The sequence below is a fragment of the Pinus tabuliformis genome, chromosome 1_2 (genome assembly GCF_031772625.1).
Source record: "Pinus tabuliformis cultivar Carrire ecotype Pingquan chromosome 1_2, CPIR1, whole genome shotgun sequence".
Taxonomy (NCBI): Eukaryota; Viridiplantae; Streptophyta; class Pinopsida; order Pinales; family Pinaceae; genus Pinus; species Pinus tabuliformis.
In genome coordinates this window covers 562,837,487-562,909,575 of record NC_142298.1, presented here as the reverse complement: position 1 = coordinate 562,909,575, position 72,089 = coordinate 562,837,487, and the positions used below count along the sequence as shown (strand labels likewise).

Below are 72,089 nucleotides of genomic sequence, written 5' to 3'. Positions count from 1 at the left end.
ACCTCTCTATATCCCTTCTACTTTTGAAAACATTTCTTCTTCAGATGATGACAGCGAGGATGAAAATCATCCCCCACATTCTTAGGATCCTCCTTCAGCTCCTCAGCTTCCAAAATGGGTCTGTGCTACTCGGGATGCAGCTGGTGCTCTTGCAGGCGATCCTACATATCAGCGACGTACACGTTCTCAGTTCGATAGAGCCTCTTCTTTATTGGCTCAAGCTTCAATGAATTATGATCCTGACACCTTTGTGGAAGCTTCAGGCTATCCGGATTAGGATGCAGCTATGAATGAAGAATATCGTTAATTATTGGCAAATGATACATGGGATCTTGTTCCTCTTCCAAAGGGATGAAGACTTGTTAGATGCAAATGGGTTTACAGAACCAAGTTTGAATCGGATGGAAAAGTTGATAAACATAAAGCTCGTCTTGTTGCTAATGGTTTTTCACAAATTGAAGGCATTGACTATACTGAAACCTTATCCCCTGTTGCCAAAATGAACTTTATTTGCCTTGTTCTTTCCCTTGTTGCCTCTTTTAAATGGGAAGTCCATTAGATGGACGTTAAATATGCCTTCTTGCATGGGGACTTGCATGAATAAATCTATATGGAACAACCTCTTGGCTTTATAAAAATTGACTCCATCCTTGTATGTTAGCTTAAGAAATCCCTTTATGGTCTCAAGCAAGCCCCTCGGGCTTGGTATGCCAAAATGGATAGATTTCTTTTAGATACTGGCTTTTCTAGGTGTCATTCTGATAATACTGTCTACACCAAGAAAGTGGGTAAGTATCTTATCATTCTTGTTCTTTGTGTTGATGATCTTATCTTTACTGGTAGTGATCCCAACCTTATAAACCATGTGAATTCCAACCTTAAAAAGTAGTTTGAAAGGACAGACTTAGGACACTTGCATTATTTTCTTGGTCTTCAAGTCTTGCAATCCAAGGAAGGTATTTCCTTCCCAATCCAAGTATGTCTGTGATCTTCTACGCCACTTTCACATGGAAAATTGTAAGCTAGACCCTTTTCCCTTTCAATCTGGAGCCAAATTTTCAGTCACTTTTACTTCCCTAAAGTTGATGCTACCTTATACCGTTAGCTTGTAGGAAAACTTTTGTATCTGACCCATACTTGTCCTGACCTTTCCTTTGTTTTTGGCCTTATTGCTCGGTTTATGCAAAACCCACATGAAAGTCATTGGAAAGAAGCGAAAATAATACTTCGTTATGTTCGAGGTACAATTCAGTTTGGGATTCATTACAGTGTAGAAGTATCTCCTCTATTGGTTGGTTTCACTGATTCTGATTGCGTTGGTGACCCTCATGATCGCAAATCTACTGCAGGTTATGTCTTCACTCTTGGTTTTGGACCTATTACATGGGTTTTCAAGAAACAAAGTGTCATTTCTCTTTCTTCAGCAGAAGCAGAGTATCGTGGCGCCATAGAAGCTAGTAAGGAAGCCCTATGGCTTCGTCAGATCCTGTCAGAGTTTGGCTTTCAACAGCAGCATCCGACTACACTTTGGTGTGATAATCAAAGTGTCATTCAGATATGCAAATATCTAGTCCAACATCAGCGCAAAAAACACATTGAACTACACATGCACTTCATCGGAAAATTCATTCATGACCATGTTCTTGAAGTGCAATATTGTTCAATCGATGATCAAGTTGCAGACATCTTTACAAAGGCTCTCACAGAGGCAAAGTTTACTAAACTTCAATTTATGGTTGGAGTTCAGGAAGTTTTCACTAAGGGGGGATAGGCTCTAATGCCTCCTTCCTTCTCCTATTGTGTCATATTTGTACATCCTTCAATCCTATCCCAAGTTATTGTTAAGAGGGGATGTTAGGATATTCTGACACATAGGAAATAGTTAAGTATAACTTGGTCTAGTGTAGAGTTAGGTAAATTGTGTTTCTTTACTATGTATATTTGTAACTTACAATCTGACGGTCACAATATGTTCTAGACATGAAGTGATCCGACGGTTCATTCTCTCCTTGGTATTACCAACACTTGATCCGTGGCTTAACACCCGATTGGTCCATGATCTCTATTTAAAGAGCATGGAGGGTCGTTTGTAGGCTGACCAGATTATGTAAATTTTCTTTCTTTTATTAATCAATTTCCTGAAGTGGACGCTTTGGCTCGGGCCATGGACTGTTTCTCTCTTTGAAGGTTTTAACCACGTCAAGAATACTAGTGTATTGATTTGTGATCTTTTTGTGAGCGATGTCCTTTAGTGTTCTATCTGAGGAAATTACCCTGTAAATTCCTACAGAGTTCACCCCTCTTGGGCTACATCTTCGAGCCGGTCAACATGACTAGACCACTCATATTTGCAGTATCAAATGAAGTACATAAAAAAATTTGCAGGCAAATGTGTGTTTATTACCACTACAAGGTAATTTTCTCCTACAAAGAACTCTCACAAATACCAGCAACTAAAAACATCTCCTACAAAGATGACATACTCCAACTGAAAAGAGCTAAAAAGAGTATGTGAACACTTCAATTCCACATTGAAGCACATAATCAAAACTTCATGTTAAGAGAAGTTGAACCTGATGTAAACCTTGCAAGTTACAACTCTTGTAGTAGCATTCTGGAAGTGAGAATACCCCTGCAAGGTCTTCTCCATGCCCAAATACCTTCCAGAACTACTTCCAAACTCTGACTGATCCATACACCTTTAGTCTCAAACCCGTAAAAAAACTATGTGGATGTGCTCAAATCAAGAATTAGAGGTTACCAACAGAATTATAACATCCAACAACCCCTACGTAGCCTTTTTTGAGCTCAATTTGGATAAAAACTCATAAAGTTATGAGCTTCCAAGCTCTCTCATGAATTTCACTGTTAACCATCCTACAAATTCACCCTTTTGTCTATCGGTTCTACAAATCTACCTCGAAAATCACTAATGGGGCATAAATTTCACTACCCGTCGATGCATTTGTTGGATGATTAATTTACCCACTGACCCACTAATCCGAATATCATGGCCACATGGGCCACATAGGGTCGAGGACTAGCCCTTAACGCCCGCCCCCGCCAATTAAGCCCTTAAAACTCGGGTTGAGGTTACATAGGGTGCCACCTACCCGTCAGAGCTCCCAATCAACGGGCACACGGTCATGTTGGGTTGCATAAGACCTCGAGGTTGGCCCCCTACCACTAACTCCCTCGCATAATGCCCAAGCTCTGCGCCAAGGTTCAGATGAAAGACCTCATGACCATGGGCTAGGACCTAGCCTTCGCACCCTTCGCAAAGACCTCCACGAAGCCTTCGTTGTGGTTACATGGGTTATAGTATATGACCATGGGTTGGTCCCAAACTCCGCCCTCGCTACCGTTAACACTGCCGCTCTGTGGTATATGGTCCAGTGGGTGTTTAACGTTTTTTCATAAACATGGTCTGGGGCTAAGCCCGAGCCCTTGGCTCCCTGCCTACAGTCCTATGGGCGTGGAGTGACCAGGGCTAGGGCTTAGCCTCGGCCCCATCCCCCATTACCAAAACACATCAATTTTAAATAACAAAATGTGTGCATAGTTAATAAGAACCACCTACTCCCTAGCGGTAAGGTGTTGCATTATTTCTTGACCAGTCTTGTGTTCGATTCTTGGTGAGGACCATTAGGCCATAACATAATTTTAACCAATACCGGGATGCCACCTGGTAGCCTCCCATTGAGCGACGTGGCTCCCATTCATAGGGTCACTTCACAAACAACCACCAATCAATTTCAACCACATGCACCAAAACAAGCGAACCAAAACATGCCACTTGTCAGCTTCTGGTTGGATCGTACTTATACGGTCACCCTGTTGACTCAGCAGTATGGTCATCCTAGTCAACTACCTAGTCAACATGCCTACTCAAATTTTGTCTGTTTGGGAAAATTATCAGAATGCGATATAAGGAGAAAATGATATCGGTTTTGAGTGATTCAAGTTACGTTGGATTTAGATAGGTGATCACTTTGATTTGGCGCTAGTTTCAAGAAGTTCTAGGCACTTTCATTTTTAATCTTAAAATTGATCACCTTATCACACCTCCCCACTATGAATTTTTGGACTCCAAAAGTTTACTTCCCTAGTCAATATAAAGAGGTTGGAACTAAAAAAAACCCAAAAAACTCAATCCTAAATGCAAAATTTTCAATTGGTGCCCTTCAAGCCCCAATCTAGGCACTTCACTTATCATCTTCATGAAGACTTGTTGTCCTATTAAGAATTGAGCCATCATTCTTATCATTGTTGTAGGAACAAAATACCAATGAGTGGAATCTGAACATTCTCTTTACTCTCATCTTTGCATGGCTCCAAAGACACTTCATCTTTAAGTTTAATCTGTTGAAGACAAACTTGGCCCCATCTAGGAATTCAGAAGCAAAATAAACTTGCTTTAACGTCTTCAAGTTGAGTTTGTACATAAAAATTACATTATTGCAAAATTTTTCATGATATGATTGAGCTTGCCTAAAATACATAGTCATTTTATACAATCTTAAAAACAAAGATTCAATTTACACAAGTTTTAAAACGATTACTTGTATCAGTGAACATATGACAACTTGTACACAACTTTGAACGACAATCTTGTACATTCACGAAAGTCCTTAAACATGTGGACTATAATGAGTCAATACATACATCAATGAAAAACATCTACTTGTTGAACATAGTGACAATGAATGTTCACTTTACAAAAGTACCTAAACAGGTAATGACAACAAGTATTTACAAAATTTTACAAAACAACTTTACAATAAGTCTACCCAAACTTTGCCTCTCCTAGGCTTATGGGTTCTCTTCTTGCACCATCTTGTCTTGAAGGTCACTTAGGATTGTGGAGAGTCCTCTTTGCCACCTCTTGTTTCCCTTGCATTATGTAGCATAATCTCTTTACATTTCTTTGAATGAAGCTCTGAATGTAGCTTTGAACATCGTTCAGTGTCATTTCCATTCACCTTGTAATGAGAATAGAAGTGATCCAAAATGGATCCAGTTTTTCCTCCCAATCAAAGTCTTCAAATGCATATGAGAATAAGACCAAGTTAAATTGCTTGTCGAGAGGATTTCAATGATGCAAACAGCGCATAAAACCGACATTTTATGAAGAAGTTGTGGCTAATCAAAGTTTTAGACAAATTAGGGCAAAAAATTCAAAAGTCAACTCAGAAATTCAACGGTCAAATTTAGAGCAGGATGATGTCAGCAAAGGCACATGGCATCCCGAGAACATGACATGTGTCCTTGATGACATCAGCACGCCTACGTGGCCTAGGTGACGTTGGCAGATTGTGATTGGTTTGTGATGTTGACTGGGTGACAAGGGGTCAATCTGGGGCTGACACATGGCAGCCCATATTTTTCCTAATTGGGCTTGATTTCCAAAATTTTGGGGGTTAGAGAGGATCGAACCCCTGACCTCCCAGAATTGCTAAGTTTTCGCCAGAATGGCCACCGATTGGGCTATGGAAATCTTATTAACGCAATGCGATAAGGTTATATTTATTTTATAAGGATGGTATCGCCGGAAAAAGACCGGACGGTCGGGGTCAACCCCGCGACCGCCGACCAATTAACACGGCAACAAACTATACCACCATAACGTAATACACATATTCCACCATATCCGCCAAGTGCCAAATATCCGCTGGGAGGTCGGGTGGTGGGTTTGACCCGCCGACCTCCCAAAAGACCATATATATACAACGACTTAACATTACGTCAGGGTACCGTAATACCAAGAGCAGGGCTTGGTAAACCAAGCACCCGAAACATTATTTAAACCTTGCAGAGTAGAATCTAGAAGCCAAAAGTGCGCATAGTTTCCAAGGCGGTTTTGCAGGGTCTTCAGGGGCTCTCGAGGTCACATTGTCAGAACATGGTCAAGTTTATACTCATTTTTCTCGAAATTTCAAGCCTGTCGCAATGGTGAGCTCTGTTTTCTCATCTAAGCTTATATTTTCAAGCTCATATCTGTAAAATCATTTTGAAGGAAAATAAAGCGGTCATCACTGGAAGCTAAGGACCCAGAGACATAGCCAGGAAGTTTGGTGAACTCTGTTATCACATGGTTGTTATTTGATGTGCTTGAATGTTGTCTTATTTGCTTATTTTTCTTTATGTTATTCGCAATCTTATTGATCTGTTGCATTAAATAACATAAGCTTACTCACATAGACGTCAGTAATACCTTTTTAATTATCAGATCAAATGGTATGAGAGCTTTATGGTTTTTAAGGTTTGATAAGGTCATGCTAAGACTTGAATGCTTACTAGGTTAAAGTTCAAACGAAGAGAAGGAGAGCTTGTTGAAGCAAATCCAGAAATTGGAAGGGTCTTTTCACAAAAGAAGATGACGGAAGAACACCCAATCGAGACAGAAGCTAACTTCGTGGACAGCTTCATGACGATACGTGCGATGGTATAAGAGATGTACAATGAGTTTAAAAAAAATAAAAGATGAAGAAATTTCATCACCTAAAGGGGAAAAAGGATCAGGGGAAAAGCCTCCTCCACCATCTCCTCCATCATCACCATCATCGTCATCATCGTCTTCTTCTCATAAATCTAGTTCTTCTAAAAAGAAAAAGAAGAAATCCTCTTTGATCAAACTAGATGTAAAATTTGATTTGCCAGTTTATGATGGTGAGCTTAACGTTGAAAAGCTTGATAATTGGATAAGACAAATTGAAGTGTATTAAAGGGTGCAAAAAAAAATTATCAAAAGAAAGAAGATCCAGCTTGCAAGCCTTCGACTTGGAGGAACCGCACTTGTCTGGTGGGAAGGCAAAACACATGAAAATCTCCAAAAGCATGGTAAAATCATTTCAACATGGAATGAATTTATTTCTGCTATTAAAAAACAATTTTATCCTTTGGATTATACGCAGCAAGCTATGATGAGTTGGAAAACATTGCATCAGTTAAAAGTTCAAAGTGTGCAAAGTTACACTCAGGAATTTCATAAAATAGCTTTGACACTAGGCATATCATTTGACTCTCCGAAGAAATGATTGAAATACATAGGTGGCTTACATAGTTATTTGAAGCATACCATACTGATGTTTAATCCGACTATCTTAGATGATGTATCAATTCAAGCAACTCATCTAGAGGCTAGGGGTAAAAATGTATCTCGTGATGTTGGAAAGTCATTTAAATCTACTGAAATCAAGAATAAAGGAAGGAAGAAACAGAAATGGAAGCAAAAGAAAATGAACACTGTGAAGAAAAAAAAGCCTTCATGCACTCACTGTAAAAAGGAAGGGCATGATGAGGCACATTGATGGACATTGCATCCGGAATTGAAGCCAAAGAAGTTCGGGAATAAAGAGTGAAATAAAATTGATGCTACAAAGGACTTGGGATCGAATTCACGGGACGAAACAACAATTACATCTATAGGTATAAAAGGTTATCAGCTCTAGATAATGCAAAAATAAAGAAGCTGGTACAGGAGTTGCTCGATCAACGGTTTATTCGACCAATCACTTCACCAAGCGGATCACCTATTGTGTTGGTGCATAAGAAAGATGGTTTGTGGAGAATGTGCATTGATTTTCAAGAATTAAATAAAATCACAATAAAGAATCGTTATCCACTTCCATGCATAGATGATCTACCAGATCAGTTGAAAATGCAGTTTACTTCACTAAGTTAGACTTGTGAAGCGGCTACCATCAAATCAAGGTTTCAGAACAAGATGTATGGAAGACTACTTTTAAAACAAAGCAAGGACTCTTTGAATGGATGGTTATGCCTTTCGACTTAACCAATGCTCCAGCTACTTTCATGCGAGTCATGAACGATGTATTTTGGCCATCCATTGATGATTTTGTAATAGTCTACTTAGATGATATTCTTGTTTTTAGTAAGACATGGGATGAACATGTAAAGCATGTAAAGCAGGTTTTAGATGTGTTAAAAAGAGAAAATATCTATGTAAAACTATCAGAGTGTGAATTTGGCAGAACATCTTTAAATTACTTGGGTTCTATTGTAGGGGGTGGTGAAAAGATAGATCCTGCTAAGGTCGAAGTCATTGTAAATTGGCCTAAGCCCAAGTTTGCTACAGAAGTTAGAAGTTTCTTAGGGGAAGCACAATATTGGAGAAAGTTTATTGCTAAATTTTCTTTGATTGCAGCTCCTTTACATGCTTTGACAAGTGTGAAATACGTGTTTCAATGGGGAGGCAAACAGCAGAAAGCCTTCGACACATTGAACGAAAGGATCAGTACAGTGCCAGTACTAGCATTGCCATATCTTCAACAACCATTTGAGATCAAGACAAATGCAAGTGAATATGCCATGGGGGCATTGTTTATGTAGCACGGGAAGCCTATATGCTTTCATTCTAAGACATTCACATCAAAAGTAGTTAACTATCCTACATATGATAAGGAATTATATGCATTAGTACAGAGTGTTAAAAAGTGGAAACATTATATAATGGGAAAAGAAACAATCATACACACAGATCATCAACCACTTCAATATTTATACTCACAAACTAAATTGCAACAATCAAGACACTATCGATGGATGGGTTTCCTATAGCAATTTCATCTAGTAAATAGTATAAGAAAGGAATACAAAATAAGGTTGCAGATATGTTATCAAGACCAATTATAAGTGCATCCACAATACTTAAGCATAATTCAGTAATTCAAGAAAGTTACATTGAACAAGATGCTCAAGATACGTATTTTAAGGATGTATATGCAACTTTAAGTCATGGCAAGCAGGTAGAAGAATTGGATTATTACATAAGTGACAAACTCTTATATCATCTGGAAAAGTTATGCATTCCACAAACTGAAAGAGTTAATGTTATTCGAGAAGCACATACTTCTCTAATTTCAGGTCACTTTGGTGTAAGTAAAACAGTTGCACAATTACAAAGATTCTGCTATTGGCCTCGAATGAATGAAACAGTTTCTGGATATATCAAAGGATGTACTATGTGTGATACAAGCAAGCCAAGTAATAGAAAATTAGGCTTGTATAATCCACTTACAATTCCTTCTCATCCTTGGGAAAGTGTATCAATGGATTTTTTGGGGGATTGCCAATGTCTAGAAAAGGTCATGATTATTTGTATGTAGTTGTGGATAGGTTCAATAAAATGTGTATTTTGACACCATGTACTAAACAATACACAGCTGAACAAACTGCAAATTTGTTCTTTCAAAATGTATGGGTTCATTTTTGGCTACCCACTTCTATTGTATCTGATCGAGATTCTCGATTTTTCAAGAAATTTTAGTCAAGTCTATGGGAACTCATGGACACAAAGTTAAAGAAGAGCACGATATTTCATCCACAAACTGACAGCCAGATAGAAGTAGTCAACAGGACAGTGGTACAGTTGCTTCTAGGTTATTTCAATAAACATCCTAAGCTTTGGGATGAGTATTTGTGTTATGTACAACATGCTTACAACCATGCAAAACATTCTTCCACTCAAAGATCTCCATTTGAGACTTGTTTTGGTTATGTACCAAAGTCTCCCTTAGATTTTGTCTTTGGTAAAGACATAACAGTTGATGGACACAACGATGTGGACAAAGCAACCAAGTTAATTGAATGAATCTAGGAAATTCACCAGGCAGTACAGGAACAGCTTGAAAAGAGCCAAGCACAGTATAAAGTGCGGCACGACAAGCATCGAGTTGAGCATAGTTTTCAAGTTGGTGATCAAGTTTGGTTGTACATCAGCAAAGAAATATTTCAAGGGGAAGGTAAAAAGTTGAAACCAATTAGATATGGTCCTTTCAAAATTCTTGATAAAATTGGTGAAAATGCTTTCCGCCTAGATCTACCAGCTTATATGCAAATCTATTCCATCGTAAATGTTGAAAACTTGCGATTGTATGAGCCTTCATTGATCGAAGATCCAGAAGAGCAAAGTTAGGTACCTTCCATAGAATATTTTTCACCTGAGTATCTCAATGAGTTACAGGAGGACACAATTCTAGACAGAAGGATAAGGACTTCGCGATGAGGAAATGTTGAGTATCTTCGAGTTGGACTCAAAGGTACAAATCCAAGTAAAGCACGATGGATAGAGATTGGAAAAGTGAAGGAAGCATATCCTCACTTATTCAACAACTAAAACCAACTTTTGGTGGTCCAAAAGCTTCTAGTGGGGAGGAGTGATCCAAAATGGATCCAGTTTTGCCTCCAAATCAAAGTCTTCAAATGCATATGAGAATAATACCAAGTTAAGGTGCTCGTCAAGAGGATTCCAACGACGTGTAAAACCGAGTTCATATGAAGAAGTTGTGGCCAGTCAAAGTTTTGGACAAATTAGGGCAAAAAAGTCAAAAGTCAACCAGAAAGTCAAAGTCAACTAAGAAAGTCAATTGTCAAAGTCAAAGACAAATGATGTCAGCATAGGCACATGAAATACCAGGAACATGACATGTGTCCTTGATGACGTCAACATGCCTACGTGGCCTAGGTGACATTGGCAGTTTGTGATTGGTTTGTGATGTTGACTAGGTGACAAATGGGCCAATATGGGTGTTATCACTCAGGTTGTTCCCTACCTCCAGAAAAGAATACGACCGAGGTAACCACTAACCAGTCTTTTAGCTGCAGATTCTAGCCAATCTGCAACAAGAGAGGGCTCTCCCTTTATAGTTTAGATGTGTTTTGTTATGTTTTAGGCTAGTTATGAAGCATAAGTTTTGTTTGATGTTTGGAAGATGACATTTAGTGGAGCGGGGTTGTAATGCAGGAGAAGTTCAGACCATTGGGTTGATGGAGTCTAATGGAAGTAAATCTCTGGGTATGGTGTCTTTGGCAATAGGAAAACTACAGAGCAAGATAATTAAACGCAGAAACAATTTTCAAGCTAGAATAAGATGAAATGAAGTCAGGGAATGAAAGGCAATCAAGAATCTTTCATTATGCTAACAGAGGGAAATTGTATAAACATTATTAGGGAGCAGTTAAGGATTCCTTGATGATATTTAGAGTGAAAGAACCAGGGAGACAAGAGCAGTCAAGAATTCTTGCCTATGCTAGTCCTGTAGAAAACATAAGAAATTACAGGAATTGAACACAGAGTACAGCAAAGTAAATTCAATGTTATCCTTCTTTCCTGTAACTTAGAGCATGAAATTTAGATGGTAAATAAAACACAAGTACAATAACACAAGAGTAAAGAAGACTTATTGATCCATGCATTAACACGAGAATTCTGCAATATATCCTTCTGCCATTGATTCCATAACCAGCAAATTCACCAGCAAAACATTCCAGCAATCTTTATTTCAGAAGAGTTCTCAAAACATACAGCACAGGTCCAGAATGATATTCACCAGCCAACAATAATACATATCTTGGGGAAGTATTTATAGAAGAGTTTACAAAATATCCCGTAGGAAAATATCAAGTAATAAATTCATCCATCTACTTTGGCAAAGGCAATAACTGATTGTGGAAAAACCACGCAGAAATGAATGAAGGAGTAACTATGCTGTACTGGCCGCCTTAGGTGTTCCGCTTTTGTTGACTTTTCGGTTCAACTAGTCGGTTGATGGCTGCTTCTCTGATTTGCGTTCCTGATGTGCTGCCACTTGCCACCTGTGCCTGAGTTTGTCTTAACGCCTTTTAGCGCGAATTCCATCCTTTGTCAATTTGATTTTCTGGTACATGGCCCATATATTTGAATTTGCTAATGTGTAGCTGACCAAAAAAAACAATAAAATTACCTTGGCAAAATCTCAAGCATGCCCTCCCACCATTGATCTGTAGGCAGCTGGTGTCTCTGTAGCTTAATCAATGTTTCATCGGCTTCAGTGTATGTGTAGTAATTTGGCTGGACCTCAAAAAGATGATTTATTTCATGTTCAATATAAAACAAATTTTCCAATTTGTCATACAAAACCTGTCTAGAGGGAGGTGCTATCTCTTATGTGTTGCTTGATGATGCTGTGATTTGATTGGTGATATAGGTATTTACCCTTCGAGCATATTGTTCATGTGTTAACAGTCTTCCACTGTTGGTCAGTAAGCTGGGCAACCCCTTGCTCTGCAACACTGCAAACTTTTGTCTGAAGATATTTATTTCTGCTTGCATCTCTTGGCACTTTCTCTCCAAAGTCTGCACAAAATTCCTCATGGTCAGCACCTTTTTCACTAACAGAATTGTGTCTGTTCTGTTCCTGATATCCAGAGCTGCTAACTGTTCTCTAGTATGAGTATTCAAAAAATGGATCATTTTGTTGGCCTCTTCGGGCTTGTTTGCCAATAATGTTCTGGCCTTTTGAGTCTCAAATTGAGCTATCCCTATCAACTCAATCTGGTCATGAATGGTCTGGATTGATGTCCATTGATCAGTGATGGACTGGCCAATTTTACTCCACAAAATTGTTTTGATTTCTGTTAAAGTTTTGTGAAGAGTAAGGTCCTTTTCCAAGGCTTTTATCTTATTTTCCAGGGCCTTTACTTCCCTTGTCTTCTTAGCCACAGCCATTTTTTATTTGTCATAATTTACCTCAATCTTGGCTAGTTTTTCTTTAACTTCTTTTAATTCTGCCATTTGGAGTTCCAGAGCTTTTATTTCTTTCATCATTTCCTCCATACTCAGGCTGGCCTCTTGTTCTGTGGCTGCTGTAGTTGTTGCTGTAACTGTTGTTGAAGTTGAGGCTGGGGCTGAGGTACCTATGGTTGATGCTGGATCAGTAGGAGGGATTGTTGTGGTGGTTGTAGGAGGAGCAGTGTCAAGAGTTAGAGTTGTTTGAGTCGGCTGAGAGGCCAACTCTCCCTATTTTCCTTGCAGTGTTGCCTCCAAGGCTTTCTCTGTTTCTATCAGTCTTTCATGCATCCTCATTAGCAAACTTACTACATCCTCCTCTTCTTTCTGTTGTGCTACTTCTGTGGTTTGAGGATGTATTGTAGCTGGCAGCCTGAGTTGTTTTCTGAGGGCTGCTATGTCTTCTTCTTTCTTCTTAATTAAAGCTTGTATGCCCTTGGGATCGTTGGGATCATGTCCCAGCTCCATAATGATCTCCTCCAATGATTTAATTCTATTGTCCTTGGCTAATGAGGAAGCTTTCTCCAATTCCAATTGGGCAGAAGTATTATGAAGTGAATTTTGTAATCTGTGGGCCAATATTGCTTTATCTGCCAAGGTGGAGTACACCATTTCTCCAGTTTGTTTGTGTAACTCAATCTGGTCCATTGGGTGGATGTCTTTAGCAAGGACTTCCAGATTGGTTCTGATATAATCAGCAGCTGACTGGGGCTGCTGTACTGTAGGCCTGAAGTGACTGAGGGTCATTTTCCCTTCTTGGATATCATAGGCTGCCATTAGCCTCTGTTGATTAGTGGGAGCCATTCTTAATAATTGGTTATAGAGCTGGAACCTTACCGGCTCATTTCTGGCCTTGATTTCAGTGAATGCCTTCTTGATGTCAGAGCCTTGCTTGCTCTGTTGCTTGGTGGATGTAACCTCTACACCTTGTTGCCTCTCTTGCTCCTGCTGAAAGGAGCTAGCTGATGTTTCCATACTTGGAGGAATCCGTTGTTTGGTTGTTTCCTCACCCCTTTGGTTGCCTGTTGTCTCCTCTGTAAATTCTTCCTCAGAGTAGGGGTTCAACCTTTGCCTTTTCTCTCCCTACTGCTTTGTGGATGCCCCTGTGGGTGTCTCTTCCTGCCTATCCCTTTTCTTGGTTCTTTCCTCATTGAGAGGAGTTTGTAAGACAGGGATTTCAGGTGCTTTTGCTTGTGTTGAAGGGGCTTGCCCTTGACTTTGTTCTTTTGTTGTATCTGGCCGGTCTGCCATTGTCTCCTGCTGCTCTGAATGCTGCACTTCCTTACCCTTAGATGTCCCTGCAGGAGGAATAGTCCCTTGGGCAGGCTGTTGTGAAGTTGTGGTAGATGATGTGCCCGCTCCAAGGTGTCGAGGCAATGTGAAAAACACCTGTCCAACAGAGTCCAGGTCAAGTGTCTTTTCAAACTCTTTCATTTCTTTTTCTAATCTCTCTTCCTCAGTAATTTCCTCAACTAGTGTGCCTTCTATCCACACCTATTAATTAGAATATTGTTCAATCTGAGGGATATTATGGTGCACATATCATGTAAGCTTGTTTTTTACTCTTCTAAAGCTTATGAAATGTTCAGGGTCATATGGTGACCAAAGAAAAATTTGTTTCAGCTTAAGTTTATCTCTTAGAATAGTGTCAGCTTCCTTCCATGCTTCTTCCCTTTTATTAAAGATAAAAGGGCTCAGTTGGTGCCTTATCTTGAGCTGTGCTTTTTTCCTAGCACCATAGAAATGGGTCAAATCTGAACTACTGAATTTCCAGTAGTATTCCAGGGCAAAGAGTCTCATAGCGACATACTTTGGTAGCTTGTAGGGGGCTAATTGACAGCCATAGATCCTGATCACTGTATGGTTTTGGTAAAAATACCAGTCACCAATACTGTATTCCTTTGAGAGGTGTAAGATTTTCTGCATTTCAGCAGAGAGCCTAGCAGGAGGAGTTATTGACAACAAACAGGTGGCTGGATATATGAAAAGGTCAATAAACTCACAATATGTATATGGGGAGCTACTAACATGATGGAATACTGAGGACCAAAATATTACAGACCTTCGCTCCCCCTTAGCATCCAATTTTTTAAGGGGAACTGGGAAACTATCAGGTTGATAGTACAACAGCAAATGGTATATATATGCAGTGTATTTGAACACTCTCTCTCTGTCTAAATTCATGAATTGCTCGTGAATTTTGTTAGCTATGAAGGTGGCATAATCATACTTGACAGCAGGGGGTTGTCCTGGAGCAAACATGGACATCAAAGCAAAGACAGTCTCATCCACTATTTCACTTGTTCTGAATCCCAGGATGTAAGAAATCATGTCTATGAGTAATTTTCCAGGCTCATCAAACTAGGCATGGTGATAGGGAATTTTGTATCTAGAGTAGCAATTTGGTGGCATAAACAGCTTGGCAATTCGGTCAACTTCTGCAGAGGACAACTTGGAGGCTTGATCCAGCAAATTTTTCATGGAGAGAGGGACCAAAGGCTGAGCTGGCTCGAAGTGCAGCATCTCATTTATAGACTGAGGGGTGATATAAAAGAGGAAATTTCCAGATGGGTCTGTCACTGCCCTTTGAGAAGGCTCATAATTCGCACAACATTGATGGATGAGGTCAGGGAAGACATTCACTGAAGGCAGGTAGACTCCCAGATTCTAAATATGTTAGTTTTGTTCCTGTATCTATTCCTTATTTCACAAAAAGCTTGCAGGTGATGCTTTTCACCCTCCATGTCATCAATCTGGAAATCCCTATCAGCAAGAGGTAACCACTCCAACTACTTATGTGGTGCATTCAAGGTTGCAATATTCAGGGCTACTGGAGCCTCCATTTTCAGTTTGTTGAATGACTTCTAACTTAAAGTTAGAGTTTCTTGGAGCAATAAACAATAGAACACTGGTTTTGTTTTTCCTTAGGAAATCAGAGAGTGAGTTATGTTCCCAGAAATTGCTGCCTTTGATGAAATTCACAGTGGACCTAGAATTTGCAAAGTTTGGACGGGAAGGTGGATAGAAACAGGGGAAATGGTCCTCTTTGGGAGTGAATTTTGGCAATTTTGACTTAAGATGTGGATTTTTTTGAGATTTAGCCGGAAGAAATGGGCATGAAATACAAAGTAGCGGGCAATTTGCAGAGGAGAACAGGCTTGTAGGTTTTCTTTGACAATCAACGATGAACAGTGACTTGACATGCACAGGTTTACAGGTAAAAGGACATTTTACTCGCATTTAGCTCTTCCGGTGATTGTTAACAGAGAAATTCATAAAATCAGGGTTTATGGGCGACTGTTGAATAAATACCTGTTTTTCAGGCGCTTGGCGCAAAATGCAGTTGCAGAGTAAGCTGAAGGGGTCGGGTTTGCAGGTTGAACTTGCTTGGGTGGCGGACTGGAGTGTTGGTGGCGAGTTGAACGTAATACCCATGCACAGTCTTCGCAACACGATAAAACAGAAATAAACAAAAAACAATGATTTTCGCGACTTTTGACAAAATTCGGGCTTTTTGGCACTTTTTTAGGATGACGTCATCATGACGTAGCTTTGTCCTGTAGCGAGGTACGGAAGGTGACGTGGCAGACGACGTGGGGGCTGACATGGACGGATGACATGGCGGACACGGCGGACTGAACAGTAGCGCGGGCGCTGGCGTGGTGTATGACGTAAGCAGCGGGAACGGGAGGTGGTTTGTGGTTTCCATCGGACCGCTTTTGGTACGGGGGCGGTTTATGTCAGAGCAGGCCCGATGCAATGAAAAGAGGACACGCGTCCAGGGGTACGGCGGGAAAACCACTTTCTATCGGGAGCTAACGGTCGGACGTGGGGGCGGCTCCGATATTAATGAGAGTCGTTGGATCTGGAGGGCACGATCCAACGGTTGACGGGAGGCATAGGTGGTGACGGTTTATGCTACGGGACCCGCGCTATCATTTAGCCATTAAATATTGTTTGGGGGTTTAAACCTTTGGTTATGGGTTTAATGAACGCGGTTATTTAATTAATCGGATATTAATTAAATCCCATTATTTTTGCGCGGCAGACTATGGTTATTTGCTTAACCAGGGGTCAAACAAATCCCAGCGGGACAGGTGGTGGGTTGTTATTGGTCCCAGATGGACCAATGACTCCCGGGAAAATTACAGTGTAGCCATATTAGGCCGGGGCGGGATATTTACAATATTTTTTGGGTTTTTTGTGTATCTTATACATAATAGGGGAGGGGAAATATAAGTGGGAGTTATATAATAGAGTTAACATGTTAATATGACAAATGATAGGAGAATGCTAAGTTTATGAGGAAAAACTTAGGTTTTTTAGGAAAATGAAAGTGAAATGAAGTGATTATTTTACACAAGAAATGTGGCTTGTTTTAACCAAGTAAACACAAAGTTTCACTTGGTATTTCTCATAAAATGAAATGAGTTAGGACCACTGAGCAGATCTCAATGTCCATGTAAGGCTATTAGTAAATGATTTTTGTGAGGGGAGAGAGGGGGAGTTAGACATGCAACATCTGATCTGTCATCACACCTTTGCCATGGCACTTGAGATATCCATGAAGTAGATCATATTCAAAAAAGGTGACACTACTGATAGACTTGTTTCTGCAGCTTCAATCTACTTACCCATTCTACCATTCCTAACATTTTTTCTTCATTTTTGATTGGGTCCACTTGAACTAGCAAACCCTGATTTTTCTCTTTTCTTTTGACTGCCCTCCTATCTAGATCTACCCTTATTTCTTCCAAGGGCCCAGATTAAGCAGTTGAGCCCTTTATTTCTCTATCTTATCTAGTGATCTGCCAAGCTTGAACTATTTGGACAAACCTTCATTCTCTATTCAACAACAGGAAATTTAAATATGGACTAGCTCAGATTGAGTTGTTGGGCCATCCATCAAGTGTGCTAAGAAACAGTGTTTGCACATTGTGAACTTGCTTTGCACAAATAGGACAGTAGTGGCATTCTAACTGGCCACTTTCCTGGTCTTTCTTTGGGGTTCATTTTCTTTATGTTTTGTTGACCAATTCATTCTTCTTGCCCTTTGATTTTTCTTTTAGGGCCTACCCTCTTTATATTTTTTAATTTTCTTTCTCTGTATACAAAATATGGAACCTTTGCAGCATGGAAAGGATGATCATATTTGGCACTTCCATAGTCACTCATGAGAAATGACACCTATTGGTATAGGAACCTAACAATGGGGTTGACACGTGGCAGCCCGGATTTTGCCTAATTTGGCTTGATTTCCAAAAATTTTTGGGGTCAAGGAGGATCGAACCCCTGACCTCCCGAAAATGCTAAGTTTTTGCCGGAATGACGCACCAATCGGGCTACGAAAATCTTGTTAAAGCAATGCGATAAGGTTATATTTATTTTATAACGATGGTATCACCGGAAAAAGACCAGACAGTCGAGGTCAACCCCGCAACCGCTAGCCAACTAAAACGGCAACAAACTATACCACCGGAACGTAATACACATATGCCACCATATCCGCTAGGTGCCAAATATCTATCGGGAGGTCAGGTGGTGGGGTCGACCTGCCGACCTCCAAAAGACCATATATATACAACAACTTAACATTAAGTTGAGGTACCATAATAACAAGAGCAGGGCTTGGCAAACCAAGCGCCAAAATCATTATTTAAACCATGCAGAGTTGAATCCAGAAGACAGAAGCGTGCATAGTTTCCTAAGCGGTTTTGTGCAGGGCACTGGTTTTACACAGTGTTCGAGGCAGTTTTGGACCAGAGGTGGTTTTGCAAGGACTTCAAGGTGTCTGGAGGTCAGTTTTTCAGAACATGGTCAAGTTTATACTCATTTTTCTCGAAATTTCGATCCCGTCACAATGTGAGGTCTGTTTTCTCATTTGAGCTTCTGTTTTCGAGCTCATATATGTAAAAGCATTTTGAAGGCAAATAAATCGGTCAGCACTGGGAGCTAAGGACCTGGAGACGTAGCCAGGAAGTCTGGTGAACTCCGTTATCACATGGTTGTTATTTGATGTGCTTGAATGTTGTCTTATTTGCTTATTTTTCTTTATTTTATTCACTGTCTTATCGATCCATTGCATTAAATAACATAAGCTTGCTCACATAGACGTCAGTAATACCTTTTTAATTATTAGATCAAGAAGAACTTCTTCTTCTTTTTTGACACAAAAGTTCTCTCATGCGAAAGAAAGTAATTATGCTTGATGCCTAAAATTTGGTTCATTCTTTTAACCATTAGCATACATTTCTCACATACAATCACACAATGGTCAGTGATATCACAAAATGTATAAGGGTATTGATTCCACAAGTATTAAAATTTCCGTGCATTGGAAAACACTCTTGAGAGTTATACATGTCTATAGAGTTGTAGCTTTGACAATTATCACAATGTGGTGAAATCTCATGCTCAGATGTTTGATGTACCTCAAGCCGTTTGGAGCATTCCCCAAACTCCCTTCGACCATTTTCCAATCCCATATACTTTGGTCTCTCCTCAACCATAATTGGATTGGTAATACCTTGGTCATTTATGTTGAGGCCTCCATCTTTAATCCCATCTTGGAAAGAAACTTCCTACCTATAAATTTGGTATGTTTCTCGAACGTTGAAAAAGAGTTGTTATGAATATAAGCAGAAGGAGTGGAACTTGAGATTCTAATTACCTCCTTAACCTTGTCATTCATCTTCTCAGCTTTTGATGATCACGATGATGGCCAACTTGTAGATGACTCTAGCCACCCACCCTTATCCACTGGCATATGGTGTGCTTCTTGAATATGTTTGCAAAATGCACATGTAACATCTTCCACATATGGTCCAAAAACACTATTTGAACCATGACCACATACTAGCCTCATTTTGGAGGTTTCCCTTGTTGTTACAGTAGTAGAACTTTCTGCAACTTTCTCATCAAACACTTGTTGCAAAACAAAGTGCATGTGTCTCTTCTCCTCTTCAACTATCTCTAAGATCCTTCTCAACTCTATATTCTCCATCTGAAGAGCCAAATTATGCTCCTCTAGCTCTTGAAGACTCTTTTTGCTACCCATTCTTGCAATTTGGTCAACTAGTGCTCTGATACCTAACTGATCTGAAATTGGATTAGGTGATTTCTTCCTCTTTTCATAAATAAAATAAAACAAAAATTAGGAGCATGTCGACGCTTTGCAAGGTTAAAAATGAGCTTTGAAACAACAAGTTTTCAATATCTCTTCACGTCATGAATTAGTCTTCATATGTAACTTAACGTAATGAACATAACGACACATAATCTATGCAGACATAATGAAGAGCAAGAAAAAAGGTTTGTTGACGAAGTTCACCCCTCCTAGACTACATCTTCGGGCCTGTCAACATAACTAGACCACTCATATATTCAGTATCAAATGAAGTACATAAAAGTTTGCTGCAGGTAAATGTGTGTCTATTACCCCTACAAGGTAATTTTCTCCCAAAATAACTCTCACAAACAGCAGCAACACAAAGCATCTCCTACAAAGATGACATACTTCAACTGAAAAGATCTAAAAAAACTATGTGAAAACTTCAATTCCACATTGAAGCACATAATCAAAAATTCATGTTAAGAGAAGTTGAACCTGAGATGAACCCTGCAAGTTACAACTACTGTAGTAGCCTTCTGGAAGTTAGAACACCCCTACAATGTCTTCTCCATACCCAAATACCTTCCAAAAACTGCTTCCCAACTCTGACTAATCCATACACCTTTAGTCTCAAACCTGCAAAAATACTCTGTGGATATGCTCAAATCAGAATTTAGAGGTTACCATTGGATTCAGAACATCCAAAAACCCTAAGTATCATCTTTTTGAGCTCAGTTTGGATAAAAACTCAAAAAGTTATGAGCTTCCAAGCTCTCTCATGAATTTCACTTTTAACCATCCTACAAATTCGCCCTTCTGTCTAACAGTTCTACAAATCTACCCTGGAAATATCTAACAGAGCAACAATTTCGCTACCCGTCGGTGCATTTTTTTGAATAATTAATTTATCCTCAAACCCCTTAATCTGAATATCACAGCCAAATGGGCCACATAGGGTCGAGGACTAGGCCTTAACGCCCGCCCCCACCGGTTAAGCCCTTAAAACTCAAGGCTAGGTCACATAGGGTGCCACGGGTCTGAGGGTTGGGCCAACGGCCCACCCTACCTGTCGAAGCTCTCAATCCATAGGCACACAGTCATGTTGGGTTGCATAAGACCTCGGGGCTGGCCCCCTGCCACTAACTCCTCCGCCTAGCGCCCAAGCTTTGTGCCAAGGGTCATGTGAAAGGCCTCACGACCGTGAGCTAGGGCCTAGCCTTCGCACCCTTGGCAAAGACCTTCGTCAATCTCTCACTATTGTTACATAGGCCATGATATATGACTGTGGGATGGTCCCAAACACTTCCCTCGCTATGGTATATGGTCTGGTGGTTTTTTAAAGTTGGTGTTGAAATTGTGGGACAGGGCTAAGCCTGAGCCCTTGGCTCCCCCGCCTGCGGTCTTGTGGGCATGGGGTGAGGGCTTAGCCCCAACCCCTTCCCCCATTACCAAAACACATAAATTTTAAATAACAAAATTTGTGTCCATAGTTAATAAGAACTACCTGCACACTAGCGGTAAGGCGTTGCATTGTTGCTTGACTGGTCTTGTGTTGGATCCTTGGTGAGACCCGTTAGGCCATAACATAATTTTCACCAATACCAGGATGTCGTGTGGCGGCCTCCCATTGGGCCACATGGCTCCCATTCATACGACCACTTCACAAACAACCACCAATCAAATTCAGTCATGTGCGCCAAAACCAGCGAACCAAAACATGCCATTTGTCAGTTTATGGTTGGCTCGTACCTGTACGGTAACCCTGCTGACTCAGCGATATGGTTAGCCTAGTCAACTACCCAGTCAACATGCCTGCTCAAATTTTGTATGTTTGGGAAAATGATCAGAACAAGATATTGGGATTATATAATATCAGTTTTGAGTGATTCAAGTTGCGTTAGATTCAGATCAGCAAGATCTTCAATTTGGTGTCAGTTTCAAGAAGTCCTGGGCACTTTCATTTTTTAGCTTAAAACTGATCACTTGATCATCTATTAAGAAATTAGTAATCAAACACCTAGAGGTGCAAACATTTTCGTGGAACAAACCAAAAAGGTTTTTTTTTAGAAGAATTTGATCATTTTAGCAATTAATATGTCCAAAATCCAAGATTTGTATGAATCTAAGCCAATTTATATTTAACCATGTATGTTACACATCTCTTTCATATAATTTTATAGTTTTTAATATTAAGTATTAAATATTAACTTCTACTTAAAAATCCATAAATAATTATATGGGTATTGTATGCATTAGGAAATATGACTCCAAAAAACGAAACAATGGAGAATGAAACAATAGAACCAAGATAAAATAAGCAGTGATTTAGTAATACCATGTGTTTAAAAATTGAGATGCAACAACAACTAAAGAATCCAAAAAAAATGAAATTGCATAAAATCCCCAAGAAAATTGAAGCAATCCTTGATAGCGGTTTTCAATGATGGACCCCTTTTTAAAATGACTTAGACTATTTTGAGATGAACATACATAAGGAATTTTTATTTTTGTATGTACAATAGCCAAATGATATCAATGTAATGGTTTTAATCCATTAGAAGGAAACTATATCCCCATAATTGCAATGATGATGATTCATGGTAAACCAATAATCACTTGTCATGATAAATGAAGGTTTGCGGTCAATGAAAAATCACTTGGTGCACGATTATTGGTTCATTGAAAATCAGAAACCACTTGAGAAGTGAGATTAATATTCCATTTTAAATTGTGAGCCACCTAATAATTGTAATGGCTGAGGACAACTCACAAAAACTAAGGATGTGATTTAATCAAAGAAAATCGTTACATTTCCATATTATTTATATGAATTACAATTCATGGCAATATTTACAAGAGGGATTATCAAAAAGAGTTGTCACATATGTGCTCTAAAACCTAAAAACATTATATTGATTGAAGCTCAATATCCTTGTAGGATTTAAAAAGGAGAGAAAAGGTGTCAATATCTAGAAGGAGCAAGAGTATCCTTCCTTCCAATGTGCATGTTGAGAAGACATTCTTTGTTAAACATATAACAACATGAAATATTTGTGACATCCATCATCATAACATAATGGTTCCTTGAATCCTAAATGATGATCCCTACCTTTTGAACACCTCACAAGTTTCTTCTTGCAATCCTCATGAAGGTTATGAGAATTTGTTCAATTGTGTTCAAAGACATACAAAGTGTAGTGTAGATTCTTGCTTGCACAAAAAGGAGTCTATTATTGCATATCACTACAATTCTCCATGGAAGGCTCATGATTAATCAATATTATTCATATATTATAAATGCAAAAGAAATATTAGCATGCATGTATTGATGATATGCTAAATGTTTACAATGTTAATCTTCTTAGATTGTGGCAATCTAATGTTGATTTTCAGCTAGTTGTTTCTCAACATGTAGTCATGAAATATATTGCAAAGTATGCTTCAAAAGTAGAAAAGAGGTTATAAAGTTGTCAAGATATGATGAAAAGAATTGAAAACATAAAAGACATTGGATATCCTTCTTTGTGTGCATAAAAAAGGTTCCTTGTAGAAACACTTGTATACCATGACATTACAACAAAAGAAATCTACCTCTTGTTTTGTGTAGTTGAAATTATTTTTCTCTTGAATGTTGGAACAAAAGTATTAACAAAACTATAGAGGGATTCTCATCAATTATCATGCCAAAATAATATTGTTCAAATATATAAAACTCTTCGTAATTTTATAGAAAACTTTCTATTATGTGTGTGTGTGTGTGTGTTTCATGTCCAGTGTAAGAAAGAGCAATGGAAACATAGATGTTTCCATTCCATTGAACTAAATTTTAGTCATTCTTCTATAATATTCCCAATAACGGTTTAGAAGAACTCAAAAAGTTTTTGGACAAAGTCTCTTTTCAACAAACCATTCCATAACATTCCATTAGATGTAGACTTTTCAGGTGAAACGATGATTGAAAATTTGTGGGATTTTGGATATCACAAATGGCATGTTGATTAGGTACCTTTGTCATATAAAAATGCTAAAGAAGATGACGACTCCATTAAACAAGAAGTTTATGTTGAAGAATATTCTAAAGAATGATGAATTGTCTCCAATAATTTCTCTAAATAGAGTCAATGTTTCATACCTTCACAATCTTTTTTGAAGTGACTTTGATATATATTTTAATTGGGAAGAAACTATGTTCCTAGATGGTGTTGCAAAGAAATTTAATAGTGTTCTTAGATGGTGTTCTAAGAACTAATCCATTCTCTCTAGGTTTATCTCCCCTACGCAGTTTAGGTTTCCTGAGGGGAGGTAGATTCATGAAGCCATAGGTTGTGCTTAGGAGGGTCTCCACACCATAAATATTTCTCAGACTCATGCCATAATTCTCAAGTTGGGCTTGTCCAAAGCTTATGACAGGGTCTCTTGGCTATATCTTTTGACTTATGTTGTTTCAATTTTGGTTTGATCTTCTTTTGGTAAAATGGATTATGGGGTTTGTGCCTTCATCTCTCTTTGTTGTGTTGATAAATTGGTTTTCTTCTTGAAGGTGGGAGAGACCATGTGGTCTCAAATATCCATAGCAAAGATACACCATTTTCTATGTGGAAGACACTGACTGAGCTATTCTAAAATAGAAATGGCCATAGAAAATTGGCTATGAAATACAAACTTTGAAACATTAGAATGCAGATGAATGATACAATTCCACAATATCTCTTCAGATTTACTCAAGTATGTGATGAGCTTGGAGGGGTTGGGGTGAATGTTGCAGAAGATGACCTGGTGATACTAGCTCTTCTAGGCCTTCCAAAATCCAGGCACAACTACTAGGGCTCTGTGAATGGAAGGGAAAAATTACCAAACTGGGAAAGGTTGTGGTTCGATTTGGTTCAAGAAGAGTTCAGGACAAATACCAGAGATGGAACATCGTTCAGAGTTGAGGATGAAGAGAATTTTTCCGTGGTTGGGAAGGGGAATAAGGGAAAAGGAAAGAAGACCCAAAGCAAACCTAAATACATCCAAAATATTCGTAAGAAGAAAGAATTGAGCAAGATAAAATGCCTCCAATGCCACAAATACAAGAATTATGCAACAAAGTGTCTACACAAAAATTCTAACAAGAAGCCTTTAGGAGGAGGAGGAGGTGAAGCACTGCCTTCACAATTCGAATTAGACTTCACCCTGATAGCATGCATGGCCAACAGTATTATGGGGAGTGTTTGGTACCTTGATTCTGGTGCCTCGTTCCATATGATAGGGTGCGGGAGCTTTTTAATAGCCGAGAGGAGAATTATCTCCAAATGCATATCGAAATGGGGGGTAACTAGTGGTACAATGCTACAGGAATTTATACTATCACCTTTGAGAGGGAGAAAGCCTCTCCTCTTCGCCTCAAAGATGATATGTTTATGCCTAGACTGAAGAAGAACCTGATCTTTGTAGCAATATTCGAGGATAAAGGCTATGATGTTATTTTCAGTAAAGGGAAAGTCTTTCTAAGACACATAACTAACAGGAAAGTGAAGTAGATTGGAGTTAGAGTGAAGAACCTATACAAACTTGAGGTGGGAGATTGCATTGCATTGAGTAGCAAGGTTGAAAAGGTGTAGATTCGAGATGTTGGAGAACTCTGGCACACAAGATTGGGTCATCTATGCCATGGTACCTTATAAATCATGCATCAAATTACCACCGATCCCCCTAAAGGCACCCTTGACCAACATGATGTATGCAAGGATTTCACATTAGGGAAATATGTCAAATCCACTTTCCATGGTCTAGATAGTAAAGTAGATGAAATATTAGAGCGAGTCCACTCTGATGCTTGTGGAACCTTTTCTATAACCTCCACAAGAAAACATAAGTACTATGTTATTTTTTATTGATGATTTCTATAGAAAATGTTGGATCTTCTTCATGCAGAAGAAGGATGAAGTTTTCTCAAAATTTGTTGAATTCAAAGCATGGTTTGAAAAGGACACTAAGAAGAAGGTGAAGACTCTCAGGAGCAAAATTGGAGGTGAATTTTTTTTGAATGCCTTCAAGGATTTCTATCATTGTCAAACAAGGTATTCGAAGAGAAATGATAGCAGCCCATAACCCACAACAAAATGAGGTAGTTGAGTGGAAGAACTAGAGAATAGTTGGAGTAGAAAGTGTTATGCTACATGATCAAGGGTTTCCATTACATATATGGGCAAAAGCATGCAACGCCGTACTCTACCTGCAGAACCAGAGTCCTCATAGAATACTTGGTATGATCACACCAGGGGAAGATTTCTCTGGGAGAAAGTTTGATGTATCTCATTTAATAGTTTTTGGAGCTTCAGCTTAATGTCATGTCTCCGAGGATTCACGGAAGAAACTTGAGCATACAGTAGAGTTGGGAGATTTTGTAGGATACAACAAAACTCCACGCAATTACCGAGTGTACTTGCCTTCACTTAGGATGACAATTGTGAGGAGAGATGTCAAGTTTGATGAGGAGAAGGCTATGAGATGATCTCTGGAACGAGAGTTGGGTATTCCACCAGAGCAGGAGCTTCTAGCTCCAGAGGAGGAGCCTCAAGATGAGCTTAATGATCAAGTTCTCATAAATTTTCTCAAAATTCAAAGTTGTAAGATCTGTGTGGAACCTAAACGAATGCGTAGTGCTCATCATCCTGAATCTAGTGCAACTCATTTCGCACAAAACGGACTCTATATGCTCCCAGAAATATGTTATGTTCGTTTTCCTAAACAGGGGAATTTAAAAAAAAAATATGCAGGTTGCCCAGTCAGTAGTCTGTACTGCTAATGTGGCACTGACTGGGCATGCCTACGTGGCAAGGTGAATATGCATATGATTTGACCTCCAGTGAATTATAAGGTTCCAAGTGGCACGATTTCATTGGTGGATTTTTGGACAATTTTCATTGGTTGGTTGGTGGCCAACCATAGGCTGCCATGTGGCCCAGCTAGGGGCTGCCACATGGCAGCCCGAGGGCCACCAAAAATTGGGTTAAGGTCTGGGCAGCAACGACAGGGGTCGAACCCGCGACCTCCAAACTCCAAGCGCCAAGTCTAACCAACACTCCAAACTTTGTTGCTTGTTATATAATGGCATGCGACTTATATTTAAAGTTAAAGTGTTGTGCCATCCAAAAAAAGGGCCATCCCATGAGGTCCAGGGCATGGGTGCGTGCCACCCAACAGCACCGCGGGCAGAGCAGAGTGGCGGCCAGACCGGTGTTGGCGATCCGTTGGCCTTAGCCCCGGGCACATGGCCCCCAATGTGGTCCAAATTTTCGGGATTAAGGCCTCATTGAGCATTTAATCTGTCCAACAAATTTGCCCAGAATTAGGCAAAAACAGCACTTAGTTAGCGGAATTGGAGGAAAAATTGTAGTATGGTGTCAAATTTTGGGGAAATTGACGTGCAATTAGCAGAAAGACTTGGGGAAGCCATAACTTCTTCAGTTTTGTACCAAATCAAGAGCAGAAAGAGTCTAGACAAACATTTTTGGGCATTATGGAGCCATTGGAATAGGTTTTAGAGCTCTTTGAGCATTGTAAACTGATGTATTCACAATTTTGAGCATAATAGAGAGGGCCAAGCCATTGGAAGCTGGACCAAGGAGACGTAGCCTAGGCAGGGTGAACTCCTTCATCATGTGTTGTTGTGATATTGTTTTCGTGTTGTTCATGTTTGTTATATGTTGTTGTTCAATCATTTGTTTATGTTAATTTTTACATGAAATTTACGTAAAAGAATTCAAAAACTCATGTTAAAACTTGCAATTAACCTCATGAATCCTTAAGAACTTTTACATATTCTCAAGAGGAATTTAGCACAACAAAGCTAATTAAATTCCCATTCAAATCAAGTTTGGTATTAGTGCTCTTGGTTTTCTTTGTGCAAGGAGGATTTAATTGTTTGCAAGTGAATGTGATGCTTACAAGGTTGAAGCTCAAGAGAGGAGAAAGAAAGTTGGTTTGAGGTCCTAAAGTTGGGTCAAGGAGAAGGAGAGAAAGTTTGCTACAATCTCCACCACTAGTTCTACCTAAAATTGCAATTGAAGCTTCAGTAAGAATGTCACATGAAGGAGAGCCTGCAAATATGACAGAGGATGGGAAGGTTTTTAGGAATGGTTTCTTTGACGTGACAGAGATGGTGAAATTCCTCTATGAAGAGAGGAATATGATATTGCAGGGTGAAAGCTCCAAGCCTTCAAAAGGAGAAGGTTCTTTAGGAGGAGGAGGTAATGGAAATGGAGGTAAAACTCCACCATCTCCACCATCATCTTCATCTTCAACTTCACAGACAAATTCATGCTCTTCAACTAATACAACCCTTACTCATACTCATCAACATACCTCAAAAGGAATTGGTAAAACACCCTTGTTAAAACTTGATGTTAAATTTGCAATGCCCATGTATAATGATGAAGTGATGCAGAGAAGCTTGATAATTGGGTTGGTTAGTTGGAGGTCTATTGCAGAATTCAAAACCTTCGAGATGATGATACAAAGATTCAGCTAGCTTCCTTGAGACTGAAAGGCGCAACACTAATATGGTGGGAAGCCAAGACATAAGAAGAGATAAAAAAAAAATGGTAAGATGTCAATCTCTTGGTCTAATTTCATTGCTGCAATTAAAAGACAGTTTTACCCTCTAGCATATATGCAGAAATCCATCATGAATTGGCAGAATTTTAGACAACTTAAAGGTCAAAATGTGCAAGATTACACCCAAGAATTTAGAAGGTCTCTAATGTTAGGTGTAGATTTGCAATCACAAGACACAATGTTGAAGTATATAGGGGGTTTACACATTTACCTTAGGCATACTATCCTTATGTTTAATCCCAATCGTCTAGATGAGGTTTGTGTGTAAGCCACTCATCTTGAGGCAAGAGGGAAAAATACTCCAGAAGAGGGTAGTAAAATTCCATTTAAGGGTAAATGAAAAGAAAAGGGTTTCAAAAGGAAAGGAAAGAAAAATGCATCCATTAAGAAGGAAGGAGATAAACTAACATGCAAGCATTGTTCCAAATAGGGTCACGATGAAGCTCATTGTTGCAAGCTTCATCCTGAAATGAAACCAAAGAAATTCAACAACAAGGGAAAACAAAAGACAACTGCAAGAATTTTTCACCGGTAAAAAACATGATGTTTCTCATTTTAGAATTTTTGGTTGTCCCGTATATTTTCATGTGCCGAAAGAAAAAAGAAACAAACTAGATGCATCTGAGAAGAAAAGAACGTTTGTGGGCTACAGTGAAACTTCGAAGGCATATAGAATCTATGTGTCTGGTCAAAGGAAAGTGGAGATAAGTCATGATGTCACTTTCGATGAAGATTTTGCCCCTAGGAAAGTTCGAGATCTTCCTATCCCTAGGAAGGACAATGATGATGATGATGCAGGAAAGCAAGATGAACCTCTGATTGATGAAACCATCATTATGGGATTAACACTCCCATAATGAGATTCAGAAACTGTAAGTTAACACCTCCTGTTATGTAAGCTCTTAAGGCTTCAAATTGCGAGAGGAAAATGACAAATGAGACTCTCATCGTGATGAAAAAGGGTCAAAGCGCTAAATTGATTTCGGTAATAACAAAGATATAATGAAACTACGAGTTGCCACCTCCTGATATAAATGATTGTAATGAGCATGTGCCGTCTCATTTGGACTAACAGCTACCCTGCAACAAGAAAAATCTATAATTGGGCCAAAATCTCTAAACAGTGTGGTTGATTAAGATAGAGAACCTAAAGGGACATGAATCGTTTTAAATTCCCTTGCCATTCCTCATTGGAATCGACTTAAAGTGCCTCTCATTTCTCCTTCAGTGGGTTTTACATCCAATGTTACTTTGTTTAATAAATTTCAATAAGGTATCCTAAACCACACCATGCAAATCAAGTTTGACCAACCCCTCCTGCTACCTCTCTAAATAGAGATTAATGAATATATGGGTTGCTGCCACTCTAAATAGGATTAATGAATATATGGGTGGCAACTCCCAACCCATGCTACATTCAATAAACAAACTACCTTCACTTTACTACAGCAAGCACACAAATTCTTTAAGCCGATGCTTTATTTCTTCATTTCTCAGAAGCCAGTTGAGAACTCCACTAAAAGGTACGCATTTTGAAATCCTAGTTTAATACTGCCCAGTATTATGTCACTTCTATGACGCTATGTTGAATTTAACATAACACAAAGTCCTTACAGTTCTAGTATAGAATTTCCAGATACACCTCGATACAAATTGAAATTACAAAGCAACAAATTTTGTGTTGACAACTCAATTATTTAAATGCTAACAAATCGTTTTTAGACAAAGCATGAAGTCGAGTCAACTACGTATGGAATAATGTTCATCTGTCAAAATCCTTCATCATTTTAAATTTAAGAAATTTTGCAATTTTCTGTTTAACCTACTACAAAACTGTTTCAAAGGAAAAATTTAGGTCTTGCACTGTATAATCCATTTGTAACGATGGATAACTGTTACAACCTGTGAAGTTAACCAGTGTTTCTATAGAAAATAATGAAATATTGATGTTATGGAGCACTTCGATAAATTCTACAAACTGTTGGCATTACACAAGCAGTATGCCAGTACCTGTAAAAAGGATAATAAACTTCAACTATCTTGCTGAAGCTCTGGCACTCATTGATGTATGATAACTTGAGCTCCTTTGCTTCCTGTATGAAGAATAAACATCATCATACTGGCTCATTTCATTAGGATCAGCAGTAGCTCCAAGACCCAACCTTCCTGTGCTAGTTGATCCTGGCTTGTGTTCAACACTTCCATCTGGAAGTGTACCAGTATCTGCATCAACCTGCAAATTAGGTGGAGGTGGAATACAAGCACCACCTGTACGACTTGGCTGCTCCCTTTCATCATCCTCTATTGAGTCAGATAAAGTTGACTGATTTTCTAAAGGATTGACTTCGCCTATCTCTTTGAAAAACTTTGAAACTCTTTCAAGAATATACGATGAAGATAATGTAGACGGGGGAATTACTGTAGGGATATCCAGAGGGCTCAAAGGAGAGTAAGGAACCCCACTTCCTATTTGCATTTTTCGAACCATTCCTGGTATAAGCCCTGGAGGAAACAATGGATATGGAGGCTGATCCCCACCTCTAGCAGCAGATATATTTGGCGCTTGTGGAGTCAACTGAGAAGCTGCAGGGGTAGGAGTAGGTAGTGATCCATGAAAAGACTGAGCCATTGATGGATATTGCATAGAGGAAACTGTATTGGTTGCAAAGATCTGAGATGCTGTTGAATTAAACTGTGTACTTGATCCAAAGAATTGTGATGTTGTAACAGGCAGTATAGCTTTATCTTGCTGTTCCTGTTCTGCTGATGGCTGGGAGTTTCTTTGTAAATCCAATGGCCATTGAGGAGGATTTTGGGTGGATGATTGTAAGATTCCTAAACCAGAGGCAAAATCAGTATAATTATAATTTATATATCAATGGAAAAACAAAAAGCAAGAAGTTAATAGAATCAATGGTATAAGAACTACCTGACGAACCAACAGATGGCTCTTGTACAGAAGACTCTTTTACAGATCCAGCTGGAGCCGGTGGGCCAGCTAACATATCACCTTCTAAACTATAGATAGTTTCAGTATCATAAACTTCCTTGGAAGCCCAAAACTGTAGTATCTTTTGCAGACGTGATTGATTTGCATCTTTGTTTTGAGGATTGTGATAAATCCTCGCAAGCATGTTTCCCAATACAGGCTGAAAAGCAAGAGCCTCATTGTCTAGCTCCTTTGGATTGATACGACGCTGCAAACTATTGAAGAAATAGAACACAGTCAAACTCAATTCTAAAATTCTGCTTTAACATGACGGAGCAAAGATTTAACATTTCATACTGAAATTCACGAACCAAAATATTAATCCAAAGCAAAGCTAGAAGCCAATAGCCCACCTACTTATGCACCTTACACTAACGATCATTGTCCTTTTGTTAAAGAAAATCAACATCCAGAAATTCCACCGACTAAATAAACACAGTTTAGTTATTTTAAATTCCACTGACTAAATAAAAACGGAGCATTGGTTCACTGGTCAGGCCAATAAAGAGTCATCTGGGCTCCAGACAAATTTGGTGAAATAGGTACCCCTCAGATCTGGCGATGGATATACACAGGGGTTAGGACTATAGTTTTAAAAACTGGCCGGTCTGAACCGGAAACTGGTCAAACCGGCCGGTTCACTGGCTAAACTAGACGGACCGGGCAAAAAACCGGGTTAGAGGGCTGAGCTTACGACAGAACCAGCCAGTTTATGGATAAACCAGCCGTTTCATTGCCACGCCGGCCACAGACCCACCAGGAGCCTTTTTGCGGCATTTTTTGGGTGGAGGAGACTGAAGACCCTGAGTTTGATGCTGATTTTGATATCGACATGGCTTTACAGGGGGATGAAGCAGATTTGGTAGCGGCAGCGTCATCGGAACCAGAATTAGTAGCCGCATCAAGCAAAGGCAAACAACCAATGGAAGACACTAGTCGTACAACTCGACCAACTTGTGCTTCCATTAGATCCACTTCTATTGTTATTGGTGGCAGTGCTACTACTAAGGTTGCAGATGAGGCTGAGGCATGCTCAGACTCTGATCAAGATGATGTTTATGTAGCCCCTGTAGATGATCATGTTTCTAGTAGTGGTGATGAATTTGATCATGATCAAGAATGATCATGTTGATCACTGATATGTACCAGTAGACTTGTAGTCTCATACGCTTATAGCATTGTTTTTGGAATTTATAGGCCATTTAGAGCCTCATTGCTTATGTATTTTATCGATGATATGTATTGCACTCAGTGCCATTTTGATATATTCACCTTTACATGATATATTGTTAAAATTGGCAACTAGGGCCAAATTCCACCTTAAAACAGCTCATGTGATGGAGATAATTATTGCATTGGATTCCTCTTTTCGAGATCATCTCATTTTGACCAGCAGAAATGGAATTTTGAATTTATTCTCTTTCATGCACAAATTGTCAAGGTCAGCCACAGTGAAATGTAGGCTCATAAGCCCAATAGATGTGTCTCCTCACCCTCAACGAAGTGTATAAATAGGAGTGACCTCTCTCCTCATTTGGACATCACTCATCTCATCACATATCTCTCTCTCTCCTCTCTTGATTGGTTCGTACAGCTTGGAGGCAGCCTTCTCTACTTGCACACGTGAATTTCTGGGTTAGTTTGCTGGCCGAAAATTTCAGGAATCAAGACAGCGTTGACCAGCGTTGACTTGGGTACTTTTGACCAGCATTGACTTCGTTCTTGTCGACAGAATTTCGATTTTTGGAGGCCACATTGATTGGCACAGTTTTTGAGGTGATTGGGACAGGTTGACCAAATTGACTTCAGATTTGACTGCAGAATTTACAGCAGGGTTTTCTCTCTTCTTTTACTAGTTTGACCGATCTATTTTTGGCTGACTTTGACCCTCTTGGAAGGTCGAATTCTTCTGCTGATTGGAGCACATTTTGGGGCTGCTTTGACCACCATTGACTTTCTGGTTAAGGCTACAGTTCACTGCTGATTTGACAGGACTGTTTTGGGCAAGTTAATTTGACATTTGTACACTCTCTCTCTCTCTACTGAACTATTGAAGAATAATAAGAAGATTTGATCAAAGGGTTTCCCCACATTGGAGTTTGTACTTGGCATCCGCCATATCTTGTATCCTCTTGTCTTGACTTGTCTTTTGCACTTGTTTTTATGTTCTATCTGCATTTACTGTCAATGTGTTTAAGTTAATGTGATTGCCACTGGATATAATTGGAAATTGTCATTGGGCTTCTAAAGGAACATTGAAGTAAATTGTGCTAAAGCATAGAAAATACCATTGTTATCTAAAATTAACATAGTTTCAAAGCTCCGATGAAGACAAAGCCCAAGCAAGAGTGAAGCAAAGCAATCACTGAGAGAAGCAATTGGGCAAGGACTTGGTTTTATTGCCAATGACAACTACATTTTTCTTCAAATCCGAGGACAAGCTTAAGGACAAATCCGACTATCATGCATGGAAGATGACTCTAGATTTGACGTTAGAAGAAATATGGATGATGGAAAGAGACAAACCCTCAAATGAAAACAATCCTACCGCCTTCTCCGCTCATTCTAAGAGGAGGAACAATGCTGGTCCAAGGAATCAAGGACAAGGATTCAAGTCGGGACTCAAAGAAAGAAGAAAAGGAAGTGAAGCGAACAAAGTTCATTCTAGTTTAAATACTCCATAAGACTTGGAATATGTAGATCTCCATTGAAGGATACAATAATATATTTTAGAAAGTATAAATAAGAATGATGATACAAATGAAAGTGAGAGCCCTGCTTATATACTAGGCAGGTGACTTTTCATGGAAAGTCATGTCTCATTTAGACATGCCTCTTCAACCTAATTACTAATTAACTAATCATTATTTATAATTATTATCATTTACATTATTTCCTATATATTTTATTTATAACATTGCCTTCCTCCTCAAAAAAGCTTTGTCCTCAAAGCTTGTTAATGCAAAAGGCTTGATCTCTTTTTCGGTTTCGAATGTCTTCTCGTCTCAGCATTGTCATCTTCGTTGATACAAATTGATATGATCTTCTAAGAGAAACAAAATTGTCCCACTGAGAAAGGATCATACCATCCTAGATTAATCTTCTGTGGAATATTTTGACCACTGACATTTTGTAACGAATTGTCATCATAGGACTAGATTGAGGTTACTTCAATATTCTTCGGAACATCAGCGTGTTGTTTATGTTCTGAATGGTACATATACGTAGCTTGATTGAATTTTCTACTCTCATGATTCGGATGTCGATAAGAAATTATAGTGATTTGATTTTCCCTTATCTTGTTTGTGTTGTTCACCTGATTTCCTTTAGTTATGGAAGTTGAATGGTTAATTCCTCAATCTTCACTTGAACCTTTTGTTGTTGGTACTGCAACTTATGAGTACATCTTTACTTCATCTAGTTTGTCCTCTTCTTGAGTTGTGTTATTGATTGGATCGGTATAAGTTCCCTTATCTTCAACCTGGACTATTACGTCCAGAGACTTCAATACTTCTTGAGTAAGTTGCTCTAACTTATCTTTTAATGACTTCTTGTCATTCTTAAGCTTTTTAATTTATGTTACTAATTTTTCACTACGATAATTAAGTAGGAAGACTTCTTCATTTCTATCAGCAATGATTTTGTCAATCTCATTTTGCATATTTTGTAATACTTTTTTACCTTCCTGAGAAATTACTTTTGAAATATCTGATATATCTATTGGCGTTACTGAATTTGGCTTCAGTGTAACATCTTGGAGTGTTATTTTCTTCTTCCTGTAAGAAAATGTTAAAAGAAAATTCTTCGTATTTAAGATGACTGATCCTACTGTTTTCATCCAGGGTGACCCCAAAATAATGTCACCTTGATTGCTCCATAGGGTTTGAACTAAGAATTGTGATATAAATGTATAGTCCTCAATGTTTAACTGTAAATTAGTTATGTCATATATTTTTTTGCCCAAAGAGTCTAATTTTTCGATTATAATTGACTCTGGAATCACTAATTGGTTTGTGATTTTAGGCGTTATTTAATTTTTATCTTCAACGGGAGAGATAGAAATAGTAACATCTTTCCCTGCAAAATCCCTTAATGTTAAACAGCGCTTTAGCATAGCTGGGTAAGGTTTCTAAAAATCTTCCTTCCTTCAATTTTGATTTAGATTCCACTTTTCTTTCCACTTTTCTTTGTAGATATTTTTACATCAACAATATTTTAATGTCAACGCTAACTAGATATTTAATATTTTTTTTATACTTCTTTTCACCACACAACGGACTTTTATAAAAAATATAAAGATTAATTTTAAAAAAAAAAAAATTCAAATTACCTTTTTATATCTTTAAACTTTTAGTTTCGTTAAATAAACTCTCGAATTTCTGTTAATATATATATATACCTTCACGATTTCCCCTTATATTTTTCATTTATATTAAGCTTAATTCCCTTGATTCTTTTTAATATAAATTAATTTCCTTGATTCTAACCGTTCATATCATAAACTCTTCCTTTTCCTAAATCTCTTGTTCCAAACTTTAATATATTATATCCTAAATCTCTTCTTCCAAACTTTAATATAGTATAATAGTGTGTGTTCCTTCGGTCACGTCCCTTGGAAAACTTTATGAATTTCACAGTTTCAACTATACAGATGCAATTGGACTGACAGGCAAAAATAATAATGGTGATTTTCAATTTCGTCGAGCGCTTTAACATTAATAGCATTCAGTTGTGCATGTCGCAGAGAACACTGGCTCGCGCGGCAGAGTGGATGGAGGCGTGTTGCTGGGAGTGTTTGAACGATGACCATTGTTGGTCGTTGTCGAATGTGGCTGCAACAGTGGATAATTTTTCCCCTGTTGGTCGTTGTTTAAATGCAGGGCAGTGGATTTAGTAGTTGTGGGTAATGCTCAGTGAGTCGATGGAATACTTGACGACAATGTTCTACAACGGTGATTGATTCTGACAATTGATTGTGCAATCGTCTTTCTAGCGTGGACCAACGTGGACTACCAATTTAGCGTTGGCCACTGTTGTGGTACTTGGATAGCCGACTGCAGATGGGTCGAGCGGCTGATGAGCGTTCATAGGTTGCAGAATGCTGACTGGAGATGGTTTGTGCAGCCGTCGGACTGGGGCGGATCGTGGGCAAAAGGCAACTTGCAGCAATGGGTGTATTTGGCAGGAAATCGATCTGCTCGATGGTCGTGACAAGGGTTTTGTGTTGCAATTACATGTCACAAATGGCGCTATTGCTACAGGTACGCAAACTTTTCTTTATTTATTTTTTTTATTTTCTTTTATAAATTTGTCTTATGTTAATTTTAATTTTTTTATATAGAGGCTTTTTTTAATATATACTTTTTCATATGCTCTCTTTTATATATTCGTTTTTTATATATATTTTTAAGCTTTTCTCTTCTATATATATTGAACTTTCTTTTCCTTTTTTTCTTTTTTTAAATTAATATATTCTTTTCTTTAAATGGCCAAAGGCTTGATAGTGAAAATGGAGACCCTCCAAAAGCTTGTAGTGAAATGCTTCAACGGCAACAAAGTTGACGAATTTCAGTGGCCAAAGACCTGGATCAGAGACGAACTATGTGCAGCGGTGAAGCGGCCAAAGGATCGAACTGCTTTGATATAAAATGAAACGAACAAAGTTCATTCTAGTTTAAATACTCCAGAAGACTTGGAATATGTAGATCTCCATTGAAGGATACAATAATATATATTAGAATGTATGAATAAGAATGATGATACAAATGAAAGTGAGAGGCCTGCTTATATACTAGGCAGGTGCCTCTTCAACCTAATTACTCATTAACTAATCATTATTTATAATTATTATCATTTATATTATTTCTTATATATTTTATTCATAACAGGAAGATGCTTCAATTGTAACAAGTTTGGCCACTTCCCTAGAGAGTGTCCTCACAAGAAGGATACTCCAAGAGATGATGACAACGATCACAACAACTTCAAGGGCAATGGCAATCAAAGGAACAACAGGTTCAACAACAAAGGATAGAGGAATGCTCCTGCTGCTCGAAATGGAAATGGTCGTCCTCCCAAGTCGAGAAACTCCAGGTATGAAGAAGTTAATGTTGTAAAGCAAAAAGAATTTTATCTTATTTCTGCCCTCACCACCACCTCTCCTCCGAATACATTGGATCATTGGTTGATTGATAGTAGTGCCTCAAGGCACTTCACTGGGTACAAGGAGGCCCTCTCAAACATGGTTGAAAAGAAGACAAATATGGAGATTATACTTGGGGATAATGCCACTTATCCTGTGAAAGGAATTGGGACTGTTACTCTTCATTTAAATCAAGGTCAAACCCTCCACTTCCAAGAAGTGTTATATGTACCTGATCTGAAAAAGAACTTGGCTTCTAGATGGAATATAAAGGTTTTAAGGTGACATTTATTGATGGGAAGGTTCATGTTTGGAAAAGGAACCCAAGAGATGCATTCACTCTTGGATTCAGGGTTGAAGGTCTTTATCAGGTTGGAGGAAGTCCATTGGGAGCAATGACTTGTGATACTTCTCTTCAATCTGAATTATGGCACCAGAGATTTGCTCACCTTCATTTCAAAGCCTTACCTAATGTAAGGAAGATGGTCACAGGTATGCCCGAATTCAACTTAAATCATGAAGGTGTTTGTCAGGGATGTGAAGCTGGAAAACATACAAGGGGGCCATTCCCCTCAAGTGAAACTCAAACCACCGATATTCTTCAATTGGTCCATTCTAATCTATCAGGTATGTTGCCCATAACATCTTTGGGTGGATATTTGTATTATGTTATTTTTGTGGATGACTTCTCTCACAAAACATGGATTTATTTCTCAAAGAAGAAGGATGAAGTATTCAAATGATTTCGCTCTTTCAAAGTCTTGGTCGAGAATCAAACAAGGAAGATCAAAATATTGAGGACCGATAATGGGACCGAATATGAGTCAAATGAATTCAGAGACTACTATAAAGAAGTTGGCATTAAGAAAGAGACCACTACTGCATATACTCCTGAACAAAATGGTGTTGCCAAAAGGAAGAATCATTCTATCATAGAAGCCACTCGTGCTATGCTACATGATCAAGGTCTTTTGGAGTTCTTATGGGGAGAAACTGCTAACACTGCTATGTATGTCCAAAACAGATGCCCACATCAAGCTTTGGACTTCAAGACACCCGAAGAATTTTTCACCAGTAAAAAACATGATGTTTCTCATTTTAGAATTTTTGGTTGTCCCGTATATTTTCATGTGCCGAAAGAAAAAAGAAACAAACTAGATGCATCTGAGAAGAAAAGAACGTTTGTGGGCTACAGTGAAACTTCGAAGGCATATAGAATCTATGTGTCTGGTCAAAGGAAAGTGGAGATAAGTCATGATGTCACTTTCGATGAAGATTTTGCCCCTAGGAAAGTTCGAGATCTTCCTATCCCTAGGAAGGACAATGATGATGATGATGCAGGAAAGCAAGATGAACCTCTGATTGATGACCCAATGCTTGATGTGGAAGGTTTGATGGATCTCGTTGATCCACCTCCTAGTGAGCCCTCTACTTCAAGAAAAAGAACTTTGTTGCTCAAAAATACTCTTGAAGATGCTAAGAAACATATTGCACTGAGGGGGATATTTTGTGAAAGCAAGAAGCCGAATAGGTACCAAGGGTACTTAGCTACCATGAGTACCATTGTACAATCTAAGCCTTACACATTCGAAGAAACCATGAAGCAACAAGTTTGGAAGGATGCGATGAACGAGGAGTATGAGTCGATCATGAAGAATGATGTCTCAGATGTAGTTCCTAGACCCAAGGACAAGCCAATGGTCACTTCAAAATGGCTCTACAAGGTCAAACATGGAGTTGATGGGAGTGCTAAAAAGTTCAAGGCCAAATTTGTTGCTCAAGGCTTCTCTCAAAAGGAAGGAGTAGCCTATGATGAGATATTTACACCAATTGCCCGATATACCACCATCTATTTGATTAGAGCCCTTGCTACCTCGCAAGGATGGAGCCTTCACCGTATGGATGTCAAAAATGCCTTCTTGCATGGCTCGTTTAAGGAGGAAGTCTACGTCAAACAACACGAGGGGTTCAAAGTTCAAGATCATAAGTCACATGTATGCGGGTTGAAGAAATCCCTCTATGGGTTGAAGCAAGCCCCCAAGGCTTGGTATGAGAGGATCGATAGCTATCTTATGAAGCTAGGATTTACAAGGAGCGATGCTGATCTAAACCTATACTTCAAGGTTGAAAAGGACAAGCCTCTCATTCTGGTCCTTTATGTGGATGATCTCTTTCTGACAGGTGATGACCCTCTTATTCATCAATGCAAGAGGGAGTTGGCTTCCGAATTCGAGATGAAGGACCTAGGACTGATGCGCTACTTCCTAGGGCTGGAGGTTTGGCAAAATCCAGGTGATATTTTCCTTTCTCAAGGAAAATACATTGTGAAGCTACTTAAGCGATGTGGGATGGTGGATTGCAAGTCTGTGTCTACTCTGATGGAACTAAACTTCAAGAAGCTATGTGGAAGTGCTACTGGGCCCAGATTAGCAAACCCTTCCGAGTATTGTCAACTTGTGGGGGCCCTGATGTTCTTGGAAAGCTCCCATCCTGACATATGCTTTGCTGTGAACACCTTGAGTCAATTTATGGTCGAGCTTCATCGCATTCATTGGATTGCTGCTAAGAATCTCTTGAGATATCTTCGAGGCACAATCCACTATAGACTGAGATAGACTATCGGGAACTTGAGACTGCATGGATATTCAGATGCTTCTCTTTGGGGTCTGCTTCTATATCTTGGATGTGCAGGAAGCATAAATCAATTGCTTTAAGCACCGCCAAGGCCGAATACATTGCTGCGAGTATGGCCTGTTGTGAAGTTGTTTGGTTGAGGAAGCTCTTCAATGAGCTATTTGAGCATGTGGTGATCTTCTGCGAAAGCCAGAGTGGGATTCGCCTATCAGAGAATCCCGTGTTCCACACCACTCCAAGCACATTGATATCAGGTACCACTTTATCCAGGATATGGTACAACAGGGAGCAATAAGGCTCCAACACATTAGAACAAATGAGCAAGTCGCAGACATTCTCACAAAGCCTTTGGGGAAGGTCAAATTCTTAACCTTCCGAGAGAGACTTGAGTCATGGAACGACCCTCCTATGAGGGTCCCGTATGAGTTGTACACTGAGCTCTAGGAACTCCTGAGGGCTTGGGGTGTTTCTTGGAGCTATGAGCAACCATAGGGTGAGTGGTTCACCTTCCCCTAATTGTGCACTAGATACAGGGTGAGTGGTTCACTTTCCCTATGATACCCCATGATGGCTAACATGTGTGTATGGTGAGTGGTTCACCTTTCCCTACCATTACGAACACATGTATGTAGGATGAGTGGTTCACCTTCCCCTACGATTGACATATGCATAGGATGAGTGGTTCACCTTCTCCGATGGCATATAAGAAGGATGAGTGGTTCACCTTCTCCTGTCGATGCCCCAGCACACATCCTACCCATGCATATGAGAAGGATGAGTGGTTCACCTTCTCCTCTCGATGCCCCAGCACACATCCTACCCATGCATATGAGAAGGATGAGTGGTTCACCTTCTCTTGTCGATGCCCCAGCACACATCCTACCCATGGAGTTCGGGACTCATGGGAAGTATCTCTCATCTGGCCAATGAGTTGGGAAAAGATGGTTAGGGATCATATCACACTACCGATGGACGCATCGTGTACTGTCGTACTCCCTATGACTAGGATGCATGGTGTTCAACATGATTTGGGATCAAGGACTGACTTTTGTCAGTGGGAAGTGGTATGATCTTATGACTCACTCTCAATTACTTCTTCTTCATTATTACTTCATGGTTCAGAGAGCAGAGTAAAGCAGGGCAGTGATGACAAGGATGGTACAAGATAACAGGATTGCATGATGATGACAAATGGATTGGCAAGTGGAATTCTCCCTAGTTGAGAGGGAGTGTTAAAATTGGCAACTAGGGCCAAATTCCACCTTAGGACAGCTCATATGATGGAGATGATTATTGCATTGGATTCCTCTTTTCGAGAGGTCCAATTTTGATATAAAGATCATCTCATTCTGACAAGCAGAAATGGAATTTTGAATTTATTCTCTCTCATGCACAAATTGTCAAGGTCAGCCTCAGTCAAATGTAGGCTCATAAGCCCAATAGATGTGTCTCCTCACCCTCAACAAAGTGTATAAATAGGAGTGACCTCTCTCCTCATTTGGACATCACTCATCTCATCACATATCTCTCTCTCCTCTCTTGATTGGTTCGTACAACTTGGAGGCCACTGCATTCTCTACTTCGCACGTGTGAATTTCTGGGTTAGTTTGCTGGCCGAAAATTTCAGGAAATGGGGCAATGTTGACCAGCATTGACTTGGGTGCTTTTGACCATCGTTGACTTCGTTCTTGTGGACAAAATTTCGATTATTGGAGGCCGCATTGATTGGCATAGTTTTCGAGGTGATTGGGACAGGTTGACCGAGTTAATTTTAGATTTGACTACAAAATTTATAGCATGGTTTTCTCTCTCCTTTGACCAATTTGACCGATTTGTTTTGGGTTGACTTTGACCCTTTTGGAAGGTCGAATTCTTCTATTGATTAGAGGACATTTTGGGGCTGCTTTGACCACCGTTGACTTTCTGGTTAGGGCTACAGTTGACTGTTGTTGACTGTTGATTTGACATGACTATTTTGGGCAAGTTAATTTGATATTTGTACTCTCTCTCTCTCTCTCTATTGAACTATTGAAGAATAATAAGAAGATTTGATCAAAGGGTTTCCCCACATTGGGGTTTGTCCCTGGCATCTGCCATATCTTGTGTCATTTTGTCTTGGCTTGTCTTCTGCACTTGTTTTTATGTTCTATCTGCATTTAATATCAACGTGTTTAAGTTAATGTGATGGCTACTGGATATAATTGGAAATTGTCATTGGGCTTCTAAAAGAACATTGAAGTAAATTGTGCTAAAGCATAGAACATACCATTGTTATCTAAAATTAACATATATAGATGAGCAAACTTTGCATATTTTGTCTCTATTGGTTTGGAATCATGATTTTAAATCTTTAAAATAATTTGTTTCATTAAAAAATAATTATTTCATGCATTTTTAAAAAACCAATTCATTGAGATTTGACCAATCCCGGTTTGACCGGGTCCAGTTTGAAACCCGGTTTATTAGGTGGACCAGTCTGGTCATTGGTTCTGGTTTTTAAAACTATGGTTAGGAGCCTCCAAAACATTTTAAACATCATCTATCACATCTTGCTCTTTGTAAACCAAGCTTTTGACACGACTAGTGTTCTTGGATGATTTCAAGTTCTTTGATTGGTTCACCTAACAAACTCCCTTACTTAAAATTCACATGAATGTTAGGGTTGCCTTGATGAATGATTATTTGATGATATTCGCAATGATCTTGTTGTCTTCTCATGAATGGCTTTGACTTCTTATCTATTTATATTGATAATCAATAAACCATTTAATTGTCTTGATTTGCATGTATAGTTCATTGTGAGTGTTGCCTACTCTTTGGGTCTTGACTCTTACTACTTTGTTGAGTTCTTCTTAACAATTGGGATGATCCTTGCTTGTTGCTTCATATAATCCTACTTTTCTTTAGCAAAAAGTGAGGCTCAAGAAAAACTCAGGATAAACTTAGTGAGCACTCAATGGTCAAGCTTACCTATGAGCACTGAGGATTGAAACTCACTGCCGATGCGTCAGACTCCCTAGAAGCAAGTTTGGCTTGCCGGCTTGTCAATGCAGCTCGTTTTTGTAGCAAGCCAAGTTTGACTTGTGAGTCCAAGTCCATCTCCGTGCGTTTTGTAACCACAGTTCCACATATTAGGAAGAAACATGAAAGGTGCGAGTGTTTTGTCTATTTAATTGTGAGACTCTGATTATGGGCCAAATATATGAGAGTATGGAATGAAGCAGAAGGTTTTTTTTTTTTAAAAGATAGAAGAAAAGTTGTTGCTCATCTGCATCCCCTGATGAAATGCAAGACTTCAATGGAAGGCAAGGACAAATGAAAGTGTTACCTCTTGGTGCAGCAACAACAAAATGGTATCAGAGATCAGTGTTACAAAGCTCAGACTCAGTAACATTCCACTAGGGAAATGTTACAAGGGAAAATCAACTTGGTGAAAAAATCAACAAAAACTCAGAAAGTTCAGCAACTTGAAAATTTTGGAAAAACGCAAGATGTCAGGGAGTTTTGCAACACTGCAAAAGAAAGTTATCCGAAAACACATTATGGAAAAGGTAAAAATATTCTTTAGTAACTTAATGTCTTCTGAAGGCAAAATAATGAAATTGGACCTTGGCTCACTACTACTGGAAGCGATGAATACCGGAAAGAAAGAAGTCTCAAAGGGATTAGGCTAGGTGCAAGCCCTAGGTGAAATTGATAGGATAGTTACCCCTCAAAACTGGCTTTAATGGGGAAGGAAGCACAGAAGCAAGATTTGGCTGCATTGGCCTTCATGAAGCTGAAAGACTGAAATTCTTCTAAGATAGGGAACAAAATGCATATTTTGGTATCTATAAAATGTATACTTCCGAATTTGAGTCATACCGGATATTTTTCCCTTGCGGATTAGTATTCGTATTCTATGCAAGGAATTCATGTGTGTGTTACAGACCTTCGTGGTTTATTTCTCAAATCACTTCTAATAAACTGCTAAACCAAAAATAAAATAATGGCATACCTGTCAAAAAGGATGTCATTTGCCAAATAGATGATATGCAACTGTTTTTCGGCATCGTCCAGAGCCATAACCCTATCCTTCAAAGCCTCCGCTAGAGCCGGCGCAAATGGGGACCTCTGCATAAACCAGGTCTTCGCGCCCTTAATTGACTCCTTCGTCCCTGTAAGATTGTTGAGCACGTTATAAAGCTCGGCCGCAACATCAGAAGGAAGCGGTCCAGAAAGCCCTTTGAATGACCTTGTCATGGGCTCGTAATCCGAGCGAGATTGAGAGTAAAGGGGCTGAGAATGCTGTGGCGGCGGCTGCGGATGCTGATCATAGAATGCAGGAAACGGCCCAGAATGATGAAGAGGCGGTGCTGCACCCAATAGTGAATTGCTCAGAGCAGGGTTCAAAGCCGAACTCAATCCAGGGTTTAGGGGAGGATTGAGGGTTTGCAGTGGAGAATTCAAAGAACCCATGGAGGTCAAAGCCGGATTCATGCTACCCATACCATGGCTGAAGTTAGCAGTGATTGGGCGAGTGCATAGCCAAAGCTTGTATCTGTAATACCCGTGGCCTTCGGCCCCAAAGAGGAAGTTGTAAGCAGGGTTGTCCTGCTGCTTTTCCCTGATCATTTTTTCGAAATCAGGGCCATTCTTAGCGGCGTATTCGGCCAATTTATCAATGCGTTTCTGCAAATCTGCGTCTACTGGAGGCGGAACCGGGGGAGGCGGAGCGTCCCATGGATTGAAGAAGGGCTGAGGAGGAAGGATGTGGGGGGCGATGGGGGGCGGAGACGGCGCGAGAGGAGGAGGAGGAGGAATGTGCTGTTGGTATGGGAGGTGGCCGTGGTGGTGAAGTTGCTGATGGTAAGTAGAAGGGAATTGCATTGATGGGTGGTGGGGGAGGAATGGCTGGGCTGAAGGGGGTGGTGGACCTCCTTGGAATTGCTGGAAGCCAAACTGTTGTTGGGCAGCTGCTGCTTGCTGCTGGGCGAAGGCCGCAGCTGCTGCAGCTGCAGCGGCGTAATCGTGCCGATCCATTTTAGTTCCTGATACTCTTATTTCTGCTGCTTCGCCAGATTCAGAAGATAAATCCGTGCGCGCATATGATATCTGGTCCTGCACAAGTAAGTTAATATGAACAGGCTTCGCCAAATTTTTGGAAAATTAATTTCTATGGAGGATCATATCGTTAATAATGCAAAAAAATGCGTAGGATTCAGGCAAGTTTTGCAAGAGTTTTTTGAGAGATAATATTTCTGCGTCATCCAATTCGAAAAGCTCTCCAACCCCAGGGTTTAATAAAAAGGAGAGGAAAGAGATGACAGGTTTATATTGACGGCATGTTTTGGGTGTATTTTTTGTCACAACAAGGTCGAGGTGGGCCACAAAGATTTAGGGGTGGGTTGTTTTGATGGAGTTTGTTGTATGAGAATGTTTTCTCAGTAAGGTTTTTAAATTGGTTTTATTTTGTTGGAAAATTTATCATAATTTAGTTGTCAAATTAATAGTGAGATAGCTATTATTAGTTACGATTCGTAAATGCATTTTGACTCATGATAGATATTTAAGGAAAATCGCATTCCCTGGAATTACTAGTTATGGTCTGTAAGTGGGTAGGCTTTCACTTCTCCGCACTATGTTTGGATCTTGCATCATTAGCATGTTTTTGTATGTCCTAAGAAGATGAGCTCTTGGGAAGTGGGTAGGCTTTCACTTCTCCTCGCTATGTTTGGATCTTGCATCATTAGAGTGTTTTTGTATGCCCTAAGAAGATGAGCTCTTACCCAAGTAAAAGTAGTAATATGATTTTTTTTCTTTTATTATTTAGATTTTTATTTTTATTTTTTTTAATACAAATGGATGTAAAATGTTTTTGTATATTGCATTTATTTAGTTAGCAGTTATTTTATTGAATTATAGGGATTTATTTTATTTTATGGTATGAAATGTTTAGGTTGGTTTTAAATTATTATTTTAAGATGATTTTAGATAGAAAATGGCAATATGACATGACATGTATTACTATCTAAGGGATCTAAGCAACCCTCTCAGCCTGAAGAATAATGACAGACTTGGCACAGTAAAGGAAATCCCGGACCTGCTATTGGTTCCAAACCCCGAGTAGCCAAAGGCAATGATCCGGAGATAAAAAATAGGCTCAAAAATGAAAGTGCTCGGAACCTCCTGAAACCGGCTTCGATTCACCATGTTCGTCGTCATTGATTATTTATGGCAAAAGTTTCCTTACACATTTTGTGATGCAGTTGACCATTGTGTGGCGGATTGTAAGCAAAGTAAGGCGATGGTCAAAAGAATGGATCAAATCCTTGGGACAAAGCATGAGGAATCTATCCCTGTTATGAAGACTTCCTTGTTGATGGGCAAGCGAATGCATTTGTGCACCCATTTGTAACACCCTCCTCCCACATCTACCCAAGCAATCGGTCAACCGGGTAAACATGCGACGAGAGGCTACTATGATATGATTTGACATCCTAAGTTACGTTAAGGAAGTGGAACCGACGAAAACACACCATACAGACATTCAACATCAACATTAGGACCCTCAAGGACCAACCCAACCTTTCTGCCAACCAGCCCCTTCGTCCCACTAACATTTTGGACCATTTGACCCCTGGACACTCCCATGCTATAGGCCTGCCAACATCCAAGAGGCTCTGGCCGCTCTCATGACCAGGCATGCTAACGTCCAAGGACTATTTTGCTCATTGTTGTGCCAACGTCCTTGGGATTTGAGCCACATTTTCAGGCCCAAAGGCTAGGTCACTACCCATAATTGAATGACAGCTTTAGAACAATAAGGTAATAGGGAAATGACAGTACAAATATAGTTACTTGATTGGACCCCTACTAGCCATGATAGACATTTCATCAAACATATCATGAATATGTAATCTATAGGTGTAAATAACATATCTGAGCATAGGGGTCCCATATATAGCTGAGCATCGCTAAGAGACATTGATGTCTCAACACATTAGCTATCATTTCATCCATTAGGTCATAGATACATTGTTCATTCATTTACCAGTAAAAACATGATGAGAGCCATAGCTATTGTCATAAAACACATACATAACCAACATAATAGCAACAAAAATATCAAGGAAATCACAACCATATAATCCACATATAGACTAGTATAATACTCATAGAAATACAAGGAGAAATAACCTCATATTGATGATGCAAACTCCAAACCCAAGATGGGACTTCGATGTTCCACCCGATCGTAGAATGGCTGAGCCAAATCTCTCTTCAATCATTCACCCTCGTGCCATATTGCAAGCATGAATGTGGGATCTCATAGACCACGTCAGTCCAAAACCATTCAGGGCTTCTAGAGGTCATCCACCTCAACCCATCAAACAGTGATTCCACCTCACGGTCGGACATCACAAAACCATCATCAGATTGGTCTCTATCCAAGCCTTCTAGGGCTTCAGAGCGTTTGTTCCAACCAAGGCTCCAAGACTAGTAACTAAACGCACAACTGTCGTCGGTCTCCAGAGCGTTTCTCTAACCAAGGCTCCAGGACTAGTAACCCAACCCACCAAAGGCTCTAGAGCGTTTGTCCAACCAAAGCTTCAGGACTAATAACTCAACCCAAGTTGTTATAGGGCTCCAAAGCGTTTGTCCAACCAAGGCTCTAGGAACTAGTAACTCAACCCAAGCTAAGGAAACATGAGAACCAACCAAAATAAAACAAGGAAATAAACCCACAATCTCCATGGCTATCCAGGAAATGGCAAGGCTAGGCAATCCATTGTCAATACAGGCAATCCTCCATGCCAATCACAAATCATGACCAATAAACCACATACATATGCCATTCATTCCAAAACTAGTGAGGAAAACATTCATGCAGCTCGGTACTTGCAAGCAAAATCCGTTGTAGTTGTTGATCCCAATGTCCTCTTGCGCTTTCTTGCTCTTCCTTTACCTTCTTGCTCCAAAAATCCCAGTATGCCACACCCTCCAAGAGTGCTCCAAAAAACTCTAAGTATCCAAGATTGTGAGAGAGAGAGAATAATGAAAGAGCTCCAAAACTGAAGTGACAAAAGGTTATTAACTGATCCTCATAAGCCTTTTTATCGATTAGGCCCCTATTTTCTTCATTTTCCATTATTTTCTTTCATTTTCCTCCTCACATGCAACACATTACATTTCATCTCCCTTTTCTCCTACTTGTAGGAATTTACAGGGTAAGTTCCTCAAACAGAACACCAAAGGACAGCGCTCACAAATAGGTCACAGGTTAATACACCAATATTCTTGATGTGGTTAAAACCGTCAAAGAGGGAAACAGTGCACGGCCTGAGCCAACGTGGCCACTTCAGGCAATTTATTAATGAAAGAATGAAAATTTACATAAGCTTCTCTCATGAACGGTTACCCTACAAATGACTCTCCATGCTCTTTAAATAGAGATCATGGACCAATCGGGTGTTAAGCCACGGATCAAGTGTCGATAATACCGAGGAGAGAATGAACCGTCGGATCACTACATATCATGACCATCAGATTGTAAGCTACAAAAGTACATAGTAAAGAAACACACTTTACCTAACTCTACACTAGAACAAGCTATACTTAATTATTTCCTATGTGTCGGAATATCCTAACATCCCCCCTTAAGAACAACTTGGGATAAGATTTAAGGATGTACAAATATGACACAATAGGAGAAGGAAGGAGGCATTAGAGCCTATCCCCCCTTAGTGACAACTTCCTGAACTCCAACCATAAATCGAAGTTTAGTAAACTTCGCCTCTGTGAGAGCCTTTGTAAAGATGTATGCAACTTGATCATCTGTTGAACAATATTGCACTTCAAGAACATGGTCATGAATGAGCTTTCTGATTAAGTGCATGTGCAGTTCAATGTGTTTGTTGCGCTAATGTTGGACTAGATCTTTGCATAGTTGAATGGCACTTTGATTATCACACCAAAGTGTAGTCGGATGTTGCTGTTGAAAGCCAAACTCTGACAGGATCTAACGAAGCCATAGGGCTTCCTTACTAGCTTCTATGGCACCATGATACTTTGCTTCTGCTGAGAAAGAGAAATGGCACTTTGTTTCTTGCAAGCCCATGTAATAGGTCATGAACCAAGAGTGAACACATAACCTGCAGTAGACTTCTAATCATCAGGGTCACCAGCCCAATCGGAATCAGTGAAACCAACCAATAGAGGAGACGCTTCTGCATTGTAATGAATCCCAAACTGAATTGTACCTCGAACATAACGAAGTATTCTTTTAGCTGCTTTCCAGTGACTTTCATGTGGGTTTTGCATAAACTGAGCAATAAGGCCAACAACAAAGGAAAGGTCAGGACGAGTATGGGTCAGATACAAAAGTTTTCCTATAAGTTGACAGTATAAGGTAGCATCAACTTCAGGGCAAGTACAAGTGACTGAAAGTTTGGCCCCAGACTGAAAGGGAGAAGGGGCTGGCTTACAGTTTTCCATGTGAAAATGGCGTAGAAGATCATAGACATACTTGGACTGGGACAGGGAAATACCTTCCTTGGATTGCAAGACTTGAAGACCAAGAAAATAATGCAAGTGTCCTAAGTCTGTCATTTCAAACTTCTTTTTAAGGCTGGACTTCACATGGTTTATAAGGTTGGGATCACTACCAGTAAGTATAAGATCATCAACATAAAGAACAAGAATGATAAGAGACTTGCCCACTTTCTTGGTGTAGACAGTATTGACAGAATGACACCTAGAAAAACCAATTTCTAAAAGAAAGCTATCCATTTTGGCATACCAAGCCCGAGGGGCTTACTTCAGACCATAAAGGGATTTCTTAAGCCAACATACAAGGCTGGAGTCTGTTTGTATAAAGCGAGTAGGTTGTCCCATATAGATTTCTTCATGCAAGTTCCCATGCAAGAAGGTAGATTTAACATCCATCTAATGGACTTCCCATTTGAAAGAGGCAGCAAGGGAAAGAACAAGGCGGATAGAGTTCATTTTGGCAACAGGGGAGAAGGTTTTAGTATAGTCAATGCCTTCTACTTGTGAAAAACCCTTAGCAACAAGATGAACTTTATGTTTATCAACTTTTCCATCTGGTCCATACTTGGTTCTGTAAACCCATTTGCATCTAACAAGTTTTCGTCCCTTTGGTAGAGGAACAAGATCCCATGTATCATTTTCCAATAATGAACGATATTCTTCATTCATAGTTGCGTTCCAATCTGGATGATCCGAATTTAAACAGGAACGCAATAGATTACAGAGATAACCATAAATACAGAGATGCAATAACCATAAACACAGAGATGCAGCGGAAATAATGCTTCATTTCATTAATGGAGAATACTGAAATATGCTTACAACCAAAAATGGAAATAAACCAGCTAGGGCGATGGTAGCTTATCTCTGAGAAGAGATGTGCGGCTACATGCCTCTGAACTGTTCCGAACTGTCTTACAATGAGGCTCGAAGGCCTATTTATTGTTGAGAAACAATGAAAAACCCTTCACATCCCGAAACCTAACCCTAGAAGATGAAACGCCAAATTGTGGGCCCCGTTTGGGTAAATTGGTACATCAATTTCCCGGGGTCGTAACTTTGGCATACGATCTCCGTTTGACGCGTACGATAGCTCGTTAGAAAGATCTATCCGAGTACTACCACTTTGGGAGGCAACATGGGTCCATGGACCCATGTTGCTCCAAATTCCCTAAAAAACGTCGTTTAGGGCCTCAAAACGGCTCCGGAAGTTCAGGACCCGAAAAACTGCTAAAAATAGTAAACTGTGCTACAATTTAGGAAACTGAAAAGACTGAAAGAGACAGTTGTGGGGGTCCAAATGGGATAGGTGGGTGGCCACCAACATCCACCTGGATCATTCCTCCCCCCTTAGGAAGCAATGGTCCCCATTGCGTTGAGTTCCTCCATCTGCTGAACTTGTCCTACAATCTCTGATGTGTCCAGTGATGGTGGGAAGCATGGTCGCCGATGGTCCACATTGAACATTTGGTGCGGGCGAAGGAATGGAGGAATGATGTGCTCCAAAGCATTGTTCCCCATAGCCTTGGTACTGCTGTAAGGACCATGTCGGAGTGGTCTGAGCTTCTGATGGGTTCGGGTAAGGCATTCTTTCTGTCGATGCAACCAGACTTTGTTGCCCACCTGAAACTTGTGTGGTACCCATGTGGGTGAGGAGAAGTTGTTCCTGTGTTTTTTCATGACCGTATCCCTTTGTTGCTGTTGCTGCATGGAGGAACCCTTTGCAGGGGTCATGGATGTAGCAACGATCTTCCCCTTATTTTGGGAGTGAACTAGACAGATGAATTTCCTGGTCTGTGATATGAGCTTGCTGCCTTTCTTGGTAGTGAACAAAGATGTGGCGGTAGGTGGGGCTACCTCTGGTATCCTGTATAATGAATTATTCAAAGAAATAATGACAGCACGAGGCCTTGACTCATACACAGCATGTCGCCTCCATAAGTATGGTTGGCCTAATAATACATCGCAAACATCCAGAGGTGTAACATCACACAATACCTCGTCTGTGAAGGGCTTGATGCTGTAGGGAAGGTGACACTGTTGGCGAACTTTGAGATCTCGTCCTTCATGAAGCCACCCGATACTGTACGGCTGTGGGTGTGGTGTAGTCGGTAGGCCCAACCGCTTCACGACCTCTGCTGAAACCAGGTTCTTTTGGCTACCACTGTCGACAATGAATCGCAGCGGTGAACCCTTCACCCACATCTGTGAGTGGAAAAGACGCTCCCCTTCCTCTGGACCTTCGGGCTCAGTTTTCTTGATCTTGGCAGTGGCAACAGTGGCGCTAGGATCCGCATCAATGATCTGCTTCCCTTTGCCATTCCCCTTATCGAGTTCTGGCTCAGGGTCGGAACATGCATCTGATTCGGAAGCCTTCAACTCGGCCACCAGCGACTGCTTGGTCCGACACTCACTTGTGTTATGAGTGGGACTCTTGTGGAACTCACACCACTTTCCTGTGTCCTTCTTCGGCTTCGTGGTGTTGTTCTTTTCTTGCGGCTTCGACGGGTTGTCTTGGGTCACCCCGCCTTGGCTTTGTCCTTTGGGCTTCGGATTTGCAGATCCAAAGTCTCGCTTCTTCTGTTTGAACTTTTGCTCGATTTTGACAGCGTATCGGTATGCTGTGCCGAGTGAGGAGATGTTCAAGAACCCCATCTCTTCCTGGATGTATCTGTGTAGGCAGCCGCGATATTTGAGTACCAGATGCAGCTCAGAATCTTTGATACCCAACTATGTGCGAAGGGTATGAAAAATGTTTGTGAACTCCGGCACATCTTGGTCTCGTCCCTGCCGCAGTGTGGTCCATTTGATGTATTTGTCCTCATAGCTTCCGACAGGGTAGTACTGCTCCTTGATGGCATCCCGAAAGTCATTCCAAGTGGGTGCGGCCGAAAATAGTGAGCCTGTATTTTCATCCTTCTGCTCGCAGTAGGTTTCCCACCAGTCCTTGACGTGGGGGCTGCTTTGAGAAGAGCGAAAACAATCTTTTCCCGATTTGAAAATTCATGAACAGAAAAATACCCATCTAGCAGATTTAACCATTTATCTACGACATCTGCGTCTATTTGACCCTCGAATATGGGGATTTCAAAATTAACTTGTACCTTGAAGGGTGTGGCATTTCCAGAGTCGCTGTTGGAAGCCGATGCGTCGCCTCTGGGTAGCCGCTGAAGAATCTGCGCAAAGCTATCCATCATCGCGTTCCTTTGCCGCTCGAGTGCTTCTTCGAGCAAGATTTTGATAGGATCTCCTGCTCCCTCGTCTTTCTTCTGATCCGCCATGGGAGACCGTCGGGATTTGCGAGGCTGGTCTTGCAAAGGTTCGACCAGTTCAAGCCCTAACTCCTTATATCCCGACCTCGTTGGGGACATGCAAAGAAAAACAGAGAAAAAGCAGACCGCTCTGATACCACTGATCCGAATTTAAACAGGAACGCAATAGATTACAGAGATAACCATAAATACAGAGATGCAATAACCATAAACACAGAGATGCAGCGGAAATAATGCTTCATTTCATTAATGGAGAATACTGAAATATGCTTACAACCAAAAATGGAAATAAACCAGCTAGGGCGATGGTAGCTTATCTCTGAGAAGAGATGTGCGGCTACATGCCTCTGAACTGTTCCGAACTGTCTTACAATGAGGCTCGAAGGCCTATTTATTGTTGAGAAACAATGAAAAACCCTTCACATCCCGAAACCTAACCCTAGAAGATGAAACGCCAAATTGTGGGCCCCGTTTGGGTAAATTGGTACATCAATTTCCCGGGGTCGTAACTTTGGCATACGATCTCCGTTTGACGCGTACGATAGCTCGTTAGAAAGATCTATCCGAGTACTACCACTTTGGGAGGCAACATGGGTCCATGGACCCATGTTGCCCCAGATCCCTAAAAAACGTCGTTTAGGGCCTCAAAACGGCTCCGGAAGTTCAGGACCCGAAAAACTGCTAAAAATAGTAAACTGTGCTACAATTTAGGAAACTGAAAAGACTGAAAGAGACAGTTGTGGGGGTCCAAATGGGATAGGTGGGTGGCCACCAACATCCACCTGGATCATTCCTCCCCCCTTAGGAAGCAATGGTCCCCATTGCGTTGAGTTCCTCCATCTGCTGAACTTGTCCTGCAATCTCTGATGTGTCCAGTGATGGTGGGAAGCATGGTCGCCGATGGTCCACATTGAACATTTGGTGCAGGCGAAGGAATGGAGGAATGATGTGCTCCAAAGCATTGTTCCCCATAGCCTTGGTACTGCTGTAAGGACCATGTCGGAGTGGTCTGAGCTTCTGATGGGTTCTGGTAAGGCATTCTTTCTGTCGATGCAACCAGACTTTGTTGCCCACCTGAAACTTGTGTGGTACCCATGTGGGTGAGGAGAAGTTGTTCCTGTGTTTTTTCATGACCGTATCCCTTTGCTGCTGCTGCTGCATGGAGGAACCCTTTGCAGGGGTCATGGATGTAGCAACGATCTTCCCCTTATTTTGGGAGTGAACTAGACAGATGAATTTCCTGGTCTGTGATATGAGCTTGCTGCCTTTCTTGGTAGTGAACAAAGATGTGGCGGTAGGTGGGGCTACCTCTGGTATCCTGTATAATGAATTATTCAAAGAAATAATGACAGCACGAGGCCTTGACTCATACACAGCATGTCGCCTCCATAAGTATGGTTGGCCTAATAATACATCGCAAACATCCAGAGGTGTAACATCACACAATACCTCGTCTGTGAAGGGCTTGATGCTGTAGGGAAGGCGACACTGCTGGCGAACTTTGAGATCTCGTCCTTCATGAAGCCACCCGATACTGTACGGCTGTGGGTGTGGTGTAGTCGGTAGGCCCAACCGCTTCACGACCTCTGCTGAAACCAGGTTCTTTTGGCTACCACTGTCGACAATGAATCGCAGCGGTGAACCCTTCACCCACATCTGTGAGTGGAAAAGACGCTCCCCTTCCTCTGGATCTTCGGGCTCAGTTTTCTTGATCTTGGCAGTGGCAACAGTGGCGCTAGGATCCGCATCAATGATCTGCTTCCCTTTGCCATTCCCCTTGTCGAGTTCTGGCTCAGGGTCGGAACATGCATCTGATTCGGAAGCCTTCAACTCGGCCACCAGCGACTGCTTGGTCCGACACTCACTTGTGTTATGAGTGGGACTCTTGTGGAACTCACACCACTTTCCTGTGTCCTTCTTCGGCTTCGTGGTGTTGTTCTTTTCTTGCGGCTTCGACGGGTTGTCTTGGGTCACCCCGCCTTGGCTTTGTCCTTTGGGCTTCGGATTTGCAGATCCAAAGTCTCGCTTCTTCTGTTTGAACTTTTGCTCGATTTTGACAGCGTATCGGTATGCTGTGCCGAGTGAGGAGATGTTCAAGAACCCCATCTCTTCCTGGATGTATCTGTGTAGGCAGCCGCGATATTTGAGTACCAGATGCAGCTCAGAATCTTTGATACCCAACTGTGTGCGAAGGGTATGAAAAATGTTTGTGAACTCCGGCACATCTTGGTCTCGTCCCTGCCGCAGTGTGGTCCATTTGATGTATTTGTCCTCATAGCTTCCGACAGGGTAGTACTGCTCCTTGATGGCATCCCGAAAGTCATTCCAAGTGGGTGCGGCCGAAAATAGTGAGCCTGTATTTTCATCCTTCTGCTCGCAGTAGGTTTCCCACCAGTCCTTGACGTGCGGGGCTGCTTTGAGAAGAGCGAAAACAATCTTTTCCCGATTTGAAAATTCATGAACAGAAAAATACCCATCTAGCAGATTTAACCATTTATCTACGGCATCTGCGTCTATTTGACCCTCGAATATGGGGATTTCAAAATTAACTTGTACCTTGAAGGGTGTGGCATTTCCAGAGTCGCTGTTGGAAGCCGATGCGTCGCCTCTGGGTAGTCGCTGAAGAATCTGCGCAAAGCTATCCATCATCGCGTTCCTTTGCCGCTCGAGTGCTTCTTCGAGCAAGATTTTGATAGGATCTCCTGCTCCCTCGTCTTTCTTCTGATCCGCCATGGGAGGCCGTCGGGATTTGCGAGGCTGGTCTTGCAAAGGTTCGACCAGTTCAAGCCCTAACTCCTTATATCCCGACCTCGTTGGGGACATGCAAAGAAAAACAGAGAAAAAGCAGACCGCTCTGATACCACTGATCCGAATTTAAACATGAACGCAATAGATTACAGAGATAACCATAAATACAGAGATGCAATAACCATAAACACAGAGATGCAGCGGAAATAATGCTTCATTTCATTAATGGAGAATACTGAAATATGCTTACAACCAAAAATGGAAATAAACCAGCTAGGGCGATGGTAGCTTATCTCTGAGAAGAGATGTGCGGCTACATGCCTCTGAACTGTTCCGAACTGTCTTACAATGAGGCTCGAAGGCCTATTTATTGTTGAGAAACAATGAAAAACCCTTCACATCCCGAAACCTAACCCTAGAAGATGAAACGCCAAATTGTGGGCCCCGTTTGGGTAAATTGGTACATCAATTTCCCGGGGTCGTAACTTTGGCATACGATCTCCGTTTGACGCGTACGATAGCTCGTTAGGGCCTCAAAAACGGCTCCGGAAGTTCAGGACCCGAAAAACTGCTAAAAATAGTAAACTGTGCTACAATTTAGGAAACTGAAAAGACTGAAAGAGACAGTTGTGGGGGTCCAAATGGGATAGGTGGGTGGCCACCAACATCCACCTGGATCACTGGATGGCCTGAAGCTTCTGCAAAGGTGTCAGGATCATAATTCGTTGAAGCTTGAGCCAGTAAAGAAGAGGCTCTATCAAACTGAGAACGTGTATGTCGCTAATCTGTAGGATCACCGGCAAGAGCACCTGCTGCATCCCAAGTAGCACGGACCCATTTTGGAAACTAAAGAGCTGAAGGAGGATCCTAAGAAGGTGGGGGAGGATTTTCATCCTCGTTGTCATCATCTGAAGAAGAAATATTTTCAGAAGTAGAAGGGATAGAGATAGGTGGCACATCCACCGAACTAGGCTCGTAGGCCGATATATTTTCAACAAACTTTACATCTCTTCTAATGATAACATTTTTGGATTTAAGTGGAATAAGTCTATATCCTTTGACATCTTCAGAATATCCAACAAAAACACAGTTTTCACTCTTAGGTTCTAAAGCTTTATGTTTCTCATCTGGAATATGGGCCCATGCTTCACTTCCAAAAACACGAAAGTGACTTACATCTGGTTTAATTGAGCTCCATGCTTCTTTTGGAGTGATATTCTTTAAAACCTTAGTAGGAGTGTGATTTACTGTGTAATTTGCACAGTTAATTGCTTCTGCCCAAAAATTAAGACTAAGTTCTTTAGATTGAAGCATACAATTAGCCATTTCCTTTAAGGTGTGATTCTTCCTTTCAGCTATACCATTTTGTTGTGGAGTATATGGAATAGTATGTTGCATTTGAATTCCATTCTCAGTGCAAAAGTTGATGAATTTGTTGTTAACATATTCTCTGCCATTATTAGATCTTACCTTAAGAATTTGATGTCCAGATTGTTTTTCAACAAAGGCCTTAAAGGTCAAGAACAATTTAAAATACTTCACTCTTGAGTTTTAAGAAGTATACCCAAGTGCGTTTGGAGAAATCATCAATGAAAGTTAAGAAATACTTGTAGCCAAAGAATGAAACAACTAGAAGTGGACCACATAAATCACTATGCACAAGTTGTAAAGGGGCTGAGGCGTGCCAAGAGGCACATTTTTCAAACTATCCCGATGATGTTTTCTGAGTACACATTCGGAACAAACACCATCTCTGCAAGATACCATTGGAAGACCTGTCACCATATTTTCTTTACATAGATTTTGAAGGGAGCGATAGTTTAAGTGACCAAATCGTTCATGCAAAAGTTTGCTTACTTCATCATTATGAGCAACAAATACTGAAGGAATATTTGATGACCCAAAGTTGTTAAACTTATACAACCTTGTAAAATCATCAGCAATGCTAGTAGCTAAAATCTGTCTAGGATCTCTTAGGTCCTTAATTACAACATCATGAGGTGAAAATTCAATGATTTTACCTTCACTAGAATGAGTTATCTGATACACAGATATAAGGTTGCAGGATAAGGTTGGAACACATAATACATCATTAAATGGACCATTGTCTATATGAACAGTTCCAGTCCCTATGACACTAAGAGATCTATCATCACCAACATATATATTTTTGTTGTTACAATAATTTAAAGAAGAAAACATGGCTTTGTTTTTGGCCATGTGATAAGAAGCTCCAGAATCAATGAGCCACTCATGAGAATGAGAAGAAGAAGACACATTTAGTGCATATCTAGTCCAAGATGCTTGACAACCACATGCAGAAAGTGTTATTCCTGAAGATGAAGTTGAAGTTGAAGAGTGTTCCAAATGGATGTTAGGCTTCTTCATTGTTGCTTCCAAGGCTTCCATCTTCTTAAAGCATTTGGATTCTAAGTGGCGATCTCGATTACAAAAGTGGCAATGTCTATCAGTCTTCTTCCCTTTGTTTTTATTTGCCTTATCATTTTGTTGAAATGATTTTTCATTTTGAAACTGAAATTGCTTAGGACCCTTGTTTGATTTAGGACCATTCTTTTTAGGATATGACTTCTTAGGATTCTTTGAATTTGGTTGTTGTTGGGGCGCTAAGGCTTTCTTAGAAGAGTTTCCAAGATTAAAAAGACCAAGATGTAAGAGTTTCTCTTGTTCTCTTATTAAAGAATCACAAAAGGCATCAAAGGAAGGGGACTTGTAGTCTTGTCCTTAAGAAATGAAGGTTTCTCTTGTAAAATGGAAGGTGGAAGAAAACACAGAGTAGGTTGGTCCCAACTTAGTAAGAATGGAATAGATAAGGTTACCATCTTTTTTTTTTAACCTTAATACCTTCCAAGAGAAGTCTAAGGGTCTTGAACTTGGACAAAAAATCTTCAATGGAAGAAAAATTATTGGGGTCCAACGTGAGTAACTCATTTTCAAGTTGATGGGCTCTAATTTCTTTTTTAATTCCAAAAACTTTAGTGAGTTGTTTCATTGCTTCATTAGGGGTATCAAGTTCAGCAATATGGAATCTAAGGTCTGGAGAAATAGACATCCCTACCAACCCACGTGCTTGATCTTGCCTATTTTCCCATTTGGTTGCCTTATTTTCATCTTTAGGTTTGGTTTCTTGGCTTGAGGCTATTCTGTAAAGACCTTTACTTCTAAGTAAATCCACAATGTAGGACCACCATTGGAAGTAGTTGGTGCTGTCAAGAATAACTTGGCATGGACTTTCCATTTTAACAGAAACTGAAGCTGTAGATGCTGAAAATAAAAGTTCCAATGGAAAAATCTCGAAAAAATAGGTTGATTAAAAAAAACGGCTTCCGGATGAAGAAGTTATAGCTTTTTGAATAAAAGTTGTTGAAGATGCCGACGAAGTGTGTGAATGTGCGGAAATGAATGATAATGTTATATTTAAAAAAAAAAACCCCCTTTTTTCTAGACTTAATCTAATTAGCTCACTTACAAAAAAAAAAAAAAAAAAAAAAAAAAGGAGGTGAAAGTCACTTTTACAATGGTACTTTATGAGCTACCCATTAAATTGTAACTTAAATAAAAGATAAAGAGACTTTACAATTATAAGTTACTCACTTTTTCTAATGGGTGAGAACACTTTTACATAAAGTAACTTTAAAACATAAGTTACATGTGCTTTTTGAAAAAGTAACTCAACAAAAAGAAAGACTTGAACTCAAGACCTCTATTTTCATAAAATAACTTTGGACCAAGTGAGCTAGTTTAAAAGATTAGTAATTTTTGGAAAAGAGGAAGGGGGTGTTTTTTTTAGTCACTGAATCTTTTGGGTTGCGTGCTTACTTGAGAAAGCTCTTTTTTGCCTACAAAACAAAAAACACAAAACCCAACATGGACATACACAAAAAAAAAACCTTACGACTTGAAGTTAACTTTAGCTGGAAACTAAATATTTTCCTCAATGTTTCTGATTTTCCGAGATCACAGTAAGGCGCAATGGAAAAGAGCACATGCATGAGAAAAATCTTTCCTTTCTGTTTCTAATTTGCCCAGATCGCACAGAGTCGCGGGGCACAGAGCATATGCAAAAATGAAAGGTATAGATCCGGTAATAAAAAACAAAGAGCTAAATAAACCAAAATAAATAGAGAGCAAATAACTAAAAACTGCAAATAAACATTGTATACCTCCAAATCTTAAAAATGACGTAGCTAGGGCTACTAGAAACCTTTTCGCATCAAACGAAAGGGGTTCCTCACTGGAACAGATGCTTGTAACACAATAGAGCAGTCCTCTCAGCCCGAAAGCAGTTAGAAACAATAGATCTAGGAAACAATAGTCAGATGCAGTTCTACCGACTTCAAATTTGGATCACTAATGGATGCAGCCCTCAAATAGCTCTGATACCCTGTAGGAATTTATAGGGTAAGTTCCTTAGACAGAACACCAAAGGACATCGCTCACAAACAGATAACAGATCAATACACCAGTGTTTTTTACGTGGTTAAAACCCTCAAAGAGGGAAACAGTCCACGGCCTGAGCTAACGCGGCCACTTCAGGCAATTTATTAATAAAAGAATGAAAATTTACATAAGCTTCTCTCATGAACGGTTACCCTACAATGACCCTCTATGCTCTTTAAATAGAGATCATGGACCAATCGGGTGTTAAGTCACGGATCAAGTGTCGGTAATACCGAGGAGATAATGAACTATCAGATCACTACATATCGTGACCGTCAGATTGTAAGTTACAAAAGTACATGGTAAAGAAACACACTTTACTTAACTCTAAACTAGACCAAGTTATACTTAACTATTTCCTATGTGTCGGAATATCCTAACACTACTTTCCATTATTTTCATAAATAAGTTGGCCAAAAACAAAATTTGTCTTTCCAAAGCCTTAGTCATTGCCTTTGCCAATTTCCTTAGCCATTAATAAACCGATGAACACCCACATTAGGATGTATTGCCCAACATTCAGCTTGGAATAAGTGTCTCATCAACCGTGGCTATTATTTTGCCTTTATTATTTTTATTACATGGAATTTTCACCAGGGTTGTTACAGAACCCTCCCCCTTGGGGGAACATTGTCCTTGGTGTTCAACAACACCTATAACCACAAGACTGTTGTAATCAAAACATACTATCGATGGAGCTTTATAACTTAGTTCGTTGCAGTATTTACAATGGTCAACCTGCTAAGAAGCAAACCAACATGAAAACATAACATACATAACATCATAATGACATGACACCCATACCGCTTATTGGAGCTTTATAACTTAGCTCATGGCGGTATTTACATCCATATACATATGTACATATACCAAAAATCACCAAAACATATACCTAACACCATATCAAAACTTGTTAATTTTAGGTATGTTCTATGCTTAGAGAAATTTATTTCAATTTTCATAGTTAGCTCAATATCTTTTCCAGATTAGCAATCACATCAACATAAGAGTAAATTGCAGATAGAACATAAACATAAATAGCAGAAGACAAGCCAAGACAAGAGGACACAAGATGTGGCGCTAGCCAGGGACAAACCCTAATATAGGGAAACCCTTGATCAATTCTTCTTATATGTTCAAGAGAGAGAGAGAGAGAGAGTACATATACAATAGAAGTCAACACTTTGACTTGTCTAAATAAGAGCATAGATCATCTCTAAGAAGATGATACATGAGATCGCTGAACTCAGTTGAGGACAAGCTGCTTCAACTGATTCTCCAAGGTGACTCCATCACCATGTTGCACCTATCATTGTGCTGCCCCTCATCATCATGTTGCACCTCACTGTGTTGCACCATGCTGCACCCATCATCACTATGCTGCATCTCATCATGCTTCACCAATCATGACTGTACCCATCACTGTACTGTTGCACTATGATGAGCTCTTCATTGCACTATGTTGCACCCAAAATCATGTTGCAATACCTCATCATCTTGTTGCTGCAATACCTCATCATCCTGATGCTACAATACCTCATCATCCTGCTGTTGTATGCATTCTCACTGTTGTTATATGCCCATCATTACCATGTTGTCCCATTGTTGCTTCAATGTCCAACAACGCTAATCTACACCATCATATGTTGCATTGTACATCATGTTATTCTGCTCCAAGTCTGTATAGGATGAGGGCTGACTGCGTCAAAAGTTTGACCCAACACACTACACAGTCATTGTTGCAATACTACTGTTCCTAGTTAGGGCATGTGCACGCTGCAACAATCCTTATCAACCCACACAAATAGCCTCCAAATAACTGCGGCCTAGTCAAGGTATAGTGTTGCCTCCATATGTTATTGTTCTGGGCATATGGCAGCCTCTCAAGCCTACACGCACCCCTGTTTTGGAGTGGCTAGGCCTGTGGCACCCTAACAACCCTCCAAAACAGTCATACCTTACCTCTTTCTACCCTCACAGACTTGGGTGCTCCCTTCTTCAAACTCAGTTTGGTTGTAGCATAGAACAACCCTCCACGCAGTCACCAAGAGGCTCCAACAACCCTAATACACCCACGTTGTCCCTACCTTCTTTGCTGGTTAGGGCATCCTTTATACAGCGAGTTAGGGAGCCTCTTTACTGTTGTTAGGGTATCTATTTTTCAGCGTCTAAGGGTTGTCTCAAGTAGCGTATGTATTAGGGCATCTAGGGTATGATAAGACTGTGTTTAGGGACAGCTGTTAGGCCTCCTTCACCATACTAGATCTCCCTTTGAACTGCGGCTAAACCTTCACAAGACCTGCGGCTAGGGCATCCTTCTTTTACTGCGAATAAGGTCTCCTTTTAGACCTGCATTTAGGGCTTCCTCCTCTTAGACTTATTTTCCACTAAAACCCAAAACAAGCGGAGAGAAATAAAGAGTGAATTGTGTGATCAAATGACTATCAAGTCACCTCCTTTTAACTAAAACGTTGAGCACATATGGGGGTTATTTGGTTGCTGGTCGACCTTGACAAATTGTCCCATAACACAAATAAATTCATATCTCCATGAATACTTATCGGAATCGGATGATCTTTAGATCAATCCTACACCTCTCGATGAGAGGGATCCAAGAAAAATATCAGCTGCCATAATTAAGATGAGCCACATGGAGTTTGGCCCTAGTTGCCAATTTTAACACTCCCTCTCAACTAGGGAGAACTCCATCCGCTGATCCATCTGCCAGACTATACTATCTCTACCATCAGTGCCCTACACTGCTCTGTTATGCTTTGCTCTGCTCTTCTTTGCTGAACCATGAAGAAGAAGAATTGATCGAGAATGTCTCATACCTTTCTCTACTGACCCAAAGTCAGTCCCATATGAAGAGAGTGTTTCATACCACTCTTACTGATCCCAAATCAGTTCCAAAAGAGAGTGAGTTGTCACTCTTACTGACCCGAAGTCAATTTTATTGATCCCATATCAATATCAAAAGAGAGTGTCTCAAACCACTCATACTGATCCTAGATCAGTTTAAAGAGAAAGTGAGTTATATCACTCTTACTGACCCAAAGTTAGTTCCAATTGATCCTAGATTAATGTTGGTCATCCTAGCATAGGGAGTATGGTATATACACGATGCATCCATCGTTACTACTATGGTTCCTAACCCCATTTCCCTACTCATTAGCCAAATGAGAGGTACTTCCCATGAGTCCCAGACTGCATGGGTAGGATGCCTTCACAAGAGAAGCACCCATCCTGTCCATAAGTCGCCACGGGGTATCACAGGGGAAGGTTAAACCATTCACCCTATACACAACGCACCATTAGGGGAGGGTGAGTCGCCCTATGGTTGCTTGTTGCTCCAAGAAGTACCCCAAGCCCCCCGGAGCTCCCAGAGCTCAATGCATGCATCATACAAGACCCTCATAAGAGGGTCTCTCAACAACTCCAAGTCATCTAGAAAGTCACAAATTTGACCTTTCCTTGGGGCTTCGATAGAATGTCTGCGACCTGCACATCAATCCCAATGTGATGGAGCCTTCTTGCTCATCGATGTACCATATCCCAGATAAAGTGGTACCTGATGTCTATATGCTTGGAGTGATTATAACACACGGGATTCCTTAACAGACGAATCCCCCTCAGGCTATCACAGAAGATCACGATGGTATCCATCATGTGTCAAACAACTCAATGAGGAACTTTCTCAACCAGGCAGCTTCACATGAGGTCATACTCGTACCTATGTATTTGATTTCATCGGTGCTTAAAGCAACCGACTTCTGCTTCCTTCTCATCCAGGATATCGAAGCATAACCCAAAGAGAACCAGCACTCATAAGTGCTCTTGCGATCCTCCACACTATCTGCCCAGTCAGCATTCAAATAATCATGCAACTTCGTATTTTTGGCAGTGTATCTCAATCCATGAGAGATTGTGCCCCGAATATATCTTAGAAGATTCTTGGCACCAATCTAGTGAGGCTCAACCATATATGAGCTCAACATGCTAACTGCAAAACATGTATTCGGATGGGAGTTCACCAAGAACATCAATGCTAGAATGAGTTTATGAAACTCAGAAGCATTTCCCAAATCAGATCTGGCATCCCTACCACATAACTTCTGAAAGTTAAGCTCCATCGAGGTAATCACAGGCTTGCAGTTCACCATTCCACATCCAACTCCCTCTTACTTTTGCAAATGAGAGGGTCTACACCTATCAGAAAGAGGTCACCCTCAGAAGGTGCCAATATGAGAGGTCTATTATCCACAACCTTCAAGCAAAGGTTTGGATCAGCTTCACTCCTAGTGAATCTCAACTTCATCAGATGGTTATCAATCCTCTCATATCAAGCCCGGGGTGTTATCTCTAAATCATAGAGAGCTCTCTTCAACCTGCATATATGAGATTCCTGATCATGAATCTCAAACCCCTCGGGTTGTTCCAAACCTGTGGACCTGCTACATGAGGGGAATGGTCCCCTTGTAATATTTTCCTTCCTTACATCTTGAACATGTACCTTCATGCTCTTCTTGAATTCATGCATCCCTATCACCATCTAACTCACATCGGGTGGGGCCCCATAATAAGCAGACCTTCGGTGCTATAGATGAGATGTGTCAACTAACATGGTCCCCAATGGACCATCCTACAACTTGATACAAATTGCCAATCTTAAACTCAAGGATAAAAGCATCTTTGAAAATTTTATTTTGAAACACGTACCTTTCTATCAATGAATTCCACCATGAAACCTTTGACTTCCATTGCCGAAAAGGACACCAGGTTCTTCTTGTGATCAGGTACATAAAGAGATTCTTATAAATAAATCCAGTTACCCTCATTCAATTGAGGGGTAACATTCCCTACACCCTTTTCGGGATAGGTGGCATTGACTCAAAGTATAATCCCACGATTGTTTCCATCTCTACCAAATTAGAGAGTGCGCCCTTCTATCTGATGAAGTGCCTTGAAGCACTACAACCAATAAGCCATATTCCCAAAGAGTCTGGAGGAGAGAGCCAATATAATATAATGCTCTTTATCTTATCAGAAACAACATTTGATTCTTCATACCTGGGGATCCTTGCTTTCTTTGAAGAGTCGGTCATTCCCTTGATGTCCTGCATTACCTCTCATTCCTTCGATCATTGAAGATGTCCCTGGAATGACTGTTTATCATCATCAACTGATGTGTCCCTACCATTCGGACACTCCTTTGCATAATGGACGAACTTATTACAAATAAGGCATATGCCTTTCCTTCCACCCTTAGATCCAAACTTCCCATTGAAGTGATCTTTAGGTAGGCCATCAGAAGCTTCCATTGCGTCATTCTGATAATATTTTCTGCTTCGACTTCACCCTTGGTGAATTTAAAGAGGGATGAGAAACCCATTGAGCCTTTTGTCCTTTCCCAATTGTCTTCGGTGATTTCTCTTTCACTCTTGCTTGGGCTTTGTCTTCACCTCGACTCTGATACCATGTTAATTTTAGGTATGTTCTATGCTTAGAGAAATTTATTTCAATTTTCACAGTGAGCTCAATATTTTTTCCAAATTAGCAATCACATCAGCATAAGAGTAAATTGCAGATAGAACATAAACATAAATCGCAAAAGACAAGCCAATACAAGAGGACACAAGATGTGGCGCTAGCCAGGGACAAACCCTAATGTGGGGAAACCCTTGATCAATTCTTCTTATATGTTCAAGAAAGAGAGAGAGAGAGAGAGAGTGTGTGTACATATACAATAGAAGTCAACACTTTGACTTATCTAAATAAGAGCATAGATCATCTCTAAGAAGATGATACATGAGGTAGTTGAATTCAGTTGAAGACATGCTGCTTCAACTGATTCTCCAAGGTGACTCCATCACCATGTTGCACCTATCATTGTGGTGCACCTCATTATGTTGTACCATGTTGCACTCAGCATCACTATGCTGCATCTCATCATGCTTCACCAATCATGACTATACCCATCATTGTACTGTTGCACTATGTTGAGCTCTTCATTGCACTATGTTGCACCCAAAAGCATGATGCAATACCTCATCGTCCTGTTGTTGCAATACCTCATCATCTTGATGCTGGAATACCTCATCATCCAGTTGTTGTATGCATTATCATTGCTGCTATATGCCCATCATTACCATGTTGTCCCATTGCTACTCTAATGTCCAACAACACTAGTCTACACCATGTCGCACCATCATATTTTGCACTGTACATCATGCTATGTTGCTCCAAGTCTGTATAGGATGAGGGTTGACTGCGTCAAAACTTTGACCCAACACACTACACAATCGTTGTTGCAATACTACTATTCCTGGTTAGGGCATGTGCACGCTGCAACAATCCTTATCAACCCACACAAACAACCTCCAAATATTTGCGGCCTAGTCAAGGTATAGTGTTTCCTCCATATGTTGTTGTTTTGGGCATATGGCAGCCTCTCAAGCCTACATGTAGCCCTATTTTGGAGTGGCTAGGCCTGAAGCCTACCACAGATCTTTGCGGCACCCTAACAACCCTCCAAAACAATCATACCTTACCTCTTTCTACCCTCACAAACCTGGGTGCTCCCTTCTTCAAACTCAGTTTGGTTGTAGCATAGAACAACCCTCTACGTAGTCACCAAGAGGCTCCAACAGCCCTAAGACACCCACGTTGTCCCTAGCTTCTTTATTGGTTAGGGCATCCTTTAGACAGCGAGTTAGGGAGCCTCTTTACTGCGGTTAGGGTATCTCTTTTCCAACGTTTAAGGGTTGTCTCAAGTAGTGTATAGATTAGGGAATCTAGGGTATGATAAGACTACATTTAGGGACAGATGTTAGGCCTCCTTCACCGTGCTAGATCTCCCTTTGAACTGCAGCCAAACCTTCACAAGACCTGCGGCTAGGGCATCCTTCTTTTACTGCAAATAGGGTCTCCTTCTAGACCTATGTTTAGGGCTTCCTCTTCTTAGACTTCTCTTCCACTAAAACCCAAAACAAGTGGAGAGAAATCAAGAGTGAAGTGTGTGATCAAATGACTATCAAGTCACCTCCTTTTAACTAAAACGTTGAGCACACATGGGGGTTATTTGGTTGTTGGCCAATCTTGACGAATTGTCCCATAACACAAATAAATTCATATCTCCATGAATACTTATTGGAATCAGATGATCTTTAGATCAATCCTACACCTCTTGATGAGAGGGATCCAAGAAAAATATCAGCTACCATAAATAAGATGAACCACATGGATTTTGGCCCCTAGTATGAGAGAGAGAATAATGAGAGAGCTCCAAAACTGAAATGACAAAAGGTTACCAACTGATCCTCATAAGCCTTTTTATCAATTAGGCCCCTATTTTCTTCATTTTCCTCCTCACATGCAACACGTGACCTTTCACCTCCCTTTTCTCCCACTTTCCATTTTTTTCATAAATAAATTGGCCAAAAATATCATTTGCCTTTCCAAAGCCTTAGTCATTGCCTTTGCCAATTTCCTTAGCCATTAATAAACCAATGAACACCCACACTAGGATGTATTGCCAAACATTTAGCTTGGAATAAGTGTCCCATCAACCGTGGTTATTATTTTGCCTTTATTATTTTTATTACATGGAATTTTCACCAAGGTTGTTATAGAACCCTCCCCCTTGGGGGAACACCGTCCTCGGTGTTCAACAACACCTATAACCACAAGACTGTTGTAATCAAAACAAATTGTCGATGGAGCTTTATAGCTTAGCTCGTTGCAGTATTTACAAAGATCAACCCGCTGAGAAGCAAACCAACATGAAAACATAACATACATAACATCATAATGACATACCCGGATGCGGGTGACTGCTCTGATAATCAATATGATTAGATGGTCGGCAGGTGGATAGGATGGCCATATGGCCTCCAGTGTCATCCCCAACGCCAACCTCAAGCGAATTCATACCACCTTGCAGAGGACATTAAATGACTCCGAAAGCCGAGCCACCTTCACCACCCTCATAGACATGGCTCCTGCAAAGCAGTATGCAATTCCTCCCTTGCTCCATTACGTCTGCCCTCCGCAGGCTGCAGAACCCTGCACTTGCACTGTGACCTCTAGCCGATGCTGGTTGCTTCCTTGCCTTGATCTCGGCAACGGATTTCATTTCTCTCACTCTAGCCTTTGTATCTTATACCAGGCCCAGACCTCCCCTACTCATTCTTTGCATCAAAACTCAATCAATCCCTTTGTTGTCAACCTAACTCTTAATCCTGCTATGGCACGCATCAGGCATCGTATGCGCAGCAGGCGTGGCGGAACTCGTGGAGGCATCATCTGCACATCGGCTTCGACTAGATCTGCCACCGTTTCCCCTGACTCCTCCACTGATATGCTTAATCCTCTCAGCTCTCCCTCTCGCCGCTACCCAAACACCAGAAGTGGAAGGGGTCGTGCCGTTCACTCAGCGGATTTCCCCCTTCCACCGTATCCTGCTCCCCATAGCACTCAGTTCTGTTTCTGCAGCTCCTTAAATCGGCCTGTAATCACTGCTACTCTGACCATTTCCTTCTCGGAAGAGACTGAGCCGCAAGCTCCTCCATCTGGGCACAATGACAAGCAGAGCAGAGTGGCTCCAAGCAGCCGTGGTATTAGCATTCCTGGCAATCAGCATCATGACAAAGGCCAAGCGGCTTTGCATGGCAAAGTTGTAGCTGGCAGGAAACCAGCTGAGGATAGCAGACATGGTGACACAAAGGCATCGGGAAGCAGACAGAACGACACATCTGAAATGCAGATAGGCACAAGTGGCACCGAGGAGGCTCCTCCAGCTCAGGGTAGTGGAGTGCCTGACGCAGATGATGACTGGTACCAATTTGTGTGTCGGATTGAAGAGGAACCAGCACTGGAGAATCTCTAGTCTTAACACGTGGCATCCAGTTATTCCTTTTTGCCAGGTGGATGTGCCTAAGTTTGAACAGACTTTTTCGGTTAACTGTTTTTTATTCTAGACATGTAATATCTCTCTCTATTTTTTTGGATAAACACTGCTTACCCATGTGTGGGTTCTTTCTGGTTTAATGGACTGGTTTCCCCTATGTTGAGGTAGTAAAAAACAGACAAATTCATTTTTGGTGATGATTAATGCTCAGCAATTTTGAGGTCAAGATTTTCTGTAACTTCTTTTTAGTATCATATTAATAGAACAATATTACTTAGAAAAAAAAACATCATAATGACATGACACCCATACCACTTATTGGAGCTTTATAACATATCTCATGGTGGTATTTACATCCATATACATATGTGCATATACCAAACATCACCAAAACATATACCAAACACCATACCAAAACTGCTTTGCCTCAACCGCCAAACAAAGAAGGATACATAGCCCGCATTTGATCCGCCATCTCCCATATAGCTTCATCGTGCCAAAAGTGCTTCAATTGCACTTTAACTTACTCGATTGCTCAGTTCCGAACATGAGCACCTTCTTTTTGAAATATACAATGAGGCTCCAGATGGAACTCTCCATCTGGTTCCACCTACAATACAAGGCAGTCAATCACATGATCAACATCTTTAACATACTTCTTAAGCAATGACACATGGAAAACATCATGGAATTTCATTTTCGGAGGCAGTGCAAATCGATAGGCTACTGGCCCAATCCTCTCAACAATACTGAAGGGTCCACAAAACCATGGTGTCAGCTTGGCACATGATCCAATCCGTAAGGAGCTCTTCTTCGGTTTGATGTGCAAGTACACATGTTCCCCAACCTGGAACTCCTTGAACAACCTGTTTCAATTTGCATAGCTCTTCTGCCTATCTTGTGCGGCCTTTATATTTTTCTTGATTACCTGCATTTCTTGTTCCATGTCCGCCAACATGTCTGTTCCAATCAACACCCTGTTAACTAGATCACTCCAACTAATAGGAGTATTATAACTCCGCCCACACAATGCCTCAAACAAACTCATCCTCAAAGATTCTTGATACCCATTGTTGTAAGCGAACTTTACCAATGGAAGATAATCTTCCCACTTTTGTTGATTATGCATGACATACATCTTCAACATGTCCTCCAATATCTTGTTGACCCTCTCTATCTGTCCATCTGTCTATAGATGATAAGTTGTACTAAAGGCCAACTTTGTACCCAAAACTGCAAACATCTCCTTCCAAATCTTGGAAGTGAACTTTGTATCCCTATCTTACACGATCTTTTTTGGAACACCATGTAGTCTGACCACATCCCTGATGAATACCTAGGCTACATCATTAGATGAGAACGTAGACTTCACTAGAATGAAGTGTGCAACCTTTGTCAACTTTTCCACAATAATCATGATGGAATCATGTTGTTTCATTGTCCTCGGCAAACCTATGATGAAGTCCATTGAAATGACCTCCAACTTCCACTCTGGAATCACAATCTGCTGTAGCAATCCACTTGGATTCTTACATTCTGCCTTCACGCGCTGACAATCGAAACACCTAGCCACATACTCTGCTACATCCTTCTTCAGATTCGGCCAATAATAGAATTTCTTCACTACAGTCAATGTCTTTTGATAACCTGGATGACCTGAATATGGTTTCGCATGAAACTCCCTCAAGATCACCTTCTTGAGTCACTGTTATCTAACACATATATTCTGCGTTTGAATCTAACCAATCCATCTACGCAAGGCAATAGTCCAAATCCTATGCACCTAACACATGTACCTGTACCTGTGCCTATACATGTACCTATACATGTACTGTTATCTGTACTTGTACTTGTACATGTACTACGACATGTACATGTACCAGTACTCTGCTGCAACTTGTGCGTAATCTCCATATGCCTGACATCTTGCTGACCTGCCTGCAAGATCCTATCATGTAAGTCTGTCCCATAGGAGTTCATAACTGCTAAGTTATTTACCTATATCCGCATGCTAAGAGCATTTGCCACTATGTTCTCTTTACCTTTGATATATCTGATCTCAAAACCGAACTCACTAATCGTAGCCAACCATCGAGCATGCCTACCATTCAGATTCGATTGGTCAAATAGATACTGCAAACCACTGTGATCACTCATCAACACAAACCTCCTGCCTAGAAGATAGTGTCTCCACATCTTTAATGCATGTGTAATTGCTACCAAATCAAGATCATGTGTGGGGTAGTTTTTCTCGTGCTCATTCAGTTTTCACGACTCATAGCATACCACTTGTTTGTCTTGCATAAGGACTCCACCAAAGTCCTTTCTTGCAAGCATATGTGCATACTACAAACTCTTTGTCTGGATCTGCAATTTTTAACACTGGTGTATCTATCAACAACTGCTTAAGTTGCTCAAAAATGGCCTCACACTCCTCTATCCATTCAAACTTCTTACCTTTCCTCTACAATGATGTGATAGGATAAGAAATCTGTGAGAAGTTCCTGATAAACCTCATGTAATAACCTGCCAACCCCATGAAAGATCTCACCTCATCTACATTCTTGGGAGCTACCCACTTCATGATGGCCCTTATCTCTTCTGGATCTACTGCAATGGCCTCCTTGGAGACAACATGTCCCAAGTAGTGTACCTCAGTTTGAATGAAACTACACTTACTGAGCTCAGCATACAACTGATGCTCTCTCAACAACTTCATTAGTGCTGCTAAATGTTCAGCATGCTCTTCCTCATTTTTAGAATATACCAATATGTTATCAACGAACACAATAACAAACTTATCCAAATACAGACGCAACATACTATTCATCAAGCACATAAATGTAGCTGAAGCATTAGTCAAACCAAATGGGACTACAACAAACTCATAATGCCCATACCTGGTCTTGAAAATTGTCTTGTATATTTCCTCCTCTTGATGCGTACCCGGTGATATTTGGATCTCAAATCAATCTTCAAGAACATTATTTCTCCCTTCAACTAATTGAACAAGTCATCAATCCTTGGTAATGGATACATGTTCTTGATGGTCACTTTATTCAACTGCCTATAGTCAATGCATAGTATGAGAGTGCCATCTTTCTTGTTTACAAACAACACCGGTGTG

At 40.4% G+C, this 72,089-nt stretch overlaps 1 protein-coding gene across 1 annotated transcript; it reads right to left on the bottom strand.

The window, feature by feature from the left end:
* Nucleotides 1–30,045: 30,045 nt before the first annotated feature.
* Nucleotides 30,046–45,332, bottom strand: LOC149206846 (SWAP (Suppressor-of-White-APricot)/surp RNA-binding domain-containing protein). Its single transcript, XM_089395602.1, has 3 exons — nt 44,043–45,332; nt 31,210–31,484; nt 30,046–31,115 (listed from the first exon to the last, which is right to left on the bottom strand). The coding sequence occupies exons 1-3, from the start codon at nt 45,065–45,067 to the stop codon at nt 30,316–30,318; spliced, it is 2,100 nt and encodes a 699-aa protein (XP_089251728.1). The 5' UTR covers nt 45,068–45,332; the 3' UTR covers nt 30,046–30,315.
* Nucleotides 45,333–72,089: the final 26,757 nt, after the last annotated feature.

What these genes read in the sequence shown, in the direction of transcription:
- LOC149206846 (XM_089395602.1), bottom strand. Translation starts at nt 45,067, where the DNA reads ATGGATCGGCACGATTACGCCGCTGCAGCTGCAGCAGCTGCGGCCTTC. An exon ending in AATGACATCCTTTTTGACAG is followed by an intron (nt 31,485 to 44,042) that starts GTATGCCATTAT and finishes TTTCTTCAATAG; the next exon opens with TTTGCAGCGTCGTATCAATC. An exon ending in GCCATCTGTTGGTTCGTCAG is followed by an intron (nt 31,116 to 31,209) that starts GTAGTTCTTATA and finishes CCTCTGGTTTAG; the next exon opens with GAATCTTACAATCATCCACC.